General features: G+C 37.2%; 2 long non-coding RNA genes across 3 annotated transcripts; both read right to left on the bottom strand.

The window, feature by feature from the left end:
- Positions 1-15,049: 15,049 nt before the first annotated feature.
- LOC148224073 (uncharacterized) lies at positions 15,050-24,885 on the bottom strand. The gene is made up of 2 exons (XR_015803423.1): positions 17,955-24,885; positions 15,050-17,046 (listed from the first exon to the last, which is right to left on the bottom strand). It is a non-coding gene; the product is annotated as an uncharacterized LOC148224073 (long non-coding RNA).
- A 3,664-nt stretch (positions 24,886-28,549) lies between these two features.
- Positions 28,550-38,642, bottom strand: LOC148224072 (uncharacterized). 2 transcript variants are annotated; one of them, XR_015803421.1, is made up of 4 exons: positions 38,511-38,642; positions 36,277-36,616; positions 34,134-34,239; positions 28,550-32,793 (listed from the first exon to the last, which is right to left on the bottom strand). It is a non-coding gene; the product is annotated as an uncharacterized LOC148224072 (long non-coding RNA). The 2 variants fall into 2 exon arrangements; XR_015803422.1 differs by lacking the exon at positions 36,277-36,616.
- Between the last annotated feature and the right edge of the window lie 33,447 nt (positions 38,643-72,089).

Genomic DNA, 72,089 nt, shown 5'->3' with positions numbered 1-72,089 from the left:
GACAAAAAAAGGAGTGCTGCAGAGGGATTTTTAATCCCTTACAGTAACCGTGGAACAGAGAATACTAAAGAATGACAAAATTGAGCTGAGATTTTTCTTCTTCTGGGAGGGAGGGAGAAATAGAAAAAAAAAAAGAACTTTTATCCTCCATTGTGTAATGGGATTATACAGAAGCTAAACTGTTGGGTGTCCTGCCCACTCATAATTTTGAATGGCAGCAACATGTCTAACAGCTGTTCCCAGAGAATGCACAGGGAAAGAGCTGCTTGGTAGAATATCTGGAGAAGACAGAATCCTCACCCAGGCAGGTAAAACTGCCCAGTGCAGTGACTGTTTGCATCCTTTTGGAAAGGGGGAGGCAAAAAGGCAGTAAGAGTGAGAAAGGGCAGGTGAAGAGTGCTAGGTCTTTTTTGGAAGTAGAGAGATTTTTGGCTGAAGTTCAGGACACCTGGCAATTTGGATTTACTTGCCTGATTTATTGATATCCTGAAATGTATAGTAGATTTGCAGAGCTTTACATGTCTCCTCTCAACTAACCAAGAGTTCTTCCAGTGGTCAGTAATTACTTTCTTTTGATCTTTGTTTAAAGACCTTCCCCCAGTAAATTTAATTTTTTTCTCTGAAAGAGTTTTAGGAATAACAGTCAAAAATTTTTTTTTTTCTTAAAATACACCTAAAGAAATTGATGAATAACCTGCTTTGAAATAGTACCTGAAATAGGGTAGCAATCCTGCCCATTCTCTCACTGGCCTGAATATATTACAGACCCAGTTAGCTACTTGTGAAATAGAGAGTTATCTTGAATCTGTTTGACTTTCCAGATCTTTTATCTGCATTTATCTGCATTTATCTGCAATATATAACTAATTCAGAGATGTTGGATACTGCACAGATTTGGTATTACAGTATCAAAACCTCCTTTTCAGCTTATTTGTAAAGCCTCAGTGATGAAGCACTTTATCAAAGCATATGGAGTGACAAAACTAAAAGGAATTTAGGTTTTATTTTCCTGTAGAAAGAAAGCAAACTGCCAAGAGGAATAGAAAACAAACAAGACTACCTGCAGTATATTCTGTACAAGAATATTATTAAAAGGTCTGATATTTTGATACGCTTTTGGTGTGATCTATGCCTTGATCTCAAATAACAAATCAATCTACTAAAGTAACAGAAACCCTGAATTTGCATATCTGACTGAATATTCATGTGACATGTATTTAAAAGACATTCAGCTGCAAAGGCTTCACTGAGTGTTTCTGTAAAGGCTACCTAATACTTTGCATTTCTGTGGATGTTTCTGAGTTAAGCAGATAACACCTACTTCCAGCTTTCTATTTTGTCATAGTAGGAGCTGTAAGAAAAGCAAAAGAAAAAACTCCCAGCTACCCACGAGGCCTTGAAGCTATTATATAAAGATTCCAAATCTAAACACTGTGTAAAGATCAGTTCTCAAAGAATAAAAAAATAGGTAATTTTTTAATTAGAATTATTATTTTATTGAAAATGAGCTGTTTCACTGTCAGTCTGTCTAGAATCTTATACAAATTTTTCTCTGACACTATTTAAAACAAGGCCAGAGTATCAAAGGCAAGCTGCCAGAGATCAAACTCAGTAGAGCTGACATTGCAGAACTAAAATGAAATCAGGGGACCATGTCTCAGAACACAGGCTATTGATACACACCATTATTAACAGGAATTTGTAAAGTTTTTAACACTTTCATAGTTTCAGATCAGAAGGCATTAATTCACCTAAATTAGTCTGTTTGAGATCACAGACCCTTGTGGTTCCTGTTACCAGAGTCAGGAGGTTTTAGACTGAAGCATTTTGTTCCTCAGAGCACTGAGGCAGCAGAGCCCAGAGGTTTTGGTGTCATTGGTGCATCATCAGTCTGGGCAGCAGCTCATAGCTGCAGAGTTGGTTTGTACAGGTGAGTACAGCCTGCAGAGGAGGTGCTGAAACCTCCCAAGTCGTGGTCTACATCAAACACCCTTTTACAGAGAAATTGCTTTCTGACACCAAGGTTGCTTTTGGAAATCTGTGTTTCATATGACAGCTTCACATGTCCCTGTTTCCTCTTCTGAGGAAATCAGAATACAGGGTCCCTGGACCAATACCCTCCATATGTTTGGCATATGGATAAGAATTATTCCTTCACCTTAGGACGCTGGGATTCCTTTTTGTGCAGTGAAGCATAGTCAGACTGTAAATACGTGAAAAGTGATCAGATAAAAAACAATTTAAAAAACACCCTCTAGCTGCTCATCCCTTTCAATAAACTGCTTCTAGCTTTGGCCAATTTATTACTCTTCAGCCAGAACAAATCCTCCATTCCACCCAGGTCAACTTCAGCATCCCTATGTAAAAGCTTTACCCAAGAAGATGGCAGTGTTAAAGTGTGATGCACAAAACTGACAGTAATTCTTGTCTTTTATATGAAGTGTCATAGGCATATGAGGTAGTCTGTCAACCTTCATCTTATTAAAGCCCCAGACTGGAAAGGATGAACAGTAAGACTCATCAATCCACAAATTCCAAGGCCAAAGGCAGCTCGCCTTTTTGGGGAGGTATAAAGCTGGTTTTTTTTCTTTTTTTTTTTTTTTAATACAACTCCAAGTGATAGCCAGCTCTCAAAAAGGTCCTAGCCATGTTGGCTGTGAGAAATCTGCCTTTTCAGTTTAAATACATATATATATCTACAAATGAATAGAGGCTTTTTCCTTTTTTTCACTCAAGCTACACATTCATTTATCAAGACTTCTGAGTATTTTGCCTTCTGTTCATGCTGTAATTTTTTGAAGTATTAGGTGGTGTCTGTAATTTTCTTAGATTGCAAGTATTTCTCACAAGGTGATTGATTGTTAGAGAATGATGAAAAAGACCATAGAAAAGTTGCCTCTAGTTCATTATTGTGTGACTGGGACAAAATCAAATATCTTATGCTTAAGACAAACAGCAGGGGTTTTTTTTGTTTATTTGTTTTTCCTGGAATATTCTGGACATTTTTACCAATCTGAAGGTTAGAGAGCTAAAAATACAATTTTCATATCTGAGTTTCCTGGCTTTTTCCCCCTGAACTTGCCTAGTGTTTTTTTTTTTTTTTTTTTTTAACCTATGTAAACATAACACCCACAGAAATGTTTTAAGAAGTGATCTCACTTAACTAGGGTGTTGTAAAGAACCACTTCATTTTTTAGGTGACTTTTCTTCTTGCTGGTTTCATTTGATGCCTCTAGGTCTTAACCTGAAAGACACAGTCAGTAGTTGATCTCTCTTCACATTCTCTTTTTACACTCTTTTATACACCTCAGCTACATTCCTTCCAGTCATCTGGATAATTAACTCAAAATTACTTTATCTTCAAGAATTTCATTATATACTGGTAGTTCCACTAATTTATAGGGGATAATTGTCAGGCTGATGTGCCTGTAATTCCCCATGGTTTTGTAAGTTGAATATATTAGGATGGCGTTCACAGGACAAGGCTGTCTTGGGAAGATTTTTAATCTTGCAAGATTTGTTAAAAAGTATCATTAGTGGTTCATCAGTCTCCTAAGCTCTACTTTGTTTAAGGCTCATGGCTAAAGATTTCAAGCTGCTGGTTTGAAACTTCTTTTAGCAACAGGTAAGTGGATCTTCCTGCTCCTCAGCAATCACCATCATGGGTTATTTGCTCTTTTTCTATTCCAGCTGTTGAACAGAAGTATCTGCTCAACACTCTCTTCGTTCAGAAGTTCTACCAACTGCATCAAACAGTTGATCTACACAAAGCTTGGGATTTTCTTTGTTTCTTTTGCTAGAAGACTTCATTTCAGTGAAAAGATTCAGAGCAGTTTCTGACAATCAGATCTTTTCAGGTCAAAGATCTAAAATTCAGGCGTCTGAATTCCCAAGTCACCTTTTACAAATGTAGTTAGGAAACAGACTGAAATTTTTGTGCCTCAGGGGCAGGAGGCACTTGCTTTTAATTAGAATAGAAATTGTGGAATTGTGGTGGTGTTTTTATACTCATATAAAGTCAGAAACTTTTTTTTTTTTTTTTTTTTAGTATTCAGCAAAACTTTTTTCTGTAGTGCAGCTGACTTGCTGTGCAGGAATTATTCACTCAAAACATATCCTTAAGAGCAGGTTAAATTAAAGCTAAAGAAACACAGAGAAACTGGTATTTTGTGCTGAAGTAGTGCCATAAAAACAAACTATTTCTCTTTGGTCTCCTAAAACATACACACAGGAGTTTTTGAGTACCTGCTGTAATTACACAACATTCTAATGAAGGAAAAACAGAGAACCCCTTTATTCATCCACAAGATTCCTTAATTGGCCCACAAGTCTTGGATGAAGGAATTCTCTTGCTGTTACAGCTGTTGGTAGCATTGCATGGCACGTTTAGAGTTGACAGAGATAAATGACACTATGATTGATAGTTTACTTTTCTTCTATACAGTTTTGTAAGCTAGAAGATCAATTGGACATCTCCAAACTCTGGAAGGGAGAAATAGATCTATTTCTACTTCCAATTATTTTTATTCTACATGACATGCTGAAACTTGTCATAGCTAAGACCAAATTGTCCAGTTTTAATATGGCTCACTCTCTTTCATCAGAATAACTTGTATTAGACTTTGTCAAAATAAATGACACTGCTAAGGTAATTGGAGGCATGTATCTGTGTTTATTGTGAGCCTGGAAAACCAAATGTGGAGAAACACCCAAGTAGCTTAGTTACCTCAAATTAATCATGCAAACAGAAGTTGCCTCTCCATGGAAGAGTTTCTGCAATGGTAGTGGTGCTGGGAGCTGCAGAGCAAACCCAGGCAGGCCCCTGCAGTGTTGCTGCTGCAGTGTGACCTGTTGGTGTTGGAGATGGCAGTGCTGACACCAGTGGTGTACAGGCTGTGCCATGGGAGCACACTGGAGTGCAAACACACGTGAACTCAGGAAATGGGGTGTGAAATCTTCTCCTGAAGGAGCAGCTTGCCTTTGTCTCCTTCATGATAGCCTAGTGTTCTCTGAAATGTCTTCACTCTCAATAAGTAGCCAGTTATACATAGTCTGACAATATAGTTCTTTTCCCTGATTATCCTGTTGTAACTAATGTGTATGCCCCTAGTCCAACACTGACCAGCAAATGAAGCTGAAAACTAGAGTTAATGATTTTGCCTTTCAATGAAACATTTGATTTTCCTCTCTACATGTTCCTTTTCATACTTCTAAGGAAGAAAGGATACCCATGATGGAGAGGCTGTGTGGGGAAGGTAAGTTGTTCTGTGGGAATAAACAGTGGCTGCTTCCAAAGAATCCTTGTATGTGTGCATGGATGTGCACAGGGGTGTGCACGTGTGGGTGAGAGGTTGTTGGTAGGGGTGGGGATGTCTTGGGGATTGTCTACAGCCTCCTGACAGGAATTGACAAAAATACAGAAGGGAAGAGGTGATTGATGTGGAAGGCTAACAGGAGCAGAGAGGAGATGGAAAGCAAAGCTGTACAGGGAAAAAGGGAAATTGGGAGATTAATTAGGTGGGAAAATCTGCCAAGATAAATACCGGACTAATTTAAATTTAAAGAGGAAAAAAACACAATGAAACAAAACGAAATAAAGCAAAAAATAAAAAAAAAGTTGAAAAAAACCCTAACATAAGCAAAGAGACCTAAGAGTTGAAAAAATGTTTACTTAATGAAAGCTCGAGGCAAATATGTTTTCTCTGTTTTAAAATGTTAACCAGGAACAAATTAGTAAAAGAGAAATAAGAAATCTCATTTCCTAGTTTGCCTGAGGCAGCAAAGGGCCCAAAGCCTAAATGATGAAGGAACATTATTTAGCAGAAATTGGTGTTCAGAAAGGGCTATGATCCTTTGTATTGTGAGTGAATGAGATTGTCACGAAAGAAAGAAATAATTTTTGTGAGCTGGAAGATTGCACATCAGTAAGCACTTTTGGTCCCACTGTGCTTTGATTTCATCTGCAGGACCTCGTGTTCTATCAAGACACCAGACAAGCTTTTCTGGGATGTGCTGCTGTAAAGCACAGAGCTGGAAGTAGCTGCAGTGGTTATGAATGATTGATGAAGGCCAGAGTAGAAAGATTATTTTTTTTTTTTTTTTTGATTGCTTCTGGTATTCATTATCCTTCACCAAGCTTGTCCTGGCAGCTTTAGATCATAAAGATGAGGAGACACTTGAAGACACAGCAGTAACTTGAAGGGTCATAAGGCCTTAATGCCACTGAAATAGTAATGGAAGGCCACTCTCTTGTGGATGTGGAGTCCTCCTTTGCAGCTATGAACAACTACATGAAGAATGAAGAAGGTGGGGCAGCATTTCATATTGTTACAGAGTTAACTTTCTTTCAAATTAGCATTTTTTGAGGGGTGAATGGGAGTTGCAAACTTGCATTTATACATAGGTGGCAAAACGCAAGGGTCTATAAATCTTCAAAAAGGCTGGAGAAGCCAAGGGACAGGTCTAGGTTCACTTTTCCTTGACCTGCAGAGAGTGGGACATGACTTTACCTTGGGAATACTATTCCAGGCTGTCAGCGTTCTGCATATTCAACACCGGCAGAACAATCCAGTGCAATTTTATTTTTGCTTTCAGACTTACTCCTCTCACCAGCTGTGCTTTTGCTGTAATAGGAAATGATGCATCAATTAACTAGAACAGCTCCTGTCCTTTTGCTTTAGCCTCACTATTATTTTTGTGCTCAGTTATTTACTTAGACTCTTTAGCAAGGCAAGTGCACACTCCTTTTTCCGTGCCCGTTTCCTATTTGTTTGTGTTCAGTGAAAGCAGATGCACATTAGAACTGCATTTTTGGGTAATTTAGCATGTGCCAAATTACAGTGATATCTGTAGTGCTTTGTACAACATTACCTCAATGTAAAAACGCCTGATTACTTCCTGTTGTCTTAGCAAACACCAGAGTAATAATTACAGTAATGCATATTGTTACCTTGATGTTGGTTACAGCCAAGTGTTTTTCATCCAATAGCAAAGTAAGCTAAATAGCTGTAAAGTGCAGCCCTGAGTCTGTACTGTATCCAGCAGCAAAATGAAAGAAAAAAACCAAAAAAAAAAACCCCTGAAAAAATAAGGAAATGTCAGGCTATAGACTGACAAGTGGCAATGAATGCATTGAACATAAAGTAGTAAATTCACACTTGTGTTTCTCTGCCTCAGTGTCCCAGAAAGTTATTATATGGATGATAGCATAACATGCTACTGATTTATTGCAGCTGCTTCTCTGTTTTCTGTCAGAATGCAGCCCACTTGCAATTTTGTGCTCTATTTTCACTTCTCCTTCATACAGATCTAAATCTCAACATTATACCCTTTATTAACGTTTCTGTCAAATGTGTACCCTTTTCAAAAAATTTGCAGTAATTCCAATTTATAATTCGTCTTAAAAAAACAAAAGCAAAACCTGTGTACTCCGGGAATGTAAAATTGCTTTTTCTTACTAAGATACTCAGGTGTCAGTGCAATTGTTACCTCTAGGACTGAATTATTACAGATTCTGGTTGATACGCAAAAGAGTGTTGTGAATGTGAATATAGCTACATGATTTTTTTCATTTTCGGAGTGCAGACACATTGGAGTGTGCATTTAAGTAGTTCCTTGGTCTCAGTTCTGTTTTTAAAGAAGTGATCTTTAGCTGCAAATCTTTGGCTTGGAAATTTAGGTTTGCCTGAGTCAATGGGCACCCAGATATTCTGAGGCTTATCTCTGTGTTTAGAAACCTTCTGTGTTTAAAACATCTGGGTTTGAAAAATTTAGCTGAGAACTTTGGCAAAATCTGGCAAGTTTTCACCTTTCTTCTCTTAGATTCCTAAGCAAAATCAGAAAGATAATAATTTTAATTCTGAAAAGTTGTATTTCAGACACGTGGAAATAGTATTAACTCAGTCTTAACTACCTGCTTTAGCTTTTGTTTGGTATAAAACTGGGATTGGGTTTTGTTGGATGTCACTAGAGTAATTATTGTATTTTTCGAGACTGTGAGATTGGTATGCTTTAATATTTGCTATCCAAAATGAAATGGTCGTAAACAAGAGGTCAGGTTAAAGAAAACACACAGAAACATTGGCTTATAATGCATGACCTAGACATGCATATGGCAAATGCATAGACAACTCAGTTACTAAGATTTAGCCAGATTTGCATGTTAGCTGTATTAGAAGATCCTATTCCATCCCTTTATTTAAGGGCAAAATTAATATTCTATTTCCTAACAGCGGTTACAGACTAGAACCTTAGAAATGTACTTTTTTTTTTTCCAGAGTACCACAATTCAAACGTTATTTGGCAAGATTTAATTTTGATTTAAATTTTCTTCATCTGTTTTTTCTTTTTCTTCCCCCAGTGCTGGTGTGTCTGAACTACGTGGGGAAAGCACATTTAAAGCTACAAGACCAGGGAAATAAAAGTTGAAGATAAAGGAATGATAGAAGTCTTGGTAGCTCTTGCTATAGAAGGGAAAGAGAAAACAGAGGAAAAAAGTAAGGGTTTTATTTAAATTTCAGTGGTACAGTAGCAGAAATGTGATTCTTGTGATCATTAACCAGATTTAATATAAATTCTTCTCCTTGAAGCCATCCTGTTTAGAGAAGGAAATTTAATTTAGTGACTTAAGATACGTAATGCTGACTGGGTTCAGTATTGATTTTTAAGGATTAACAACATTGGTATAAAATCATAGCATACCATTTGGAACTCAAACTTTAAATTTTGGCTTGATTGTATCCCAGTTGATTAAATGGCCAGATAATAGGTGTAGTCCAGGACTGTCACCATCAAATCTATTGTCAGGAGCAGTGTGTATAGGCTGGAGTTCTTCCTTGTGAAATGGACATCCATATGCACATAAATAACCCTTAAAAAGACTTTTTTTGAGTGTATTTTCTGGCTAGTCTTCTGTGTATTCCTTCTTTTTCTGCATTCACTTTCTTGTTCACACTGATGTCTCTGGTTTTATTTCTTGAGCATTTAGATAATTGAGCTTTATTTCTAGTGTTTCTAATTTTTTTGCATTTATAATCAGGCTCAGCTAACCAAACTCTTCCAAAATTTATGAAAACTTGAGAAAATCACTTACCAATTTTACATGGCAGAAGGTTTTTACCAGCATAGACCTTGATAAATGTTACTATATTTTTTTACTATATAGTGCAAGCCATGTTTTAGGAAGCTAATAGTAATACACATCTTCTGCATCATATTGCTGCATTTCTTTTCCAAACCCATGAGAAACAACAGTACAAAAACAAACAAAAATTACAATAAATGTGCTTCCTAAAATACAAACCAATGCCATTAAACTTCACAGTCTCCTACCAAGGCTGACCTCAACAAACTTGTGTGCATTATGTGCTAGTCTTCATTCAGTCTTCTCTCTTCTCGACGCCAAAATGTTGAGGCAATTAATTATTAAAATCTCATTAATACATTTAATGCCATTGTTGGAAGTGGAAACCAGCAAATGGACAGGAAAATAGTAGTCCTGCTCTGTAATGGACAGGCTTAACTTTTTTAGTTGCTTCAGATGTGAAGAATGCAGACTTAGAAAATTAGATATTGTTCTTTTCGTGTGTGTTGCTGAACCCTCAAGAAAAAAAAGGTTACCCAGTGTGAACCTTGGTTATATTTGTTTTGTTCTCCTCTTAATAAGGGAACTTATCATATCTGTGGAATGACCACATTCATTTTTTAAGGGATTCATCTTAGATAGTCATCTACATATTGCTCAATCAAAATACATTTAAAAGAGTTGCCCAGTAGCAAAAAAAAGTTACCAATGTGTGCTTTGCCTTCTCTCTTGTGATAATAGCTCTTGTCTGTTGGTCAAAATGTCAAAAAAAAGTATGAAATATTGCAATGAAACAGGAGAAAGCAATAATGAAACTTTTGGACATTTTAAAGCATTGACAAGGGATTTCACTAAGTGAGTAGCTAGAACCACACTCTGCTTTGAGCAGGGGTATAATGTAATTGCATAATTGTCTCTGGTCCATCCTCTTTACTCAAAATCAAAAGCAACTAATGAAAGCTCAATGTTGCATCTTCAACCATCTAAGGGTCTGTTTGTGGTATTCTCATTCACTGTCCTTGGTGTGTTTTCCAGTATGAAGCAATATAAACATGGAGAAGGAAATCCCAGCTGGATTACGGAGAGAACTGAGGGGGAGCTGAGCTGGTTGCAGAATGAGATCTTTGGAATTTAGGCCCTTGTTCTGGGAAGAGTAAAAAGCCTTGCAAATGCATTTTAGATGGTTATAAAAGTGTCATTTTCCATACTACATTTAGAGCTCTGATGTTAGATGTTGGCATAAATATTAACCAGTCCCTTCCCAGCACTGTGAAGCACTCTTATTCCTTTAAGTGTCTGAGGAACAGAATCTTTCAGACATCACCAAAATAAGAGAAGCTTAAAAAAAAGAATCCCACACTTAAAAAAACTGTGGAGTGTCCACCTCACAGCAGAATCCTGGCAATCCTGCTTTATCTCTGTTCTTGAAACTTTTGAGTCCAACTTGGTTCCTCAAGTCCTTAATCACATGGTTTGTGTCAGTATTATTATTACACCAATGTTTTTATTAGGTATGTTCTGTATGCTGGGGTGAGGATGGGAGGAAATTGTACTAGCAGGGTTTAGGATGGCAATGATGGAACAGATTTTTCTGCTGCTGAAACCTCCACGATTTCCCAGCCAGGGGCTGCAGTTGTGCTCGCAGTTGTTCCCTCATGTGCAGCACACAGCGGGATCATAATCCTGCTTATAGCAATGGGAAATGGGACAGAAAGTGACTGACAAAAAGGAAGACCCCTTCTGCACTGAAGCAGCCTGATGTGCAATATTTTGTCTATTTAGAGTCATCCCTGTGGTCTGTACTAATGACATTATCTCCCAGGAGACCATTATCTGATGATTGCATCCCATCATGGATTGCTCTGAGTGGCCTGAGTGCTTTTGGAAAATATTATTTTTGTAACACCTGCTACATCTCTGTGTCCTGTTGGAAATCTAATTCCTCTTTTGGCCTAATGCTTTTTTAAATTTCTCACAATCTGTTTTCCTGTGTTGCAAAGCCAGTTTGGTTTCCTGTGGTTTATCTGTACAGGGCTACTGCTCCTATCAGCCTTGTCTTACTCATCATCTCTCTATCAGCCTTATCTGATGTGCTGTCATCTTTGCTGCTGGCATATAAATTACATTGCTGATTTTCTCTCTTTTTCTCTGGCTTCAGGCTTTTAAAAGCACAGGATCTAGCTCTGACAACTTGCCATTCCTGGAATCCATGACTGTCTTGTCTTGTATTAATTTATCTTATAAAACCCACTATTTCAGCAAGAGTATGAGCTACTCTCTTAGCATTCTCTACTGGTACTTCTTCATTACATCTGTCAGTATTTTTCTGAAGGGTCTTGCTCTTAGATACTTCTTCCTACACAATTTTCTTCATTTGTTTTTCCCTCTCTGTCATTTCTAGGGAACTCACTATTTACATTTTATTGAGTGGAGCAAGTTGTTGTATTTGTATCAAAACATTATAGCTGAGATGAAAATTGCTGTTTCCAAACCAGAATTTTAAACCCAGTATTTTTATATGTTTCTACATATGCCATATACTTATAACAAAGTCACAGGGCTGGATTTACATATGGCTTGCATTAAGCTTCCTATGTCTCCTGGAGGGTTTGCCAGTACTTTATTAAAATCATATGCTTTAATTTTTTATAATTAGATATTTGAAATGTATTAAAATATTAAAATTGTGTTAAGATGGGATATGCTTTATCTTACAGCCTCATACTAGCTATTCTCAATTTTCTTTATCCGTATTTTTGAGGGATTAGTCTTTCTTACCCACTGAGGTGAGTTACTTTTCTAACACTTCACATTAAAAGTGTGGAAAATGATACAGTTAGATGGTATTCTTTTTGTCCAAAAAAGCTACATAAAGAAAGCCCCATTCTAAAGACTTTAGGGCTTCTGAAATGTAAGAAGAAACAGAATTTTAAAAAGAGAAAACATCTGAAGGCTAATTTTTGTCTGTCTGAATCTTAAAGCAAAAAGCAGTCTTAAGAAAAGCATCTTAGATGAACAGGGCACCTTAAATTGCAAACGGAGAACTCATGTTACAAAGCCCTTTCATTTTCAGAACTGTATGCAGAAATTACTGTGAACTTTTATGCAGGTTTCCCTTTTTCAGGGCTTTTTGAAGTTCTCCTTTACCTGTCTGCTCTGCATCCTGATTGAGGTTCAGCACATTTATATCCAAAGGAAATCACATTGCAGCTGAAAGTAAATGGCATTGCTTCAGAAGACTACTGCTTCTTAAAGAAATAATTTTTTCAACCTGCTTTTGATCTTCTAAAAGAAATATTAATATAATTATTTGAAGCAGAAAAACCTTTAAGCTTTCAGCCATTACTATAACCTATAAAAATAGCCCTTTGTAATAAATTAATTACCTTTTCAGTTCATGTATTCATTTAAAACTGTCTGTGCAGAGTCACGGTGTTACCTGAGAGTGTGTCATAAGTGGCAGCTCGAACAAGGTTAAGTTATTTTTTGCTTCTGAACATTTTAAACCAAGTTACCATTTTTAAGTGACCCCAGAGTGGACAGTTACGGACTGGCTCACCCAGCTATCAAGAGCAATTTTTTCTGAATCCACTTGAAAAGCCTGAGAGTCTTTGAAAAAAATGATTTGCTGGCAAGCTGCAGTTAACAGTTGGAAAGGAGGGCTTTGGGTGGGGTCATTTATCTTATTTCGTGTATTTCTTTTATTTTTCCTCACAGAAAGTATCAGGCTGATTTTCATGCCAAACTGGAGTTGTAGCCTATGGAAGGGGGCAAGGCAGTATATGCAGTGGAGGTCATGTGGTTTTTCCACTGCTGATGATCTATTCAGCAGAATCTGTCCCAGTTAGACCCTCCAAAGGGTCTCTAAAATGTCCACTATGGCTATTGACTACTGTGGGTTCAGTTAAGGGCCAGTTGCTGGAAACTATTGTGTCCATAGAGAAAAGTCAGTGTGAGATGACTTTTGCTTTTTTACTTTGTGAGAAAATGCAAAATCCATCTTTGAGCCCAAGCCTTCCCACAAATGCCTTTAAACAGTAAACTCATTAGACTTTAAGTAAAATTATGCTACATATGAAACTTTCTGCTTGCCAGCCAGCAAAAAGAGAAATATATTTCTTACATTGCTTCTTGGAAGGAGATGCTTTGGTATCCACCTGAACACGGAGATCAATTTTTAAGGTCAGCTGAGGTTGACAGAAGTTATTTTAAACTGATTTCTCATTTGTGAAGCTGCAGCTCAGTTGAGCAAGCAAATTCAGTTGAGTGGGAGGGGAAAAAACCCAAACCAAACATTTTGTTTTGAGGATAGGCCCCTGTGTCCCTGTAATTGTGTCAGGCAGTGGCCTGGGTTTATTTATTACCTTCAGTTGTTGTCTTTTATTCACATACAGGTATTTGCCCTGAAATGAAAGTCTTCCACTTGTAGAGTAAAGAGCTTTGGTTTCAAGATCAGTTATCTTTAATGGGAAGAAATGTCTGCTCTTTTTAAAGTACTACACCTCCCATGAATAGGAAATATCTCAACTTGGAAAGGAACATTTACAGACTTCCTTTCTTAAACAGTTCCTTTATTTTTGTTTTCAATGAAAAAAATGATAGGGACAAGCTTTACAGGATCTTTGAAAAAAGAATATATTCAACAACAGCAATCCAAGTTACCATAATGAGTCAGATCTCCTTGAGCCCATCATTCATGTTTTTACTAAATTGAAGAAAATCATAAAAACAAAATTTGATATTTTTAGTTAGGTATTTAGCTTTGAATGCCACTAGCATAGTGCTTCTATTGGTATTCCCCAAGTGAAATTTATCGTGATTTGACACATGTAGCAAAATTTCTTGCAACTTAATCCCACATGATTAATCCCACTAATACCATTGCCTTCTAATTTGATTAGTTTCTGTGGTCCTTCTGGAGTGTTTAATGGATACATTGGTTTAAAAAAATGGCCACATTATTGTGTCTTTTTTTTAAGATACTATTCTCGATGGGTAGAAAACAAAAAGGTGGTTTTTCTTGTCATTTTAGCAGCAGCATCATCATTGCTAACAGCCATAGAATAGTAGATAGAAGTCATGACATAAATTATCATAATAACGATCTCTTTGGATCTATCGATCATTGAGAATTTCCTTATCTTTATATTGGTTCATTTCTTTTGGGCTTTCTGGGAAAAAGTAAGCTTGGGAAAAGAGGGGTGCATTCAGAAATAGTAATTAAAAGTAACAAATGAGTGATAATGCACAAGAGAACCGTATGAGGAAATAAGATTAAATAAACGTGATTAAAAACTGCAGACTGGAACATCAGTGACACTGCAGGAGGACACAGAGCTCTTGAAACACCTTTTGAGCTAAAGCCACCATCACCTTTGCTCAGTGCTGTTAACACTGGGGGAGGCTGCAGAACAGCTCATGTTTTTCACTCCAGAGCACTGCTATTAAATGGCAAATATTGCCTGGCACAAGGGTTAGACACTCAGAGCTGTGACCTGCCAAATGTATATTCTGTGTACTTCCCACTTTCTACACACTGCTCCTCCCTCTCGTAGTGTTTTCTGCTCTGCCCTTTATGGAACGATGGAGTATTGGATTTGCTAAGGGGGATTTATTTCCTTTCCAAAGAGTAGCTAAAAAAAAGGAAAAAAAGCCAATATACCATATGGGAAGAGAACAAAACAATTAATAGTCTAGGACAGTACTTTGATATCAATTTCTTTTCAAAGTACCAATGCTACTTTACTGGTATTAAGTGCTTGATCTGAAACACCAACATAGGTAAAATTAGGGTGAATTTAGATGTGAAATGTGGCTTTCCCCTGATGTGGTCTAACCCTTAGTTGTAAGAGGCCAGATCTTTAGAATGTGATTTTGATCTGTTCTTCAACACTGATTGTCTTGGATATTTTTATCCAGATCTCTCCTTGAAAAGCAAAAATAAATAACTTCATATAGAAAATTAACAGATTTTCATTAGGAGAACTTTTATGTACTTCAGGGGAAACTGCTGTTCAGAGCAGCCAGTCAGAGTGACAGATGGACCTGGTGTGTCTTTTCTCTGCCTTCTTCAACACCCTTTACATTTTGGTGTTTAGCCAAAATCAGGTTTGCTCGTTGTCTTGCAATTGTGGAACGTGGGTCACGCTTCCAGGGGGTGCAGTCCTTCAAGGAGAGTCTGCTCCAGTGTGGATCTCCCCCCAGGGACCCAGGTCCTACCAGGAAACCTCTCCAGCATGGACTCCTCTCTCCATGGGTCTGCCACGATCCTGTTCCAGCATGGGTCTCTTTCACAGGGGAATTTCAACTCTGGAAAACCTCCTCCCCCTCCTTCTCCACTGATCCTGGTGTTTTCATACTGCAGCTTTTTCCTAAATCTGTTATCACAGAGGCATTAACACAGTTTGTAATTGGCCCTGCCTTGGCAGCCAGGGATTGTCTTCGCTGGACATGGAGGAAGCTGCTGGCAGCATCCCTGCTCCCAAAGCCTGGTGACACAAACATTCTTGCTTTACAAATTACCCTGCTGTGGGAGGTGAGTATCTTCAAAGTACAGAGTTTAAAGCAATTTTATCAGGGGAAAAGAGCAACGAAGTCAACAAAAATGAAGTGCTGTAGAAAGAGAAGGGGACTAGAGAAGGCTGCAGGGACATCACTACCAGTGAGAACAAACCAGACAAGCCAGGTGTTTTTTATGTGTGTCTTGCCTGAGGTAGAAAGGGAATGAGTGTTTCCTTACTCTGGTGTAATATTTCAGTGGGATTTGCCAATATTTCTGAACTGAGTTGGATGGAGATTTTGCAGAGTGGAGCACTGAATTGCTCGCAGTTTCCTATGTGTGACATCTTTCTATGTCATCAGGATATTTAGTGGGTTTAGTGGTCTGTATAACCTGTAGGGCACTGTTGGAAGAAACTTGCCAGAGAAGCTGTTACAGAACATATATTAACTACTGAAAAGGCAATACAGAAAACTCCTCTGGGCCACTCAAAGCTGTGAATTGCTGGTGCAGCTGTGTCTGTGTAGCAATAAAGAGTTTTATGCACTCCAGTCAAATGGCTTTAGTGTGCTCACCTCACTGCAATCAGTCCATCAGAGATAATTTAGTGTGTGAAAGAATGTGTCTGCAGCACAGAGCAGTAAGAAACTTCCTTGATTGATAGTTCAGCAGGGAAAAGGCACTGTCTTTCTGGTCAGCTGCCAAGGGCTCACCATCTGATTCATAAGCAAAGGAAGATGTGAGAATTCCCTGTGGATTAGCAAATACCATCCAGAACAATTTACAAAGGCTGTTAGCGTAAGACAGAAGAGGCTCTGACATTTGGCAGGCTGTAGGAGAAAGATTATGCTACTTAATTCTGAATTCTCTTTCAAATCTGTCTTGTTTCTCCAAAATGTAGACTGAAACAAAAGCTGTCCAAGTCAAGCACCCCATGACTCTGTGCACCTTGATCTTTTTGTAGGTTCTCTGCCTGGGAGGTGAATTTTGCTCTTTGGTGTGGCTGTCACAGCTTCTGCCACGTTCTAAAAGCTGGGGGAGAACTCAGAAGGTGGGGACAACATCCCCCTCCTACCAGGGGGTTCTTTGTCACCCCTTGTAGAGGAATATTGTATATAAGTGAAAACAAACATGTCATTTGTCACAAAGCAGCCTTTCATTTTCACCAGTGATGCTGTGAGAGTTATCTCTATCACTGGTTAGAATGCGTGGTCTTTGCCTGTTTTAGGATTAGAAAAATGGATATGAAGATACATGTCTAATTTCAGTCAATAACAGTGCAAAGAATGGATAGGATCTGAAGAAGAGCTGAGATTCCTGCTTTTTTTTCTGGCAGCCGAAAATTCTTTCAATTTATAGAAAAACGTATTTCTGAAGTTTCTTCCAATTCAACAAATTTCTTTACAATATTGCCACAGTCTTTAGTAATTAATAGTGAGGCTATGTCACCTGGTCTTTCGGATTGCTGCAAAAGATAAGAAATGTCAATCAGGAAATGGTTAGCCATATTTTTTTAATGATTTGAAATGGAAAAGAAAATAACTTCTAAACCAAAGGCATGTTGAAGAAAATACAACATTTATAGTAGTAAATATGCATTTAATAATATAAAATTTCATTTTTCCGTGTTGCCCAATTTAGTATTAAAATTGCTTCTATTTTAGATGTGCATTTATTAATGGAAATATTAAATTAGTGGTAATTTCATGAAGTATATTTATTTTTAATAAATGGTTTGTCCATTGAAATTTAAAAACTTAATTCTGCTTTCTTCCTTAGAGTCATTAGCATATAAATATAGACAATGACTCAATCTGCAATTCTCTGTGAAAGATTAACATATAATGCTTAATTATTAGAAAAAATCCTCTATCTTGGAAGTAAAGTTCTGGTGCATAATAGAGATTTTAATTATGTACTTTCAGTGTAACAATTCTTAAGTGATGGTTCTGGCACTGGCTGTAAGAGAGAAGAAAAGAGTCCCTGAGAAAACGACTGAAATAAAATAATCCCATTCAGTTATAATTCTGGAAAGCTCATTTCTTAAAGTCTTGTTTGTGCATTTACATCATTGATTAGAATGGTTTGTCATTAAATATTTCACCTGAGAGTGAAATATGAATGCTGCCCAGTGCCTGCCATTGTGCAAGGTCTGTGTTCAAAAAAGAGTCAGTGAGTTTTGGGTACTGGCTTCCAGGGTTATATTTAAGGTCTTTTCCTAGATTTTTGTACCTATTATTGTTCTTTGCATTGTGTTAGTGGTTCAGATCAGCACTGGGTGCTTCAAGCTGCTCCTGTGATTTCTTTGCCAGTGTTTCCAAGAAACTTCACTTTGAGATTATAAGAACAAAGTCCCTTTGATCCTACACTTACCAGTTCTTTACTGTGGTCTGTGTGGCTGGTCCAAAATAAAACCATGCCTTCCCCAATTCAGATGGAAATTAATCTTTGGAGAAACTGAAGGAGTCTGCTGTTCTTTGCAGAAATTTTAAGTAAGTGATTTCTCAGCATTTTACTTCCAGATTTAAAAGACCTAATATAAGAACAAAATTGGTCATATAATGGACAAAAAGTCCTTCATAACAATGTTTAATCCATTAACCATAACACTTCAGTCCTTCACACCACCTCTGTAGGAAAAATCAATATATCATACAAAGAAATAAATGCAAAATGGTCTGCACTCATATATCTCTTTCAGTCTTTGAATAGGTACTACTGACTGCCGACTTTTTCTGAGTTAAAATATTACACAAACACGTTGATATCAGGATTAAATAAGAAAAACTGAAGAAAATTGAACTGCCAGGCTCTGCAGATGCAGGACTGTTACCTGATACTAGAAAACAATTCAAAAGAAAAAAATCAGCAGCTGACTTAATCTGTGTGTGTGTATCCAGCTTTTGCTTCATTAATAGTATAATTGGGTTAAAAGTAATTTTACATAGAGATATGTTCTGGTGAGCTGCAGCTTTCTGCTGGCTGGCAGCAGTCAGTGCTGTATTTTTTCGAGTTTCTTTACATCCAGTCCCCTACCAGGGTGTTTGTTTCCAGGTGTTAGGATGCTCTTCAGTGTGTCTGTCCATAGCAGCTGGCAGTCCTAATCCCTGCTTTTAGCAGAAGCTGTGCATAAATTTGCTTTACTTGCTTGAGAGTAATCTACCCTCAAAGGACACTTCCTTCTAAAGCCTGTTTTGTAAATGCAAGCAGGATGACAACCAGGGGATACAAAATGTACCACTCACACTTACATGTCCTACCTAAACTTCAAGCTGCTGCTTTCTTCTAAAGTGCCCAATAAAATAGCAGGAGAACCCAACTTTGGGAAATTGGTGAATGGTGGGGGTTTGGGTACAAAGGAAATATGTGATTAGTAGCAGAGCAGCTAGAACACAGAAAATGCTGTTTTTGTCCCTGCTTTCCCCAGACTCCCTGCCCACTCTTTCCCCACAGTTGTTTCTCACATACTGTGCTGATGAAAGATTTTATTCTGAGGTTACCTACCCCCCTTGTGCTCTTGGTTTTGTGCCTGTGTTCACTTTTCCCCCCTATTTATTGTATTCACTGATGAGAACTGCTAGTTTTGTGTTAAGTGGCCTTTCAGCTACATAAGCCTTTGATGAAGCATTAGAAAAATTTCAGTGTTTGTTGTATTCGTTTTAAGATTTCCCAATGCTGCTTTTTTTTTCCTTTATTTTTTACAGCATTGAATTCAAAATTCTCAAGGCCTTCATTTGCCAACAGGCCAATTAAAATATCTAAACATTGTCTGAACTGTGTAAATATTAGAATGTGCACTTGAAAATTTAGTCCACAATTTGTTTGAGTATAACATCAAAAGAAAGCATTTCCAAGAAAACCATTTCCTGCACTTCACTATTTTGGTAAATGTGCTCTAAAGAATCATAAGATTAAAGTGTGAGTAAATTCAGGGTTTATAAGAAGCAGCTGGCCAGAGATTGAAGTTGCTTAATTTTGAACAGGAAGGTGGGCTCTGAAAACAACTCCTGAAGGATCAGGGTAGTTACTTACATAGAGAGAAAACAAGAATTAACCAAAGTTTTAGGGAACATTTTTAGACCCTTGATTCATATGTAGGCTATACTCTGGGAAATGTTTAAAGTAATCCATGTTTGAACAGAAATGTCAATTAACATTTTCTTTTTGGTAGAAGTCCCATGCAGCTACATTCCATTGAGATTCCTCAAGCAGAGAGGATGTTCCCTGGCATTCAGAGGAATGAGTCCAGCTTGGCAGTGAAGTGCTGATGAAGCTCCAAAAGGTAATACTGCTGCAGCCATGGCACTTTAAAGGCTGATTTTTTTCCATAAGAATAATAGCATTTACAGTTCTACCAACTGTGATGAAAATGCTGAGGTTGATGAATCCTTGGGGTTCAGGACACGTAGTGAGTACTAAGTGGGAACACTGAGAAGTGAGCAGATTTCTGGATAAGGGCTTTATGCCTTTTGCTCTAGGAACCAACAGTGGTTTGCTGTTTTTTAATAATCTCTATTAGTAGAGATTAGGTGGAATGTTATGTGATTGTTTGCTTAGATGATATATTTGCCTGAAAAAAAATACAGGTAGTATTTTTGTATTAAACTCTAAACAACCAGGATGTCTAAGAAAGTTACACAAGGAAAACTGGCAACTTTCTTTTGTTTATTAAGTAATTCAGAACTAGAACTAATGGTATGAGTCCTGAAAGGACCTAAAGGCTCAACTCTGATATCTCAGTTACACAGTTTGTAATTATAGCCTGTTAAAACATTAAATGGGCAAATAATAAACCCTTCACTCCACATACATGCTGTTATCCTCTTTTCTCAATGAGACATAGCTGTAGCAATAAAATGTAGCACGAAGTGACAGGAAAAAAGGGCAGTGTTCTGGAGCTTCATGTCCTTGAGTAGATCAGATGACATCACCATAAAAGTGCCTTTTTAATTGTTATTATTGACCAGAAGATGAGGCAACACTTGATTAACCCCACGAGAGCATTTACTGCATATGACCATAGTGGGATTTTGCAGATGAATCAGAGCTTTCTTGGCCTGTGCTGAACAATTTAGACACAGAGTTTTGTTATTGACCATTCCAGAAAGGGAACAACACAAATGTGGAACTATGTGCAGGAGACTGCAAGGGCTGGCTCATCATCTTTTAGCTCAATATCAAGCCTGCACACCATGTCTCTTAAGAAATAAAAGGGAATACTCGGATTTGTTTTGAGCATTTAAAATATGAGGGATTCCAGAACACCCCTAGTTAAATTTCCTCACTGGTTAATAATTCTTACTGTTTAAAACAGCCCTTTTTTTCTAATTTCCATTTTGTAAGCTTTAACTCTCAGTCAAGGAATATAGTTGCATCTTAGCCTGCTCTGTGGAAAAACCCTCTGGTGAAAGATACACTCTCCCCCTGTCTGCTCTTACAGATCCCTTAAGCTTGACTTTGATGAGCTAAAAAGATTGAACCTATTAAATCTCTTTCTGTAAGGCAGATTTTCCAGTCTTCAAATCATCCTTGCAGTTTGCTACTTTATCAAATTTTGCAGCATGGTTTTAATCATGTGGAGATTAGACTTGGATATACTTTTTCAGTAAACATCTTCAATAATATCTTTATTTTTGTCCACATATCCACCTGTTAAACACTGCTGAAGACATAAAGACGTTATTAACTCTTTCAGCTGGACATCCTTAATGAGAAGTCAATCTGAATTATAAAGATTCCCCCCAAGAATCACTGCTAGCATAGGACCATAAGTATGAACTAGAACCTTTTTGTTTTACAGGCATGGCATTAAGATCAGAAAAACTTGAATTACATGGTGCTTAATTATTTCTGTGATATAATAGCAGTTCATTGCCTAACTGAAACAGTAATGTAAATAACTTCTAAAACTTAAAAAATATTTACCATAGAGCCTTTAATTGGAAAAGCTTAGCAATTGTCCATGCTTTTCCAAAATGAGTGGCACAGGTAATGAATATGTCTGGCAGGAGAAATGGTATTGCTGAGGTTGTTTGGAGGGTACCATTATGTGGTTTCTGGTGGTTGTCTGCTGTGTTAATCTGCACAGGGTATTTCAAGCACAATCAGGACATCTTATAGACCAAATAAAAGTCCTTCTTGTCCCTATAGCCTTTACAGAATTTGTAAATGACCCTTTCAGCACACTTTTTTTTTTTTTTTCAGTTTAACATTTTGCACATTCAAGCTGAGTTTGGAGAGCTGCAAGTTCAACCTATGTTAATTACTACAGTGAAAGATGACTTAGTGGTTTACTGACTAACTAGTGGTAGCTAGTTCTAAAACAGGGGGAGGAGAAAATATTCTTGATTCCTTAGCAAATCACTGGCATTGTCTCTTTATGAGGAGCTGAAGCAGATTTTTGTGAGTTCTATGAACATGACAGAGTGTATCTTCTCATTATGAATTCTGTTCAGAGTTTTGCCATTAAATAACTGAGAAATACCTACTTGAAAATGTCAAATATGATTGTATTGAGCCTTCACAATGAAGCCAAGTATGAAAAAGAAAGGTCTTAGTGTTTTTAAACCGTAGGTATAAATTTGTATTAGAACACACAAGGATTTTAATATTTGATATGTTCTTTCTGTATTAAGAAAGACTTGTTGAAAGGTCTCATGTTAAATGGATAACTCAATTAGACTGAGTGGATTCCAGCCAACTAGATTAGGTAAAGGAGGTTTTAACTTTGAGTCAAATTACTACTAAAGTTGACAGCTGAATTAATGATGTCTGAGTCAATAGCAATTTTTTTAAGGTCAGATACGTCCAGAAGGACTTGGTCCAGGAGGCACAAAAACAAACAGTTACAGACCAAACAAGTTGTAAGCTCCACTGGGTAGGACCCAGAAATGATAACTCAGATTCAAGGAGGATAGGTACTAATGGAGAGCAAAAAGGAACATCTCAAATACCTTTGAATTTGTTTTGTTTAATAGATGTTAAAAGAAAAGTTAGCATTTGAAAGTACAAAATATTTTCTGTCCAACGTTTTAATCCATTTGGATCAAATGCTCAAAAGTCTGGCTCTTTGAAAATTGGCATTATTTCTCTTAATTCTAAATGATCTTAATCAGCTGTAAAATCACATTAATTATTTTGGTATGCCATAAGTACTGTACACCTACAAGTATTCTAAACTGTACAAGGTCTTGCAGAGCACAGGCAAGGCATGGACATGCCACTGCCTTTTTCAGTGCTTGAGTTGTTCGTGGGTGTAGGAGAAGATAGACTTGCCAATTTCTGTAAAAAACTAATTTATCTCTTAATTTCCAAGTGCTGTGGCATGGCAATGCAGTGCACATGAAACCAGAAGTGGTGTCTGAATCCTTGGGAGTGATCACAGTTTTCACGAGGAGCTCTGCCTGCAGTTGTGCACTGGAGAGCAGCCCCCTGTGCAGCCTGCCCTTGTTCTCTGGAAATCCTCTCCCACCCACTTCTCATGCAGAGGAATTGTCAACAGCAGGACTTGATGCAAATAGGTAAGAATTCTTCCTAAAATTGGTGAAGCATCCCTTAACACTTTCTAAAATGGTTTGAAAGGCCAGCAGGTTTTGCAATGAATACTCCCTTGCCTTGATAAGCAGCATATATATCACGGATTTTTTTCTGAAAGGATGACAGCAATGATATTGGGAAATTCAACAATATATATCATTTTTGAGAGATTTTGACTCACTTTCCCTGCTGCTTAGAGTAGAAGTCCAGACAAGTCTCTTTTTTGCAGCTAACTTTTCTCTTTCAGTTTCTTCCAGCAAAAACACTTTTTCAGGGTTACCTGTCTGTGTGACAGATGTCCTAGTTTTTCATTCAAATCTGATTTTTGGGCAGCTTTTCTGTTCAGCTCTGTGAATATTCATCAAGAGATTCTGATGTACCTAGAGTTGACTTAACTGGGCAATGAATCAATTGCCATTAAAACTTAGGTTAAAAGAGAGCTAAAAGAGAAGAATAGAGGGGAAAAAACCCGTCAACTATCTTTAAATCTTTTTTAGAAATATTACATTGATTGGCAATAATTTGGGGCTGAGAGCAAAACTATTGTCTTTCCATTACATTGAAATCTAGCAGGATCTGAATGAGAAACAGAATCCTGGTTTTTATTTTGTTTATGCAAATGGTTTTGCTGTTGAACATACCTGATTATGTGCTACCTCATTCTCCTGACTTGGTGTTCTGCCCCTGCTGATTCTCCAGTCATTGCCAAGCTAAATCTATGCCAGGGTTAGTAGCCACAACCCATAATTTAGCAATTGCATTTTGAACTCTAGCATTTTGACAAAGAATTTATAAGAGTAATTTTTTTTCTTTCCTAGATAAAAAAATTTTGTCTCAGCTCAGCGTTCACAGAGACTGCTCTGTCTGCCTGCTTGATTTGTTTTCCATTTATAAATAGAGTTACATCTCCAAAGAGGTTCACTTAGGAGGGAGATGAGCTCTAACCAGTAGCATGAACTGAACAGATTGGAGAAACAAAGCTTTGGAGGGAGGCTAAAATAAAACAAATTAACTGTGTAGCTTTCATTTGGTTTCCATTATTCAAAGTAAGATAGCACTGTGGATTTTTTTTAAAGAAAAAGACACTGGAATCCCAATTATCCAAGCATCCACACTCAGAGTCACTCTCTCTGAATTTTCAGCATCTTTAGTCCCCAATTATTGACTTGCTATTAGTCATACTTCCATTAGTTGTGTAATCCCAAAATATCCCTGTGAGAATAACACACAGTCGGTATGTAAGAATAAAAAAGTCCTCAATAAGAATAGTCATGCTTTGGGACTGATGTTGAGTATTCTCCTTTAATCCACAGAATCTTGAAAAACTTGAGTTTGGGAGGATTTTTTTATCCCATGGGTGAGATTTCACCTGATAACTGTTTCTAGCAGAAGTGCCTGCATCTAATTTCTGAGTCTCATGTACCATCTCCCTTTAATAATTATTTTTTTCCTTCAGAGATGGAGATAATGTATCTGTGTGCCTAGAGATACTGGTACATATCTGACCTTTATGTCTTCTGGTAAATGGTTAGAATTTAAATTGCTTGGCTGGTGGAATGTTTCAGCTTTCTCTCATGAGAGCTGATCTCCTGTATTTGTGAGGCCCATTAAAAGTAGTGCATGGTCACATCTTGGGAGATGAGCTAATCTGTTTTTTTTCTTTCAACTGTCACTTAAGTCAATGTGATTTCTGAAGTTCTATTTATTATATAACAGTGCTAAATTGCATCTTCCTCAATAGAATGTAGAATACATCTACCCAAACTATATATATATATGTGTGTGTGTCTCTTTTGTTGTGCATTCTAGAAAAAGACAAATCAGCCTCCTTTGTTCAAATATTGCAGCTATTTTATGGGAAAACTACAGGAGCTAAGTATAAATCAGGTACAACTTAAAATACAAATTCAGTTTCTTTACAGTAAGCTTCTCAAAATCTCTATAAAATAATGTTCTCATTTTCATCTTAGCCTGATGCCTGTCTATCCTATAATGCCTCCAGTCACAGTATACACCAAATATTTAAGTAAAGCTAGCTTCCTATTCTTAATTCAATCTGTGTGTGTATGTATAAATGGAAAAAGAAAATCTCAGAACTGATGATTATATCTCCTGTTATGAAGTTTAGTGGTTTGAGTAGAATGTCAGCTTTCAATAAAAGAAAGAACTATGTAAGTGAATATGTGCATAGTAATTTTCCTGAAGAGAATGAGAAAATGAAACTTACTATTCTGGAATGCTAAAATCTGAGACTTGTTCTGACAGAGCCAATAGCTGACAGGGCTCCACCAGCTATTACAAATAACAGCAGAAACAATTTAGAAAATTTAAATAGGAGACTAAGAAAAAAAAATTCTGTAGAATGAAACACTTTGATGCTTTGCATTTGTTACAGACTGTCTTTCCCTGTGACAAATCTTCACGAGTAAAACAACAGATATTTAAACACTGCAAGTTTCATCCCTTAAATGTTACAGAAAACCTGCAAATCACTTCATTTGCTAAGAAACCTAGAAGGATTAGATAGATAACAAAGCTGTGATGAACAGCTGACTCCAGTTTTTTTAAAGACATGGACCAGCAGAGCACTGCAAATATTCTTACAGAAAATAACAGGTTGTCCCTTCACCTAACACATTCCCAGTCTGAAATGCTGTCAGACTTTACCTGGATATTTTTTTTTCCTTTTCTCTAATTGTATTTCTGTAAGTCTTTCAGGAATAATTACTGGTGAATCTCAACAAGATAAAAATGAAGTAAGTTGGTAGCATACTTGGGGGAAAGCCATTCCACTATTTTTTAATTTTTTTTTTCAAATTAAAGCTCTCAGTCCTATATGAATTATTCAATTCAATTGCTTTAATTCCATGGGATTACTTGGAATTTTTTAGCTCTAAGGGTTGCTGGATCTTTTTTGACCTGAGATCAGAGATGCCATAAACATGTATTTCTCAGCAGTATAATTTTCATCACTTACTCTTACCTGCCAGAGTTGAAGAAGCATTTAGACAATGCTCTCAGGCACATGGTGTGATTCTTGGGGCTGTTCTGTGCAGGGCCAGGGACTGCACTTTGGTGATCCCTGTGGGCCCCTTTGAACTCAGGCTATTCTGAGATTGCATAAATGCCAGCTGTACAGTGTAAATTCAGCTTTTTTGAACCCTTGAGTCCTCAGATTTTTGTAAAATCAAGATTTATATGAATAAAAGTTACAGGGCCAGTCTCTGAAACCTAGGACATTATTTTTAGACAGCATCACTTGCTGAAGAATAACTTGAGAACAAGAGGCACTTCACTGTTTTGTCTGGTAGATATCACTAACCTTACTCATGGATCATGGGACATTATTAAATAATTTTTGCTGTCTTCCAAACGTGCCAGAAGCTCCAAATTTACCTTGCAAAAGCTAAAATTGGATGCAAAATAGATTTAGTAGTTTCTCTCTAAAAAGTAAAGAGAGGAAAAAAGGTTCACAAACCCTGAGAAGATGATTACATTTCTGTGGCAGACATTTTTAGCTGGACAGAGGAAATCTGGAAATCTTGGGCAAACCAAAGGAGGCCTTGAGACAAAGGTGCTGCTCTTGCTCCTTGTGTGGTTCAGGGACACTCAGGGTGAAACACTCAAATTAAGAACATGAACTTGATTTCCCCACTCACATGAGTGAGTCTATATCCAGCTACTAATGTTGTTTGCAAATAAACACCTATATGCTTATCTATATTTAAATTTATTACATTTCTCTGTAATGTGAAGTGTATCATAAATGCCAGGATAAGCATGTTTCCTTTTTTTCTTCTTTTTTTTTTTTTTTGTGTTTCCCATTGCCAGAAACAATTTTATTTTAATTTTGTGGAGTTTGGCCCAGGACACAAATAATTTCAGTGAATCATCCTTGAGTGTTTTCTTTCTCTGAAGAGATGCCCAGTTATATGCAAAATGCTTTAAGACTATAGCAGCTTTGTGAATTTCAAATTCAGGAAGCCCCAAATCACCAGTTACTTCAGGAGAAATTTAAATTTCAGAGACATAGGTAGAAAGCAGAAGGACATGCAACTAAATGAGCATGCTCCTTGTTCAGCAATATTTTATTCAGGCTCCTTCTGAGTGACAACTTTAGTAGTACTTCAAATTTAAAATTTAGAAGAGAGGAGAATGGATTGGTAATATAAGAATAACAGAGCATTATTGAAAAATTAAACATATTTGGGAATTTTTATTTTTTGTTGTTCTATTTTGACAAGAATGATATGTTCTAGGTTTCTGAACAGCAAGTTTTCCTAGTCTTGCTCTGGACTCATGAAAACGCCTTTGAAAAATTTGCTTTTGTACTTAGTAATGAAGATGTTGATTTATAATGAGCTCTTGGTGATCAAGGTGATACTACATCAATTTGTATTATTTTAAGTTCCACTCCTTGCTGCTTTCTTAATCTCTGTCTGTGTATATGGCTGTATATGGTACTCATAGCAATACTACAGAGTAATAGTGTTCATTAAGTACAACTTGATGAATTTGGGAGGTCAAGGACTATCTGAGCCTTTTTTGAGATAAAAGGTACAATGTTTCATGGAAACCAATTTGATTTTATGAATAAGGAATACCTTCATTGCAATGTTTGCTGTTTAAGTTACAGTTCCAGAAGAGTTCATGTGATTGAATCATGTGATGAATCTCCATCTGGGAATTGGAATTTCTGCAGTCTGTGACTATAACTAGGACTTGTACTGTGACAGCAGCCTCATGTTGGGTCACCCAGCATAGTTCAGCCACTGTGACCATGCACAGCCACCATGTAGCATGAGACCTAGAGCTCTCTAACCAGCCTCTTTCTGCTGAAATACCAGTTTTCTTGTGCATTTTTGTATGATCAGGGAGTCTGGAAAAGGTTGTCAGACAAGATGAACCCCACATCTGATTTAGTGTAGTAATCCCTGTGTTGCTACAATTGCTTGTTATGGGAAATAATAATTACAACATAGCCTAATACTAGCAGGAGACAATCTGAGAATTGGAGTTTTAGTTTCCTTCAAAATGAAAAACATGTGTTAAAAGTTCTATTGATTATTTTAATCCCATCTCCCACAGCAATATTGTTCAGCACTATGACTCCTCCTTGTCTGTAGTACGGCTGGCAGGAGAGAAACAAAGACATTGATCTGCTGTTGACTGGAAAATACTTTATGCTAACCATTTGAATAGGAAGTGGAAGAATGCTCTAAAATAATACTTGCTACTGTGCTTCATGATATTACCATAGAAACTAAGAGTTTGCTCTGAATGCTTGGCTTTTATGTTTGTATTTTCACACAGAAAAGGGGCGTTAGCTACTGGTCTTAAATAAGAAAAGTGATCATTAATTTTGCATTTTGTAAAGTGCAAAAAGGCATCAAACAAAGAATACAGCAATTTAAAATTACAGAAAACTATGATTTAATACTCCACTAAAATGGTTTATTTAAATCTGTGTTTTAAAATGTAATGATGCTACAGAGCCTGTAAAAGTCTAACTGAAGAAAAAGGTGTCGAGATAGCTCAGCAGTTTTCAATAAGATGTTGAAGCACATGTCTATTTATGTCCTATCACAAATAGCTTGAGTTGGCAGGAAAAGAAAGCTGTTTCAAGAGTGTGATTTGATAGCACTAGTGAAATGCACTTGTGATGTTCAGAGAGCTCTTTAAGTGTTATGAAACTTACTTTTAATGGCAATGAATTGGCTGCTTTAGTAATGGTGATGGGAAGATGATGCCATGAAGACAAAATAAACAACTGAGAGACCTTGAACTAAGAGATTTCTCTCTGGTGGACAAATCTGAAGATGTATGTGTGCTATGGTTTCTGTGTTGTATCTCCAGCATCCCAGTAAAGCCAGCTAATTCCAAAAGGTTTCAGATTCCAAACCCTGTTAATCACGTACCTACAATCATGATTGGGATAGTCACAGTGGCTTTAGTAATTAATATTGTCAGTAAAACTGACAGTCAACTGAAATGGTAACAATTCCTGTAATTTTAATTAGGATACTACTTTCCCCCATCCTGTGCAGATCCAGAGACCTACAGTGGGAGAGAACTAAGGGTTTTAGTCTCATTTCACTCCTTGTGAGAACAGTGTGACACAAAATGCTCCTGGAGGCTTGCTCGTCCCTTTAGCTGTCCCTTTGGCACAGCTGTGAATTTTAGGAAGCAAAATATTGGTGAACCCGTTGTAGAATGGAGAAGGAAGCAAACAATATGGAATGTGGCTGTGGAATATGAAATATGGCTGTGCTGATTGAGTCTTAAGTAAGTAAAAAATCAGTACCTGTCCCTGCATTAGAAGCCATTCTCTTTCTCAGGCAAAGAGAAATTCCGTCACAGTGTTGATTTATTTTTGATTCATAAAGTTTAGAGGGATTAGACACACAGCATGAAACTGGAATGGCCTCTGTGATGATCCCTGAGCTGCTAAACTGACACAGAGCAGCAGCAATTTATACATTGTCAGGGAAAGGGTTGGTCTGTTCCAGCTCAAGTACTCAAGTTCTTGATTTGTACACATAAAATTAATTTTACAGATGTACTCAACATTCTCATGTTGTATTTTTTTTTAAGCATGTGTTTCATTAAATCCACAAGGTATGATTACCATGCATTTAAAACAAGCTTTTCATAATGAAGTACATGAAATTGTATCCTTAAAGCCATATTGCTTGATTTAAAACTGACATTAAGAACATTTAAAAATACCTCTTTAGAAAGCAACTAGTATATATAGCACAAATGTTGCCATTAGTGTAACACATTGTAATAAGTTCAATACATTAGCAGAAAAAATATTATAACAAGTGAGTAATAACAGTTAACAATTTGGAAAAACTAACTTCTTTAGGGTAAAATCTTCGGAAATATCATTTGTAGCACTGCTGAGTATTAGTGTAGCCTCATATATATATATATATATATATATATATGTGTGTGTGTGTGTGTATATATATCCCTTTAGGGCTCTTTAATGGTACAACAATGCACCATGGAATAGTAATGAAAAATTTATGTAATTTCAAAAAAAGATATGGATAATATTCATTCATTTCTGGTCAAACTTTTCTGGATGTTAGAGAAGTGAGTTAGCTGTAAGTGCTTGTTTCAAACTAGATTTCACACTGGAAGTAAGAAAAGACATTTGCCTTCCAGGTACTTAATGATTCCATTAGACAATGATGGATTTTTTGTATTACAGAGATTCTTAGAAGATGAAGAATACTGATTGCTTCCCTTCTCTAATATAGCAATAGTTCATGTCTCAGAACTAGTTTTATTGTCAAAGTGAATAATATTTTAATATGTTTAGAGATGGCCTCATTCTTCTTGGCCGAAAAATGAAATTACTTTTGACATTAGGGTGTTTTGTTATCTGTTCCTCGAGTAGCATCAATATCACATAATTTTGATGGCGTGCTTCAGGTGTGATTTCTGGAGACGAAATGCAAGAGAAAAAAATGTCCTTAATGCATCACAGTTTGAGTTCTTTCTCTGTAAATGACAATTGTGTGTTAGAGCAAAAATATTTGGGTTTTCTATGGAATGAGTACTAAACTAAACCAAAGGTCTCTATCAGAATGTTCTCTTAATTAAAATAAAATCTAAAAAATAGTAAATCCCTAAAATGAAATAAAATTTAAAGTTTTAAAACTCATTCTTTAGCATTAAAACGTGTACTACCTTATCACATAATGCTGTTTGATTTCCAAGCCCGACCTCAGTGAACAATGATAGTATCAGAGAAATTCTGAATGAGAGTAAGACTCTACCCACTTTAAAGGTAAGTAATCTATAGTCTGTTTTATATTTATTAAAAGTGCCTGGTAACTTGTTGAATATTGTAATTTAAGTAAAAAGGCTTAATAGTTTTATGATTTTTTTTAAATTTATGTACATGAATACAATTTTTTCTCTCATTTTCTTAATAGTCTTAGACTAGTGTCAATCAGTTTCAGAACTCTCTGTAATATTACTACAGTCTTTGCATTCTCTGTTTTTCATTACATTTAAGTTTAAAAAAAAAAAGTTAGGAAGGCATTTCCTGTCTGGGAGCATTTCATTGATTACAGTATCAAATGCCAGTGATCCAATTTTATATGCCATTCCCAAAGGGAAAATTACCTTGGACTCCATCTGCTTCTGTTCTTTTTGAATTAGGGAGGAAAAAATTAATCTGAGTTCTACAAAAGTAAAACCACTTGTGGACAAAGCTCTACATTTTACATGCAAACAGAAATTACCATTTGGAGTGTAAAAGAGGATAATTAGGGAGCTCAGTTTGATGAACATAGAGATTTTAAGAGGGCTGTGGTTGGTGGTATTCCCTAGGCCAGGGGTTTTTGTTTATGGTAAAGTGTCTGGGCATTTCCAGGCTCTCAGGTTGAATACAACAATTAGTGTAGAAGAGTGACTGTTAGAAGAAAGGAAATAAGATATGCTGTAAGAAAACATGCTTGAATATCTGCTGTAAAGGACCTAGCTGGTGTCATGCCTGTCCCATACCTCAGCTGTTCACCTCTCTGGGTTTGCTGGTTGAGTAAGCAATGGATTGGGAATGGCAGGCTTAGCTCCTCTCTGTACATCCCTTACCCCCTCACAAGTGCAAAAAAAAAATCACCAGAAATCTGAGGAATGTTTTGTCTTCCTGGCTTTCTTCTGCTGTAGCAGTTCATGGTAATATCTGCATCATTTACAGTGCTGGCTGCTGAAAGGATGCAAAAGCAGAGAACTGACTTCCAATCAGATATTAGTAAATTACCTTGCTGTCAAAAGTAAATCCTGTAAATCAGTAAGGAAGAAGTAAATCAGTGGCATAGAGTAATACTGAAGGAACACTGAGCACCTAGAATCCCAAAGGATTTTTAGTAGAAAAGTCTCATCTCCCTTGTTCAGCATTGGCTCTGTGAGCAGACTCTGGCACGTTGCCTCCTTGTGCACTGAGAGGAAGATGAGTGTCTGATAGAGCCATGCAGGACAAAATCGCCTGAAAAACAGTGGAAATGGTGAGGACAGGGACATGTCTGTCTCTCTCTGGGGTTTGAGCAGCTTACCCAATGCTTCCTGGCAATTCCTTCCTTTATTGGGATTTCAAGTGCTTAGCCTCCTGTTTTCTTTAAGGAGTCAGAAAGAGAAAGCAGGCAGGCAGAGTTCTTGGTGCCTTCACCCCTCTCTTTGTTTACTTTCAGAAGTCATGTTAGGTTATGTGAAAAAAAAACAAACAAAACCCTAAATAATTCTGTGAAATACCTGGTTTATATATATATAATTTTTTTTTTAAATAGATGTCTTATTGTTCTTATGGGAAGGAAGTTTGTCTTAAGTCCAGTGTCCTTTTCTGGTGGCTGCTCCTCGACCCCTGCTTTTGGGTAAGTGCAGTATCATTGCTTTGCCTGACTTCTGCTTTGTCAGCCTTGCAGAGCTGAGCTGGCATCCTGCTTGCATTTTTCATGACTTCAGTTGGCCTAAGCTACACCCTTTATCTACTTCTCCAAGGCTGTGCTGTTGTGTTCTGCTGTCCTTATCTTCATAACTCACAGGCTTCTCCAGTTCAGTGCAGGCAGGTAATAAATGGTGTAAGCTGCAGATCCAGCAGACACATCAATGAAACCCATTTTTTAATGTATTCAGTGGCAGAGCAAACAAAGCAGTTGACCTAGCCAAATAATTAAATAAAAAAATAAATCAGAGAGAGAGAAGGAAAAAAAACTTCTCAGGAAATCTGTGTTTTCATAAAAATCAAGGAATAAGGAGTAGGTAAAAGGGACTGTCCAAGAAAATCAGAATGGGGAAGATTGTTGTCTACACTACTGTATTCAGTGAATCTGAAAATTCAGCATTCCTGGTGTAAATCTGAGATTATTATACTGAAGTAGTGCTTTAGAGGAGAAACTAATCTGGACAGAAAGAACCTAAGACTGAATTCCTACTAAGCATTTTTTTATTATGAATGTGGTTTATCAGTGTAACTAGGGAATTATACAATCAGGATAAAAACCCAGAAAGTGTAAAACTATACAAGACAAAAAAGCAGCTAAGTACTCATAGTAGAAAAGTATTTGAAATCATTAACATAATATTGGGCCATATCCCTGCACTTGTAATTAATTGGGATGACATCATGCTTCACTGAAATGGTGGTGGGAATCAGGGTAGGAAAGATTTGTGTTTATTTCTATTTACACAGATGGGATTATCCATTAATCCAATGGATTCTTAAGATAATTACAAGATGGTTTGAGACACTGCAGCTTCTAGTGCTTTGCCTGTTGCAACAGGCAAGACTTTTGTCATTCTGACTTTTGTAATGCTTAGAGTAACTCCCCTCCATTTTCTGTAAAAAGTAACTAAATTCCTAAATTTGTGTGCAATTGTTGTTTATATCTTCAGATACTTAAGATAACTGATGTTGTATTCTGTGACATAGCAGCTTTTCTTACTTACCTATCTTGAAGAGAGTTAAGACCCCTTACAATAGTGTCCTAGGGTTTGATTTTTAAATCTTTCAGTCCACTGGAATACTGTAATTAATTGTTTAAAATACTAACATTTTAATGTAATATTTCACTCAGTTCTTGTGCACATTTCTGTTGTGATCATAGGTTTTGTATTGGTACTCCCTGTTATTCAAGTAACATCTATTTACTTAACTAGAAGACTGCAATGACATTTATAGTTGTCTTTGGAATGCTGAATTCTCTTGAAATTAAACCTAAATACTTGATTATTATTTTTCCTACTTTAAATACTTTTTTTATGCTAAGAGAGATGGTGAATGACAGTTTAAAAGATTTACTCTCTGTGGTGGTGCACCATTCATGACACCCTCTTATCATTAAGCTATCATTGTTATGCACTGATACTATTTTTCTCCAGTCACTTACTGCCTCTTTCTATTTCCTTGACTTCTCAGAAATTGTTCATATTACTGCCTTGATTCATTAGAGTATGTAACTGGAATAACTAATATGTATAGATTCATAAAATATTATCTACCATTCTCCAATGACACTTTTCAAATATGAAAAATACATTTAAAATAGACTGAGTTTTCTTGTACTTCTCAAGTTTTCAGTGTTGCTTCTCCACAGCCAGACACACTCTGAAACAAGAGAAAACAAAGACATGCATTAAGAAATCTGTTGAGTTGCTAATATCTGTCTTAGTCTGCTTTCTCTCACTGTATTTTTTGTTGAGGGCACAGTTGCTCTCAGAGACTGTAGCCTGTAGTGCAGTTGTCATCATAACATGCAGCAAGCAGAGAAAATGAGAAATCATTAGTTTAGTCTGGGGGAAAAAAAAAAAAAAAAGGTGAAAAAAGTGTGTAAAACACACACTTAAAAAATGATTTTAAATCTGACAGTGAGGCAGTGCAGTCTGCTGGGATGTTGATGGAGTTCAGTTGCACTGAGGAGCTGACTTGTTTTAAGCTGTGCATGTTGAAGCTTGTGAATGACAAAGCACTGTATCAAAGAGGCATACAAACAGGGTATTACAATAATCCAGACTTGATGTTAGAAAAAACATGAATCAAGAGCTCAGCACCCTGTGGAGACAGTAAGCTTTAATCTTTACCCACTACTCAATTCCTGAAATGGTATTAGGTACTTATGACTCTCAAAGTCTTAGCATGTGTACTGAGCTGAAAACAGTAACTTTTCCGTTGACATTATTGAAGTTTCCACTTACTCTACTTCAATTAAATGATCTCCAAAGTTCCCTTTTTAAATTGATTGGGATTTCTCAGGCTGTCATTCATAACTGATGCAAATTTCCAGCACTCAGATCAATGCAGTTTCTTTTTTCCTTTGCCTTTCCAGCAGTAAGATATTTTAAAAATAGAATTGATGATACTGTTCCAAGAATAATTTTCCTTTAAAGGCTTTTTACCTTGTTGTGACAAAATCCATCTTCCTTTTTGTATCAAGATGATAGCAGAAGAACAGTTCTTCACTTTTTAAACTCCTTCCATGATACCACGTGAAGATCACTGACCCAGAGTGTTAAGTATCACTTAACATACTTGGGTCAATGAGGAGGAAATGGTTATAGACTTTAAAAATATCTGTACTCTTCCCTGAAATTGTATTATCTGCTGCTGTGGAAATCCTAAGTTGCAGGTTTTTTCCTGTTGGATTACAAATTTTGTCCAACATAAAGAAAAAAATTAAATATATCCTGGAACATTTTCTGTTCTCTTAGATATGCCATTTTTATGAAAGTGATGCACAGGTTTTTATTGCCTAGTTCCAGACAGGAAAATTTACTATTTCCTGAGCTTGAGCTAAAACATAATTCCAGTTTTATATAAAAGGAGAATTTAACTCAAAATACAGCATAAAAAAGATGGTCTTAAACTTGAAAAAATTTAAGTCAATAGATGCCAGAGGAAAGCAGTCAAGAGTCAGAGAATGAAAAAAGGTGGCAATAACAAGGAAAGGAAATTAAAATTCTTATGTTCCTCACATTTGTATAGGAGCACCACCCACACGTTTTGGCCTAGAATTAAGGATTTCCCTATATTTCTAAGCATTTATAGTGTAGATACAGTTTCAGTGAGGTTAAACTTAAATTTCCAATTGGCAAACAATTGATGAACAATGGACTTCTAAGACAGAAAAGGGAACACAAATCAGTTTTATGTTGTCTTTATTATGGAAACCCTTTTCAAGTTGGAAAAGAGTGGAAGGTTCTTTGGTTGGTTTTATTAATCTTGGGAGAAGGAGGCCATTTCCACAATATTTCAGGATATTTTTTCAGTTTCACTTCTGATTTCCCAACTTTTTGCAATGCACCCAAACTATATAACTTGGGAAATATTTTTTAGGTGCTGACCAGATATTGGAGAGATACAAGGCAATCAGATCACTCGGAAGTTATCGCTGAATTATATTTTCCTTTTTTGTGATTTGTTCCTCAAAAATGCACTTTCAGAAGTGCTGGAATGAGGATGTAATGCTGAAACAGTAATTCTGAAACACAGAAGTGTTTCAATGATGGCAGTAAAAGCTAGAGAAATGAAGTATAACATTCAAAAATCTGCCATGGAATGAAAACGGTATTTTTTCCTTATTTCCCTCAATATCCCATAGGTTTGGATCTTCTCCCTTGAGTTCTCTTTTCAGGAGCTTTTACTCACCGTGTTCCACCTCCCAGGCCAGTGTCCTAGGCTCCATAATTCAGTTATTTTTGGTTTTGGTGTCTGACACAGTTGGTGTGTGAGTAGCTGATGCAGAGTTCCCCCTGCCAGTGCATTGTGCTCGGTGTCAGGCACAGTGGCACTGATGTCCCAGGTGTGAGTTACAGTCCCTGGGGAACAGCTGGAATCAGGAATATCTGCTTACAGCACGAAACTGTGAGGTGAATGCTGGAACAGCTTCCATTTGTTGTCCTTTGTCCCAGGCAGGCTGGGTGCATCAGGAACCCCCAGCACACAGATGGGCTGAAGCCTGGGGAGGTTTAGTGAGTGCAGAGCACACCTGAGGAAATAGAGGTAAATTTTCTTTTTAGGGAGAGGAGAAATTTAAATTAGTTTTTTTCTCCTTGATTCAGATTGTGGAAGAAAAATTAACTTGTGATGGAGGTATTTCTAATGAGTATCCACACTTTTGTGTGTCCTGAGTATATCCAAACAGTGTATTTAATATTCAGCAGTAACATGCTTTCAGTTTTTGTCATCTTACAGTTGGGAACACTGACTGACATCACAATTCAAACAGTATATATTTAAATGCTGCTTAACCCTGTGAGAGGTATTTTTGCAGTAATACTTGAGTTACATGGATTTAATTATTCTCCTGGAGAATTGTCTTTAAAATTAAATAGTGTCTGTGCCTTGCAAAAAAAAAAAAAAAATTGCTTAATAAGTACACATTTATTCCATGTGGTTACTGCCTTTGCTGCATATCTGTCAAATAAATACACCAACAATTTACTGAGTTAAGAAGGGTTATCTCTAAATAAGGAAAATGATTGTTAGAGTGTTATTTCCAACCAGATTATTATTGTGCATTTATTCTTAACTGCCCTCTGTTGTAGGTTTCATTATGCTGCCAGCTAGAAATGACAGCCTGACAGCTCTGTTGTTTCTCTGGGTCAGTTTTATCTCAGTTGCTGAATACTCAAACCTCATTAACTTGTTGCCAGGCCTCCAGAACTGCATGGATTGATGTCTGCAAATATTACCCATTTAGTAACAAGTGGTTTTGCATTAATTTTGTTTTTTCTGATGGGTTTAAGGGGGGAAGAAACCACAGCTGAACATTGGAAAAGGGGACTGTTGGTCTGGGCACTTCAGTGGGTACTTCAATGAGTAATATTTGAGTCATTTTTCACATATAACAGATTTCTTGTTCTGCTTAAGGAACTGATTACATTTCCAAGTCACTCAAAATTTTGGCCTATCTAGTCTATTAAATTTTTGTTGTTTTACTGTAGAGCAGCTGGATTATTAGAATCTCTCCTGTTAATAAACCAGCCTCACATATGGATCAGTAAAAATAATCCAACCTGGCAACAAGTGTTCTGCAGTGGAGTGAGTACACGTGCCCAAATAAGTCTGTGTTTATGCTCAAGGGGATCCTGATTATAATTCTATACTCTTTTGCAACTGCTCCTAAAAGTCAAGTCAGAGTTTTATATAGCAATCAGAAGTAATTGAAATTGAAAATATATCTATGGCTGGCAAAGGAGGAGCGTGGCTGTGCTTTGTTTGCCTTACTACATCAACAGAAGGAAGAAGTGAAAAACGTCCAGTAAAAGCTCTAAGCTCTTATCTCTAAAGAGATTTAGCAAAAATAACCACACAGCACAAAACAATCCTTGAGATGACTCCTTCTCTTTCTCTGTGGATGTATTTATCTCTCCAGTGTCTATTGAACAGCATATAAATTAGCAAACACTGAAGACGTCTCCCATTTAAGTGCTATCTGCAATTAAAGCCATTACTTGAGAAAGAAAGTTTTAACTTTGAGGCCTGAGTATAGGCTAAGCATTTCCTAAATTTTAGTTGTCAGTTTGAATATAATATAATTTGATGATGTGCAAAATTAGTAGGTGTTTTTCTCCATTAGCATCACATTATCTGGTGAAAGCAGGACCATGAATGAAATAATAAATGGCATTATAACTAGCCAGCATCAGAAGATTTCTTTTGCTTCATTTAATATAAAGAAAATATATTAATTTTTAAAATTAATTTTAAAAAGTGGGAGAAAAAAATCTTTATACTGAAACAAACTTGTGTTTCAAACCATCTTAACAAGTATGGACTAGGAGTCTTCTCCCTAAGTCACAGAAACTACAAGAAGAATGGCAGATAACTCTATTTAGGAAGAAACTGTGGGGAGGTGGGATCTAAGTGTGTGTCCTTACCTGCAGTTTCTTTCCCAGTGAGGATTGAGGCATCTTGGCAGGACAGGAAAAGAAAGCTCCAACCTTTTGCTGCTGCTGCCCTGTGCATGTCAGTGGCTGTGAGCAGCACATCAGCTGTCAAGGCTGCAAATCCAGCACTTGTCACGTTGTAAAGGGAACATCCACATATTCACGTTTTGTTTCCAAGGTGATGCATGTAAAAAAGTATCAAAGCTTTCCACTAAACAAATGAAGGTATTTTTATGCTATGCTCCTTAAGTGGTTTAGGTAAGCAAACCTAAACCTTTTCATAATATCAAAAAAAAAAATTCTCTAAGGGGTAAGTCTGTCAGAAATTCAGGTTTCTGCTCTGTTTGAGCTAAAATCACTGAGGGCAGCATAGATAGTGCAGTAAAGCAGGAGTTCAGTGCTCAGCAGCACTGGCTGCCCTGGGCTGCAGCAGCACAGACTTGATTTCTGGTTCCCATTATCTTTTGACCTTCTGAACGAAATGGAGTTTTGATAGTGAGAAATCATTGTCTTTGACCTAATCCTGCTTCATGCCATTAGAATGGAGTGAGCACCAAATAGTGTAAACACACAGAAGGGTCAGAGCTTCCCAGCTTAGCCTGTGTTGGATTACAGTTGAATCATTCTTGGTTGCAATAGCTACTTTTTACTTGTGGAGGTGTTTGGCTCAATAAATAGCACTGCTGTCTTGTAGGAAGAGTCTTCAGTGTTCTGTAACAATTGTAACCATAACTTTACAGGTGGTTCATAAGCATCCATCAAGGACACATGGGTGCTGTAGCACAGACTTGTTGAAATGATGATTTTTGGATATGACTGCCTAATATTAAGCAATTAAGGGTCTGATTTTTCAGGTGAGGTGAATATCTGCAGCTTCTGCTGAATAGCAAAATGTCTGGATTTGACTGGCACTACCCAGGAAAGCCACACTCATTGAAATACCTAATTTCTTCAGAACTGCATGCATTTTTAGAGTACTTCTTATGCCATGCAGGCAGAGCTGTCAGCTTTCTCATAAAAACAGGTCTGTCAGTTGGATTTTAATTAGGTACACAAACGTGTCTTTTTCTTAATACCCATTTTGTAAACATGTCCCAAGAATCAAGATGGAAATGCCTTGATAAATATATATAGTAAAAGGCATAGACACAACAGGACATAAAGACATATGGCAAGATGGACAAAGAAGCTTTCTTGACAGAAGAAATAAATGGCATATGTAGCTTGAACACCTGAGTAGGGACAGTTTAGATGAAGAAGAAAGATAGGCAAATTAAAACCTAAAAAAATCACTGAAAATTGGTATAGACCTCCCAGGCAAGATTTTAAAAGAGAGATAAGGAAAGGCTATAAAAAGGATAGATCATTAATCATTGGAAATTCAATTAGTTTATATTGACTGCTGGAAATTATGGACTTGATAAGGGGTACCTCTTCCTGTAGGACAGGACTCCATTCTGAAAGATTTTGCAGGCTATACAGGCTATTTTGTACTTGCTCCTCATATTGCTGGAAAACAAGACAAGGATGATAAATAAGATAAAAGTTTAGAGTCATCTAGAGTCTGGTGATCTCAATGTCATCAGAATTTAAAATGCCCTTGAGGTTATAAGTGTGAAAGACAATATCTCAAAATCACTGGACTTTAAAATATAAATAAATAAAAACAGAGAGTTGAGTGCATGTGGAATCAGTTGGGGGGAAAAAAAAGTTGATTAAAATCAATTTGGGGTTTGGCAATTTTGTGTGAAAATGTATCTAGATAGTACAGAAGCAGCCCTGGGAGTTGGCCCTCAAGAGACCTTGTTTAATGAGAAATGTCTGGATTTTTATTCTCCTGGATGGTGTAGTTTGGAAATAATTTTTGTAGTCTCTTGGGAAATACACCAGTCAAACAATTATTTCTCATGAAAGCCTTGTCTGCTGCTTCAGAAGACACTGTTCACTTACACTGATTCCTTAAATGAGACATTTCAATGTGAAGGGGAGAGATTACAATAAAGAATGATATTTCTAGAAAAACAGGAAAAAAAGTTGCATTCACTGAAAATGTTAATGACTTTGCACATCTTCCTGTTAGAATAGGATTAATTTTATCCTCCCAGAAATAACACTCATCTTGAGTTATGTAAAATTAGCAGGTCAAGAAGAGTAAAGGAGTTAAAGTATGCATATCAGAGAGGAGTCAAGAGGGGGGTTCTCTTAAAATAAAATGGTATCATGATTTCATAGGACAGGGAAGGCTGATATTTGTCAGGGCTTGTCTAGTTTAGAAGCATTTTTGCTGTGATTTTTGGGTTTTTTTAGCTTTGTTGCTGTGGTCTTCAGTGATCTTAGTAAGAGATTCTGCTCAGGGAATGAGCAATCTGCCAGACTGCAGGTAGTGAAGTAACAATTTTCTTTTCTCCCCCAGAACTACAGAACAGCTTTATTATGCAGAGATAATCCCGTGTTCCACCTTTTAAGGCAATACTTCCTAGTGTTCTGATCTGTGTGTAACCAACAGCTCAGTGGTTAAAGCACTTTGATGAACCATTGGAAAATTTTGCTCTGTTTCAGTAGTGATGAAGCAAATAAAGGCCTTGTGTTCTGAGTGAATGAATTCTTGTATTGCTGGGATATTGATTAGAAATACCAAAGATTCATTTCCAGAAATTCAAGAAATTCTATGGACGAGGCTTTTTCATCCTTGCAAAGCATTTGAAGTGAAAATGAATTTTAAAGTAATGAGTATTTTATATAACACGTATTTTTCCTGTTACTGGCTTATGTTTAGGGAACAGTACATAGCATTTTATTAAAATCAGTTGTCCTGACATCCATGCACACACATCCCCTTTCTTTATACAAAGAGTAGGCTCAGGGGCGAGTGTAGTTGGGTTTGGGGTTTTCATTCAAGTGTTGAATGGAAGAATCAATTAATCCTCTAAATGTAATGGGCAGTCAAGGCACTGAGCTGGAGAGAACGTGGAATGGAGAGGTTTCATCTGTGACTTTATAGTCCAAATATTTGAAGCATGTTCTTTGCATTTAAGATAAATTCAATTTTCATTTAGCTAGATGGTTCCCCAGTAACAGCAGAGTGTAATTGTTTCTTTCATAAACCAAAAGCTTCCTGCTGTGAGCCATTTTCTTATTTCAAAATGCTGCCTGGAACTTTGGCCTCAGCCTACAGTGACATCTGAGGAGTTTCACATTGTAAATTATATCAGCTTCCTACTCAGTGTTTGGCAGAACATTAATGGCCACATATCTCAAGATGTTTGCTTTTGCAACTTACTTTAAAAGAAGTTTGACAAGGCAATTCTAAATCAAAAGAGGAGCAGTTCAGGTACAGGGCTGAGGGAACAAACAGCTAATCATATTTCCTTAGGGTAAACTGAGGATTAAAGATACATAAATTACAGTTCAATACTGTCAAAATAACAGAGATTTTCCCAATAACAACATTTTAGTTTTCATGGATAGTGAACAATACTCTTAAAATCTTTTTCTGGAGCTTGTAGCATAAAATCTGAAAAGCATCTTGGATTTTGCAATCTTGATTCTGACATCTTTGATAGAAAAGAAGTTGATGTAGTTTTCATTAAGTCTGCAAAAACAAGAAGAAAGGAAAGAAAGAAAATAAATTGAACGGTTACATCAGACAAACTTCACTGATCTTGGTTTTAATAACATGACAATTTTATGATCATTTATCCGATCAAATTAATTTTGCAGATTAACTGTGATATTACAGAATGTGCATTATCTTAATTATGGAAATGTGGTTTCCATTACTATTCCATTATTATGCCATCTTATTTATGACTTTATGTTAATGATTGCAGGGCATAACTTTCACTGATATTATCACACCTCAAATTGCTCATTCTGCTGCACATTATTTCATAGAAGCTGTTAGGTGCACTTGCTTAGAACACATACTGCAAAGTTAAATAATATTTCAAAGAGAGATGAAAAATTAAGAATGTCTAGAAATGATTAATTGTGTCTAGATGCAATGGTGATAATACCTCTCAAGAAAGCTTCTGTTGTTGTATTCTTTTGGTTTAGCCCAAGTGACTGTGATCAGGAAACAAAGATGTCACAGAGCTTCAGCTGTTGCACTGTCAGCCAGTGCTTTGCAGATTTGTTCAAGCTCTGGCTTTTGTGATTTGAACAGATTCCATGTTTTACTCAATTCACCTCAATGCTGCTCATTCTTTCACACTCTTTAGTAGCTGCTGAAGCTTCCTCAGCCTGAGTTATTTTGCTGTGAAATGTCCCAAGTTCACGAAATGTTGACTCTTAACAGCTTCAAAAGCCAAAACTGTTGTCACATTATGAGTGCTTGCTGTAAAGGGACATTGTGGCTTCTCAAAAACCTCACACAGAAGCAGCAAGGACTACATTTTTAACTGTGGGCAAGGCACGATAATAATTTTGAGAACCTAAATCTGAGCGAGTAGTCCCTGGCACCAGAGGAATGCCAGTCATTTTTTTTTTTTTTTTTGCAGCGGGCAATTAATATGCATGAGCCTGGAATCCTCTCTGGGTCTGTGTGATAAAACCACCATGAAGTTGATTGGACTGCTTTTCCCTTGCAATGTGTAGCTTCCCTTTGATTGTGAGCAAAGTCCTAACTCTGTTTGATTATAAGGTCCTGCACAAATCCTCCAGGGAGGTAAGCAGAGGTCCCTGTACGTCGTGTCTGTCATAATTTCCTTATAACGGCTCTATTATGGATAATTCCCTGGAAGTCAGCTGTAAAGCTCAGCAGGTCCCCTTCTGATATCCTTCACATTTGGATAATTAACTGAGCTGTTGGAACAACAGAAACTTTATAATGTTCAGCAGTGGGAGTCTTGCAGCTGATCAGCTTTACCTTCATCAGCACTTGTCATTTTAACACTTGAAGGGTAATGTTTCAGGATGAATATAATCTTCAGCAGGAAAAGAAAAGATTTCAAATGTACAGGAAAATAAGGGCTTCAATAAATTTGTTATGCAGACTGTAATGCTCCTTGTGTTGCATTGCTCATGTACTCTGTGCTGCTGCCTTAAGAAGGATTTAGTCAACCTTGTATCTCCACAAAACAGGCTTTGCTTCCTTGCAATGGAAAAACAAGTAAAGTATTCTCACAAACCCATCCCTGACATACTGAGAATTGGCATGCAGGAAACCTTCATGCTGATCACAGCAGTCTCACCCAGACAAAACTTAATTTGTTTAGAAACAATAAAATTAAATGCTTCTTACTTTTTTCTTCAATTCTTTTAATAGTTAAAAATTATCCAAGTACCCAACCTATCTGCATAGCTCAAACAAGCAAAGTTGTTGTTTTCTACTGAAATTTAGGTCTATAGGACACTGAAATGTGATCCTAATTGACATTTATTTATTATCCAACTGCACAAAGACTCTTTGTAATTAAGAGTGGTTTGTAAATCACAGTGCATTACTTACCGACCAACTGAAAGGTTGTTGCAGTAGAAAATTACTAATTACAGTGAGGTGTTCTTTTGAGACAGCTAAGCCTAACTGGATTAAGAAATATGTTTTAAAATATAGCAAAAGCAACATATGCACAGTGGTTAGAAATAAACACGTTTATTGAAGCAATTTAATCTGACCTTAATGACCTACAGTTCAACTACCAAAATAATCTTCAAAGGTTGATTCATTATTCTTAAGTTTCTGGATGCATAGAGGCCTAAAGAACATAAATATTATCTGACAAAGTAAGTTTAAAAAAAGAAAATGCTCTATATTGAGATAATTCTTAGACAATTCATTATCTCTTGATAAAAACCATTTCCATGGACGATTTTGTAAGAACAGGCATTGATTCCCATGAGGTTCATACTGATGGAGTTAGAGTGCACTGCATTAGGTCAGGTTGGTGTTTGCCTTGTGGAGAGAATTGTTCAGCATTTGCTTCCTTCCCCCTGTGACCCCAGAGCTCGGGTAGGAGCAAGCAAACAAATGTTGTGTTCTCTCAGAGTGACTGATGGCAGAGAGGCTGTTCTAAGCCATTCTTCTTAGCACAAAACAGGCTGCTTTCTGTGAGATAACTGCAATGCCTTTTCACTTAAACAGGTGCCAGTTCCTCTTCGTGCTCCTCTGAGATGTCAACTTATTCTTTAACAATACAAGTGATGTCTAGGCTTGTTGGCATAGCCTCCCATGATAATATTGTTTTATCCTAATAGAGTGAAAGAGTATGTAGTATAATAAGTCATTCTACAGCTAGATTAACTTAAATATTTCATTAAGAGAGAGGCCATTAAACTATACCTGCAGTTGGATAAAACAAAACTCAGTGTTCAGCATATCAGGATTTTCTCTGACATCCTTCTCATATTGCTTTTACATATATTTTATAATACTTAAGGAATATCTCTCAAGTGTTACTGATCTTTCTTACAAATGCCTTGTGCTAGAATTGTCCCTGCAATACACAACTCAAAAACAAACAAAAAAAATGGATATACTGAAAGGCTTTAATCACTTACTAGAGCTCAGAGAAGCCAATATTAAAACACATTTATGCACAAACAACTAATAACTAATAACTGAAAGAAATTACATGCAACCTGAGAAACCATTTCTTAATTGTTACTCATTAAAATAAATTATGGTATAATATCCCACTTACATGCTGAAAATAGAATATAGCAGCAGTTGTTCTGTCAATTTATCTTTCATTCTAGCTTTTTATGGCAGTTAGGTTTTGAAAATAATTTGTCCTAATCAGATGGTGTTATATTTTACCAGCTAATAGCTACACCTCCTTGCAAGCATATCCTTAGAGAGGCATTGGGTTAAACATTAAAACTTAGACTTATTAGAGCTAATTGAATGTTATTGTAGTGAACATAAGGAGTTGTTGCTCCTTATGTGGTTCAAACAATCTGCAAACCTATAGATCCTTACAGTTGCATTGCTATCTACAGCTTTAATTATTGTAGGCCACATAGGGGTATTGTAGAGAGCTGATGTGGAAAAAATCAACTGGACACAGGCATCAGATAAGTAGCAAATACTTTTTTATTACTGTAGTGAAGGTTCAGCTCATTCAGTGGATGTGGCTTTTGAAGCAGCTCTAGGGAATCTCAGTACTGCTCCTGTGCATCTTCAGCTGGCTGCCTCCTAAACCTGGAATTAGGGACACATGGACCCCAAGGAGGAGCAAAAAACACCCAATGGGGAGCTCATCATCTGCACTTCTCAAATACTGTCAGTCCTTCAGGATTTGGCCTGATTGATGTGAAGCTTTTGCTTGAATTCACTAACTCATAAGGACTCAAAATATAAAACAAGTTTTGGTTTTCTTGCAATCCAGTCACAGTTTACCACTTCCTTTGTTGTTAAACCAATGTCTCAGGTGCCAACATCATAAGCCCGCAGAAAAAAATGATTTTTTCATTTTAATCTGAAATTAAGTAATTTCAATGATATTATCTATATTTCAAGAATATTATTCTAACCTTATTTTCTCTTTCTCATGGTTTAATTCTCAGTTTAGTCAATTCCATTGTCTCGAGCTGGTTCTGTAAAGGATAACTGCAGCTTAAATTATGGAGATGTCTGCTCTATGCAGTGGGATTAGAATTTTCTGAACTGACATCATACTGAGCTGACAGAAAATACGACTAAAAATCTTCCAACATTTATATCTAAACTTCTCCTTTATTATACTTATTTATGTTTTTTGGGTAGCATTTGGCACCTACAGTAATGGCTCTAAAGTTGTTCTAAAACAGCTGCTCGATGAGTGGAGCTGGGCATGTTGGAAGAAGCTTGCTGTCCTCTGCTCCTCCTTTTGCCATGATCTCTGCTTATTATAGGCATGATTGCACTACTAACTCTGCCCTGCAAAGCATTGACTTTGGGGGTTAATAAATGTTTTCCTGTTTTCACCCCATCTTTAAATATTTGTCTCTGTTCGCCTGTGAATAAGTGTGTGCCCTTCAGGAAAGTGTGGCATACAAATAATTAGTGCTTGTCAAGGGAGGGAAAAGGAGAAAGGTGACAAATGCAGTGCACATCTAAAATGAAATGGGGAGTCAGAGACATTCGGATAAAAACCCAGAAATGTAAAAGTTACTAAAAAAAAATTCTGTTTTCAGTGACATTGTAAGCTAGAATCTGCCTCTTGTTTCTGCTTTTTTTTGGAGGAGGCCGTACTATGGTACAAGTAAATTTTTTAGGTTGCACTTTAGAGACTTAATACAGTAGAATATCTCTTTGCTTCACTTACTGTTTCTCTGAGGGGTTGCTACAAAAGGAAGCAAAAACCCTTTATTCCAGAAACCCTGTCATATAAGTTATCTCCTTCCATCCATAGTACTATTTTACAGGCTGAAATAAAAAGTAGATAAAAAGAGTTGGTACCATTAGATGAACCCTCTCAATCTCTTTTTTCCTGGGGAAAGGAGGTCATTGTTGTTTATTTTCGAAGTTATTAAACCCTTGCTTTATTTGTGTTCAGTACAGATTACTGGAACTTAAAAGTGTGGAAGCCTGGAAAGAAAAGGAGGAGCCTGGAAAAATGCAGGCAAGAAAGAGAAGAAATGAAGTAAAACAGAGAGGAATGCACTAAGAATATGAAGTAAAAAAAAAAAAGTCGTGAGTGCATCTATGTCAGTGTGAATGATTAAAACACTTCTTTCTCTTCTCAGAATTAGTCTTAAACTTTCTGATGCATGAATACATTCAACCAGTGAAATTTATGAATTTTCATAATGAAGAGTTAAGGCTGATCTGTAGTTGCACCATTCCTGGTGTCAGAGCTATGTGGTATGCTCTTTAGTTACACTGAATCTTTACCAATTTTTTCTTAAAATTTTTTCATTTGTCACACTGTGTAGTGCATTGTCTAAGACAAAGATCACAGGATTGTTGATTATGGCTTCCGTTATTATACATGCATAATTCTTTTTTTATGCATTATCATATTGCTATTTCTACTCTTAAAGGAGGCTCAAAGTGATTGAGGCTGGAGCTATGATGTTTCCAATAATTTTAAATATCTGACCTTAGACACACAGGATCTGGAATTTTAGGCATGCCATGTCTTTCTAATGAGCTTACAGCTACGTCTGGTTTTCTGGACAGGTAGGACTCTTGTCTTTGCTGTTTGAGATACAGAGTGCATTTGTTTGTGTACAAAATGCAGTTTAGGCAGCCTCCTTCTACATCTGATTGTGGTGCATCTGCTGAGTACATGCAGAGTTCTCAATTACAAATGTTACCCTTCACCCTGTGACCCATGCAGAAACACAACTTCAGCTCCCTATTGCCTCCCTGTTGTTTGTCCAAGCAGTCAGGAAAGAAAAACTGCTCTACATAAGGCTGTGGAGGAGTCCTGTCTTTTTAATCTGTGTTCATGAGAAGTTCCTTGCTTTTCCAAGGAGGGAGGTGGTTGGTGTTAGGTCCTCAGATGTAAAGAATTGCCTACTGAGCTCAGCACACACTGATTGAGCAGAGTCAGTGTTCTCACTTCATGTATTCAGCATCCAAGTGTTCTTGACTTTGTTCCAGCTATTGGCCTTTAGATCTTTAGAAAACCAGACTTCACATCTCTGAAGCAGAATAATATAGAAGGAGGCAACTGAAGTAGCCACTAGAGGAAAAGTGTGATTTAAATTAATTCCCTGAACCAAAGAATAACTGTACAACAGAGAGAAGGCATCTTAGACACACATACAAATAGTTCTCATTATTGCTATCTAACCAGAAGTTAGTTCTTTCTCTTTCTTGATAACTAAGCCAAAAACACTGTCCCAACACCATATTCCTCTAGCTCATCACAGTCCTGTGTCCTGTTTTTTTTTTTTTTCCATGTGCTCCATTCAGGTCAGAGATGGAAAAATACCTGGTTTTCACTGCATTGATAGGTTGTCATTCAGTTCCTGGGGTGAATGGTAGCATGATGCCAGTTCAACAGGTAAGAAATTGCTTACATTTCTACTAATAATTTTAATTGTATGTGTTAATTTATAGACACATTCCAAGACAAAACCAAGATTCCAGTCCAGAAGAAAATATGTTTCAAAATTATTTGGTATCCATACCCAGTTTTAACTGCTGCAGAAATGAGATTGAACAGGTGTGTGCAACATTATCTTCAACCCTGTGTCTATATAGCCTCTACAGCACGAAACAAAGCATTCTAAATACCATTTTTAAAGCTAGAAATTTGTTTTTTGAGACATTAGGTTGCAAGCAGCATTTTGTAGAGCAGCTAAAAGGCAGCCTCAGCATACATCATTCCTTACTTTTACAGCCCTTGGGTTTAAAGGGAAGAAAATGTTTTGACCTCTTAACAATTTTTATTGCTGCTAGTGAGGCATTCCATATCTGTTAGATATTTGGCATTGGTTTAGATAGAAAACCAGCTTGGACCAAGTAAAATTGCTGGCTTTTCCTTTCTTTTTAACACATCTTTATGGAATATTTACTATATAACCAGTAGATACTTTGCCAAGTTAGGATTAGGATGGGAAAAATAAGGTTCTGTGAAACAAAGACCAAGAGCTTATTAAAGTAAGAACTTGGCTAGTACCCCTCCAGGGAGCTGCAAAGTATTACTAAGCTATAGATACTGCAGAAAGGATAAGAATCCTTATGGAAAACGTCTCCCTACTTAAATAAGAAGGTTAGTTGGTTGGGGCAGTAGAAATATTGAAACCATAGTACAGTATAGCTCAAATTGTACTGCTGCTATAAATTAGTATTAAATCTGAATTGTATTTTATGTAAATCCACTTTCTGTCCATCCAAAAAACAAAAAAAAAAAAACCCAAAACCACCAAAACAAAAACAACTGAAAACCAAACCAGAACGAAAAAACCCCAAACAATTAAAACCTACCAAAAAAAAAAAAAAAAAAAAAAAAAAATATATATATATATATATATATATATATATCCAAGCTCACAACGTGATTTTGATATTATGCCACTTTTTCACATCCCCTTTGCAATTGGAGCTGGCAGAGCAGGGGTTATAATATTACACTGTTGCAATCTGCAGTCATTTCCCCTTGAATAATGGAGAAATTCTGGTTCTTAGAATCCACTGAGCTCACATTATCAGCCCTTCTGTTGGTAGGTTCTGCAATCTTCCACAGAACAGGAGTGGAGCTTTTTTCCCTTTCCATTGCATGTTCTTTTTCTGTGGGTGCTCTTCCACACATGGATCTGAGTGCTGCTGCTTAACAGAGACTGTTTCCAAAAGAACACCCTTATTTTTCTTTAAATGATGTGTTAGTGGAAAGGTAAGCATGCAAAAAAGAGTCAAGACTCCTCTCTAATCTCACTGCAATAGGCCTTTAAGTGCTTTTATCATTTCAATACTGAAAAACAAATGTTAATATTACAGTAACCTGAGTTTAACCTCACAACGCTGCTCTAAGGGGCAAATACATCATTATCTCCATTTACCAGTGGTAGCCTGAAGCATAGAGAGATTTTTGTGTGTCTGGCCCAAGGTCATGTAGGAATGCTTTAGCAGAAGTATAATTAGATGCAAGATCTCCTGAGTTCTAGTCTAATATTTAATAGCTGTCCTTTCTGTGCTCTTAATGGTAATGGGAGGCATTTATACTTCCCTAGGAGAACACTAGCCTGAAGAAATGGTTCTTTTCCAAGTATGGCAGAGAAGAATTTTTTACTGTCTCTGGTAGCTTTTCTCGACCTCAGCACACAGTTAGGTAAATTTGTCTAGGCTTAAACTCAGTAATAAAAAAATCAAAGGGGTTGCAAAGTGCAATTCAGCAGTGCTGGTACAGTTAGCATTGTGAGGTTCCAGCTTGCTGTTGCTTCAGTGTTCTGAGTCGTAGATATTCTGTTTAAAAATAGAGAGGAATTTTCTTCCTGCTGTTTTTGGCTGCTGGCCTTTTATCAGTCCATTTTAGCAATAAAAAGTCAAGCTGCTTACTGGTGGTGTGCACATCAACAATGTGTGTGATACTTCTGCAGTCAGCTCATTTTCTTCTGGGCCACAAAAGCTAAAATGCCTTCTTGCTCTTCTGAAAGATAAGAGAGTAGAGAAACACAATTAGTCAGTGTCAGAAAGATGTGACAATAGAGAAATCAGAACAAATGTTCATTCTTTTGCCATTGTTTCCTGTTGTCAATATTATTTGTTTCTCTGTTTTCTCTAGCAGAGCAGTGCTTCCAAGGCTTATGTTGTGCCAGAACTGGCAGAGCACAGGGGGGCACTTGAACCACTTATTTCCTTTATTTTACCATATGTGCTTACCTCCATGTGGTCCCACTACGGGCTGAGCTACAACTTTCAAAGCTCAAATATGTGTTTTTAGTATTCATCCTCCTGATGCCTGTATTCTTCATTAAAATGCACATTTCATGTGCTGAAGATATGCAGGAATGTCACAAAAAGATTCAGAACTTCAATTAAAATTTTATGGGAAAAATAAAATCAATCTTAGAGGGGCAAAATACTTCTTTGAAGCCTCACTAAGTTGCTTAAAAAAACCCAGCTGTGAAGTCTTTGTGTATCACAGAAATATCTTTGTATTGCAAAAGATTGCCAGTTACATGGAAATTAGGGCTTTTCTTCAAGCACAGCAAGTGATTGCAGTTCCACTAGTGACACTGAGCATGAAAACATCTATGTAAGATCTTTCTGGGATATGAGGCAGTATTAAAAGGTGGGTTTGTTGTTGATTTTTTAAAAATTTTTCCGTTGTTCCAGTGCCACATTATTAAAGTTCACTGCTATTCCAGAATGTCTCTCTCATGAAATTTAGCAATGGTGACAAAGACAGGACCAAGCTCTTTACATAAGACAAGTTATAAACCAAATACAGGTTGCTATAACCTAGTTGCTAATACAACTCCACTGGAAAATAAAGGAGAATGACACAATTTATTTGTCCTTGCAGAATCCAGAAAAGATACAATTCTTTAGTAGAGTTATGTCACCCAATAGATGGCAGCAGCATCTTTATAATGAAATACTTTTTTAGCAAGTACAGAGGCATTTGGGATGAGTTTCAGCTTCTGCCTGCCAATTGACAAAAGAAATATGGTACTTCTTCTTTTAAGAAGTAGCATTATAGAAAAATATAGCCAAGTGCATTTTTTCTAATGGAATTTTGTCAGTTCTGCTTAATGCAATCAAAATTTCATTTACTGGGAGTGTTGCTATTCACACTATTCAAGAGGAAAAAGTACAGGTTGAATGGTTCCAAATGGTCATTGATTCCTGACTGCAAAAGACCTTGTTTCTCTTTATTGAACAGAAGCTGAAAAAGGAAATCTCAATCCCATTAGGAGTTAGAAACATAGCTGCTCACAGTGCACATGCATGTGAATATACCTGGATGTGCACACACACAAATAGGCAATTTTCAAGTTGTCAAATGACAAAAAAAATTGTAGGAAAACCCATTTTTAAACTTAATGTTGTTGCATAGCTATTCTTTAAGAAAGAAAGATGAATGGATCTGTATAGGAATGCATGCTCTCATGCTACGAAAGATGAATCTACATAGTCCAAGATGAACACTAAAAACATGAACATGTCAAGCTCAAATACAACTTCATTTACAAATAATTTATATATTTGACAACAATTGTTTCCTAATTCAGAAGAAAACTGAATGCTAGGTGACTGATGTTCAAATTTTGTTTTAAGAAAAGACTTCAAATTGACCATTCTGAATGCCAGCATTGTTATGTTTAGAGCAAAAGAAGATACCCTGTTTGGGAAGTTAAAAAACAAGGTTGCTAATCACTTTCAGAATAATCTCCTCTTTCTCAGTTTAAAAATGTCATTAATTCATTAGATGCCTGTTTACCAAATGTAAATATTATTGGTGCTTGTAATTCCTGATACTAAAAATATCAGAATATGGTCACCAGAATCAGCTCACCACACACATAGACAAGACTGTGTAAGGTAGACTGTCATTAAAATAATCCTGCTTACACTTCTAGAAAATACACTTTATATCTTTACATGTTTCTTTATGGTTTCTAGAATAGATTGGCAGTTCTTTTAAAGATGGTAAAATAAAATAAAGTTTACTTTGAAAATTATATAACTCTCTCTCAGAAGAGCAAAGCTTTCTTTTCAGCATATCCTGTGACATTTTATGTCCTTACCCCACTAAAATACCTTGACTTTCAACGGGGCACTTTGCATTAGGCAGAGAAACCCCTATGCACCCATAATTACAGACAGTTGTTAATTATTGTAAGCAGTGCATGATTCTGGAATAATTAAAACTGTGAAATCCATTCTGCAATACTGTTCTTATTTGAAAGAGGAATTTTAAAATTAGGATAATTAAGGTGAAAATATCATAACCTCCTCTCTTATTGACAAGCTAAATCACATAAAGTAAGAGTTGGCTGAATTTTCTGTTCTTTTGAAATGTTCTCTAAAAAAAAATTGGTGAGCTATAGTTCAGATTGATGCTTGATGCCTAATTACTTGTGTATGGAATTGCTGTGCATGTAACTAATAGCTGGTATATGCTATATTATTAAATTTTGAATATAAGCATAGGAAATGGAAAGGGCAATCAGAAGGAAAATGAAATTAGGATTTGTGAAATTTTACAAATATATGGCAGGGCACCTAATAACTTCATTTCCTATGCCCATCTTCTAGGAAAGCTATGGTAAAATTAATAATAAGCAGTTGAAATGGTAGAGCAAAAGAGCTTTCATACAGGAGGAGACTCCAGTTCTTTAAAGAAGGAAAGGGCAGGACATGAGCAGGTGCATTTGGGGACTATTGGCAAATGGCCTTGCCTGTATTGATTTTGGTACAGCAAATACCATTTTAGCTCCCCCAGAGGTCCTTGCATGAAGACAGCACAGAAGGTGGCAAAACCCCATTTTTTTCTCAGTTCAAGATCTGTACCCTCACTGATGAATCTTCCAGACATGATGTAACATTCTATTTGTACAAAAAATTGAGAGTAATTACTTTGGTTTGTACTGATCCCACCAAATTTTGAGTACTTAATTGAAAATCCTAATTAGCAGTGTAGTTGTCCTCGGTTCTTTTATCAATCAATAGAGAGAAGCTTCTGGAGGGCAATTCAGGCCTTGCATTAACTCAGTCACTGCAGGATGAGAAGTCCTTCTCCACTAAATCTTCATCATCTTTTTACTAACAAAGGGTTGTTATGTTGTTTCACATTAGAGGGGTGAGGGCAGACACTTGGTTTTGAAAACCAGACTCTTACTGAAGTGGTTCGTTTTTTGTGTCATAGCAGAATTTTTTATTTCCTCTGTCTTCCTTTTCAACCATTCTTTGTATTGACCTGCTCTTAATGTTTGGGTGATTATACAGGAATCAAAACTCTGATTCAGAACATGATTTCCAAGGATTTAAAAAAAAAAAAAAAAAAGTAAAAAATGTTCCAACATTAGTCCTTTAGAACTTTAAAATCTGAAGAAGTCCAGTCTTTCCTTGAAGATATTTCAGCAGTGGCATGAAAGGTAATGGATACCTACTCTCTGTCTTGAGCTGGACATAATATTAATTAAAGTAATTTGTGTTTCTCCTTGTTTTTGTGGGAGCCTTGTCATTCTGGGTTTTATATGCACACTGAATTCTCCCCCCATTCCCTGACATAACCTCACTGCAGATAATGACCTGTGATGGATTCATTTACTATTTTTGAGCAATTACTTTCCTCATTTCTTGTGTTCCCTACTTGAAATTCCCTGCTGGTATGAAAGCCTAGAGAGTCTTAGAGCTGAAGACTGGAGCTGCAGGCAGACTTGACAAGATACTGACATCCATCTCAGCTCAATGTTCAGCTGGTGAGATCACAAATTTCCTAAAGTAGTACTTTAGTTTTGATGTGAGGGTTTTGAATTGGTTGGACCAGGCTGGGCTTTCACTCTCAGGTCTAGCTCAGGTTGCTTGAAGTGGTACAGGTATTTTTTTTTTTTTTTCCCCTTAACAAAAGAAACAGAACATTATTTTTAGGTGCCTGAAGGGATGGCTGGCTGAGTCACAAACCAACCCATGTAATCAGCTTCAGAACTTAATAGCAGTCAAGTGAACAGGGATGAGACTGCAGGATAACAGAAAGTCAAATGCACGTAACAGCTCACTTCAGCTCTGCAATCAGACTTGCATTTTCTCAGGATGTCATAGTCCAGCATTTATAAAATTTAAATATTAATTTTAGAAGTCTTAATTATAGTAACCAGAATAGTTCTGCTCAAAATAGTCCCAAAAATAACATAGCAAGAAGCTATTAGCAATTTACCTGATTGAGGAACAGGTAGAGGTTTAATTAGAAATGGAAAATACAGTTTGTTCCTATTTGCATAGTAAGTAGGAAAGGAATTTGCTCATTTGGGGCAAGTTTTTGCTTGTTTTTCATTATTGAAATAATAGCTTATCAACAAATTCACAAAAAATAGCGTTCAATGGATGAAGACAAACACATGATTTGCACCAGTATATTCCAGATTTTCTTGTCTGTTTTGTTTGTCTGTAAATATCAGGTAAACAGATTGCAGTGTGTAAACAAAGTCTTTTTACAGTCATCCATTTCTTTGATACATGGAAATAGCATAACGTAATCGTTTTTTTCTCAATGGAAATACAATTTTAATCACTTCCTTTACTGACAAGTAAACATATTGTAGTTTTGTATTTTTGTCTCCAGCACTGGTTGTGCAATGAATTTCCAGTGGGATTTCCTCTCTTCCCATGGCTGCTCTGGAGCTCTCCATGCTGGCTCCCAACAGCAATATTACAAATACAAATGTATTGCTCTTAATATCAATGTCATTAGTAGCACCAGCAGCAGTCCAGAAGACTGTGCTATCACAAATACAGAAAAAATGAGGTTCAGTGATAATTACTATAGAAATGGTGATCTGGTCAGACTGGGCCAGGTGCCATGGATCCTGCTGTGGAGACATCACATTAGAAGTAGATCAAACAAAAACACAATGTCTGCTCCACATTTTATGAGAGGACTATAAACTTGAAATAATTTGTTTTACATCTCAGAGAAGAGCACTTCTTGATTTTTTTAGCTATTCTGCTCCAGTTAATTCAGGTATTTTTCCTCCTTCATGGCCTACATTGAACTTAGTAATTTTCCTCTTGTCTTCAAGGAACACAGAACATGAGTTCTTGATCTCTTTCTCTTCTTTTCCCCTTTTCCCACCCCCCAGTTTTCAGGATTTACCTTTCAGGATGTCATTCACAACCCAATGACCCTTTCTTTGAGTTACTAAAGTTATTATATGTCTGAGCTGGTTTGAGAACTGTTAAAATATTTTCCATTAGTCTTATTTTACCTTTGATGGATACAGGGGAACTGTTTTATGATAAAAACCTTGTATCCATCTATCCAGTGTAGATGTTTGCAGTAGAGTGGAGAGAACTCTTGAGAAATGCTGTAAAAATTGGTGTTCAGTGCTCTCTCAAAAAGATGAATATTTATTTACTTGTATTGTCCAAAGAGAAACTCTGCTTGAAGGAAAATGATTTTATTATTCTGAGAGAATTTTATGTTTAAAAGATTCAATACAGTGAGCTTGAGGGTAGGAAAAAGAAGACCTGGCAGATTAAATACTTTTCTAGCATGGCAATTTTATTATTTTCCTGAGATTGGGATTCAAGTAGCAGTTTGTTTTGGGAAGTAGTCACTACATGCAAGGTAGAATAAGATTTTCAGAATGTGAGAGAAAACAGTGAGTGGGAGACACAGGAAAATGGAAAACTGAGGTTCATTCTTCAAAATTAAATCAGCTTCTTTGTGTACCAAAAAATAGACAGCTGGGCTTTTGCATTGCTTTTGTTCATCGTGGCCATAAATTTTCTTGTAGGAATGAGATATTTGGTGGATTTTAGTGGTTGAGTCTCTACATGAATGAGCAATTTCTTATGAAAACATTTAACTTGTGAGTTTCTTGCTGGCTGAAGACACTAGAGGGGGTTACTTCAGAGCTGTATAACATCATTGTACAACCCAGTAACCTACCTTGGTCGTGCTCCTCCCTTAAAAAAAAACTGTGGTTACTTTTTTTTTTTTTTCTGCAGCTGAATTAATCAGCAAAGATTCAGTGGGAATGGTGACAGTAAATTGCATAAGCTATGTGTTGCCCCAAGCCTGGTCTAAATTAATCTTCTCTGAGCTGTGTGTCCTGAATTTAGATCACCATACTGGCCTTTCCTGTAAATATGTTAGAAAATGTAGAATACAAATACCGTGTGAAATACGGCATCAAAATAAATGATCTGTTGCCTCATCTTGAACGCAAAATTTGCCTCATAAAAATGGAAGGAGGCTTTCATGCTTTTGGAAATGGCTTCTAATAATCCCTCATAAATGAATCCCTCTTTCTGGAAGTAGGAACCAAGGGAACATTGTTGCTGGCCATCAAAACACGGTGTGCTGTACAATTTACATCACTAGTCAGAAAATGGCATCAGGACTTAAAAGCTGCATCTGTTACCAAGATTAGTTTACACAGCTCTCACTTAGGGTAGATTTCTATTTTATACAGGTGTTGAAACAACTCAGCAATGAAAATAGACAGAGTAAATGCACCATCAAAAATAAAGAAGAAATAGCCACCAAAACCCAAATGGCTTTCTCTGACAGTGCTGAAACAGTACCATCTGTTTCCATTGCATTATAAATTTATATAGAAAATTGCTATGCGGTTCTATTTCTGGGTAGCTTCTCATTTGCATTTGCTTTTGTTAAAAAACGGGCCCAACTGCAAACCATCATGCTGGAACCCACTGGACTTTGGAAGGAAGCACTCCAAGCAGCCTGGGGTGTTCCAGCCTGAACCTGGATCCACAGCTAAATGGTGCAGCTGCCCACATGTGTGTCCTGTGCTCAAACACAGCTTTGCCTCCAGGCACCACATGGCTCCTCAGATGTTGGGGCTCCTGGTCCAAACTGTCCACTTTTATTTTATTTTGCACTTTAACAATTGACTCACGATGGTGACACAAGGCTGAGCACACCCAGCTTTGATTTGGGCAGCCAATGTGTGATAGCAGCAATAAGGACACTTGCAGAGAGTACCAGGAATACAAACTCAGTTGTCTTCAATTTGTTCTGAGCAGTAAAATCACTGGAACACAGCAGGAGAACCATTTGCCATGGCCATGATTGTGATTAATCTCCATGTAAATCACCATCCAAAGCAACTTCTCATCCTATGGCTGGAGGGGAAACTGAGTTACAGCTTTCTAACCCTGTATGATAGTCCAAATCACTTGCAGGCAGGAATGGAAAAGCCAGAGAGCTTGTCAGACCCAAACTGGTGACATACTGTCCCTGCTGGAGTCAGTGCTGGGCAAGAGCAGATGTGATTGAAACTCCTCCCTGACACCCACTTCTTTCCCTGCATTATCAGTTTTGGATAGGCTTAAAAGACAAAAGATGCAGAACCAGCTCCAAAAGGTGGGTGTCTTTGGGGGATATATCTGTGCCCATGAGGAGATGTATTTGTGGAGCAAGCATTTTCGTGATTTTGCTTCACAGCACAAGGAACTTTGGATGTCTACTTTATTCCAGGAAGCAACAGCTGTATTTCCTGTCCTCGAATAAAACTGAAGTAAGATTTTTTTATTTGATGTGGTTGACTCCATTAATTGTTAAATTAATGGGCTTCTGAAAGGAAGAGGAAGGAGAATTCAGCAAAGATTGAATTTGCTCAAAGAAAGCTCTTGCTGTACTGTTTGAGCATGCTGCTGTGGAGGGGTGCTAGAATCAGTGTGAATGCAAAGCTTCCTGTGCTGTCTATTTGTATTTCTGGTACTTAGGAATTTTTTTTTCAGAGATAAAATCAAGGCAAGGTTGAACCCCTCTCACATCTGTGGGGTGCAAAGAATTGTTTGCACAATTGCTGAGAGATGTGGCAATAATAGCCACACCTCTGCAGACCAGCAGGAAATGTAATTTTGCCAGCAGGCTGGTGATATGCATGGGATATGGGCTTACCACAGGAAAACTTGGATCCATCATTCCATATTCTGGGCTTAAACAGCAGCCTGGGAATCACTGGTGTCAGACCCTGATTTTATCTCCAAGGCTGGCAGGACCAGTAAGGAAAATATTAATTTGTTTTTCCTATGTTCTCCATCTTCTGGCTGTGTAGACCTTAAATATCTGGGTTCTAGGTTGTTATGGTAATATAACCGTATATATAATGTGGTAATGTGAAAATCCAAATAAATACACAAATAACAGATACTTGAAATTCACTCCTGTGCATTCAGTAAAAGATGTTGGTTACTTCTCTATATTTTTTTATTGAACTGGAATTTTCCGTGTCAAATTCTCAACCAGCATTTTCTTGTTGCTCAAACCACTACTTTTTAACGTTTTGTGGTTGTATTCCCCCAAAATTTGGTGTTAACAGATTAACATTTTTTTCTTTACATTGCCAGGCCTTACTTAAAGATTTCCAGAGAAGGAAGGGATGAAAATTAATACATTAATTGACAAACTGCTGAATTGAACCTGCTATGCATTTACTCTGAAGAACCTGCAAGTATAGAAGGCAGTGAATCTGGAAGCAGGAATGTGGTGAATGCAAGGTAAATTCAGCATTTGTTGTAGATATGTGATGTTACAAATCACTGTGGATAAATGGGTAATTTAATTTAGCCACAGGTTTGTGACAATATGAGGGACCTCAGCTGTTTGACTGAAGGCTGTAATCCCAAATGGTGTTGAAACTGCTGTTGGATTTCATGATGCTTCTGTGTAGCTGGGTCACTGTCAGCTTCCACACCACCCTGCCCGTGTGCTTTCTGCAACTTGTGCTTCATAATCTGCCTTCTGGACAGGATAATGTGTGGCAGCACAGTTTCAGACTGTTTTGGGAATTGTGCTATCCTATTTTAGTCATATCTGCAGGGACAGGGATGCTGTGTGCTGCAGAAAAGAGCTTGGTGGTGTTTCTGCATATTTGGAAAGCTGTGCCTGTAACCACAGGTTGGCCCTGCCTTGTGTCTTTACCATGGCTGTTCTTGCTCACTTTTATCCCTTCACGTGTCTGCACTGGCACATCTGGAAGAGCTGAATATCAGAGAAAGAGCTGGGGTTTGCAATGCACTTAACAGAACTTTCTTTGTAGGTAAACTGGGCAAAGAAATTTAAAAAAATCTCTTAACAGGCCTTTTCCTATTTAGATGGTGAACTTTTCCCTTGTTTGAATATTTTGCCTCGCTGGTGTTTTCTTACTGCTTGAAAACAGATTGTGGCTTCCAAGGATTTAGTCACAGGGCTAGAAACCCTTCAAGGGGACAAGAGGACACAGCTCTTGTGAACATTTGATGAAGTTACATTTATATTCCAGATTCTTTTGGATCGGAGAGCAGGAAAATTGTTGTGTTTGCCACTACACATATCTGTGAGCTTTTGAGCCACCTAACTCCAGGCAATAAATACAGGTCTAGTCTGTGTCCATGCCTGGACAAGTTTTAGACTTTTTCCTGTTTTACACTGTCCATTCCTTTAGACATAAATGAGGAGTGTTTGATTATGGAGCAGGACTTCAGGTCTCCCCCACACTGCAGACTTGGGTTCAGATCAGTATAACCAAAGATTGCAGGTTTTAAGTTTCAAAGTGTAAGTAAATGCACTTTTGTTTCCTATTCTTATTTTCTTTCTCCCAAATTGTAGTTAGCAAGGCCAGTGAAATTTTGCTTTGTGAGCCATGAAATTAAAGCAAACAAACCTGGTGTCTCATCACATCTTGTATGGTCAGTGAAAAAGTTGCTAAGTGGACTGAATAGACAGAGGAGTTATGATTACAGAGGGTGAACGAATTCAGAGGTCTACCTGAAAAATGGCAAAACACACAATGAAATATTCCTACTGGAATTACGTGCTTTTTATAAATATTCCCAATTGGTGATTTATTCAATTAAATATATTATGGATCCTACTGACTGTGCTTTTGAAAGGACTGAACATTAGAAGAATTTTTTTCCCCTTGGTTCTTAGTAAAGAGCACTGAGAACTGTTATGCATTTAAATGTTTAAAAATACCAGCCTATCTTATTTTTTTTTATGAGAGCAAACCAGTTTCTGGCCCCCTTTTCACAGAGTCCTACAATAACCAACACCTGAATGTTATTAAGGACTCATTTTGCAATATAGACACTGAGTAAAACAGAGAGTAAATTAATTCATCAGAAAAAGAATCAATGACTGATATGTCAATGAAATCAATGCACAGCAGCTTCTTTTTAATGTAAATGCTAGTCCATCTTTTAACCTGGTGCTGTCCTGAGATCCTGCAATACTTGGTGAAAAAAATGTTCAGCCATATTTCCTGTCCTAGATTTGCTGTTAATAAAAATGGTAGCCATGATATGCTAAAGACTCAGAATCTATAGATGGAGATTTTTTTCCTCACGAGAAACTAAAAATACAACAACTTTCTGTCAGTGGTAAAGCAACTTAAAAGTCGTATTGATCCTGTTGAGCAATGGAAATATCTATGTTTATGACTGTCTTACCCATCAACAAAATATTTACAGGAAAGAAATTTGCACTTCTCATAGCTGTTGGCAGCAGCAGCAAGAAAGCACCACTAAAACAAACTTATATTGATATTTAACAGTTAATGTTTTCTGGGGGACTGTGTCAATCTCTCTCTTACTTCCAAGATAGAGATGTGAAAGTGCAGAAGATTGGCTGCCCCCTGATAAGGGGCCAGTGTATTCTTCTCTCTTACTTGCAAGCTGCACCAACTTCTGGAGTTCTCAGCTGCTGGGAATAGCTGCTCAGTGTTGAAAATTCAACATAATCAATTTTCCTTTTCAGTAGGTGCCTTTTTTTCCCCATTGAGCCTGCAACGAGTTGGAGAAATAAGATCTAAGGCAGATGTATTTCAAGGTGAAATAGTACCTACAGTGTCCCTTAACCATTTCTCCAGCTCCTGGAGATGTTGAGGTGTGCATTGTGTCTCTGCAGCTAGCCAAGAGAATGCCACTTAGCACTGCAGCTTGCCAGGGTCATCCTAGGAGATAATGCCTCAATTTACTACTGCTTCACTCCCACAGAAGTGATCCTTTGAAAAAAGAGAAGGTGTTTGTCTGTAAAGTTGGAAGGTCTTGTACTGCAGCTCCATTTGTTCTACAGATGTAATGAGAAAAGATTTGAGCTTTGCAGGCTCTCAAAGCTGCACCTTTTACAAGCATTAGGAGAAAACCATGAACTTGAAATCTAATTCTCAGAAATTTTAGAAGCATCTGGCCTCCTAGAGGGTCTTGTCAGCCAGTTTTGGTGGAATTAGTTACACCTTCCTAATTTTTTTCTTTCCACTGTTGCAGGGAAGAACACACAAGTTACAAGGCTAGACTGTTAAACTGGGAAGAGGAAGGGGAATAACCACACACAGTTTTTCAACAGGAAAATAATAAATAGACTTTTTAACAAACGAAGAATGGAGAAATTACTGCATCTCTAAATGTTGTACCTCAAAACACAGGTAATACAGTAGGTTGGCTGCATCACTTATAATTTTTCCAAGATAATCTACTAAAAAAAGTATTGTCTTCCAAAAAACAGTATGTAAATAGTAGGAGATTTTGAAAAATATGTAGATAAATCTGAATTTGTCAATAGCCATAGAAATGAAAGGATTACCAAGTCACTGTGTTAGTGATGTCATTTCTAATATTCAGACTTTGGGGAATAACTGACTGAATACTAAAATGCATCACCTTGTAAGGACACTTTAACAAATTCTGTTTATCTTTTCAAGCATGTTAATGTGTATTATATAAGGAAAAATTCCTTATCTGACCCATGGAAAGTCTAGACAGTTAGACACCTGTGTCTGCACTCTTTAAAAATAATAACTGGAGTTGATATTGGGGAAAAAAAATCTCAATAAAATCTTTCTGGGTGCTGAATTGTAGACACAGCATGTAGTGGGAAAAACAGTAGATAACTTAAACAGCCCAAATAACAAAACTTTTATCAAAGTAATGTTAATGTCCTTTAATTTAAATTCTTCTGGGTTTGAGTCCTGAATGCTTGCCTTGATTGGTACTTTTAACACTCAGTCGCTTGTACTGTGCTGAATAACTCAATATTTCGATGTGTGATTAGGTGACTTTTAACACTGAATTCCAAATCTGTCACATTGTCTCTTTTAGGGATAATTCTGCAAATACCCAAAAAAATAAAAAAAGTATCATTTATTCTGTGTAGCTCAGTTAACTGTGCTGTAAGGTACCTGGTAACAAGCTCTGTGAAATGTTTGTAAAATTAGGACTTTACCTGGCACTCTGCTACTTTTTTCTGAAATGCTTAAAATTTAAATTTAGAATTCTATTATTTAATGTTAAATAAGTGCACTTTCCCCCATAAAATAAATTATAGCTTTTTGTGGGGGAGAATAGACAGTTGACAAGGGACATTCCTAGAATCTGGGAATGGGATCAGTAGTTGAGATTTGTAGCTTTTGCACAGCTTGTATTTCCATGGTCTCTGCAGTCTTTAGAGATGACCATTTGCCAATATTTAAAGTCCTAAATCTCTTCTATGTTTATTGATGGCCTTAATGCACTCTTCTCTTAGTAAATAATTTGATGTGTCTGCTTCATTTACAAATTATTTTTGTGTTCTTAACTCTGATCCAGTCACCAAATCAAGTGATCCAGCCTTTTCTCCTTCTTATCTTTATGTATAGGTATCATTCTGCCCCTTTTTCTGCTTAGTGATAATCTGAGAAAATTGTAGCCTTGTTTTTGTATACCTTTATGGTATTAATATTAAAAGTAAAGTAATGGAGACCCTGCCTAATTCCTGAGTTTCAGATCTATTAACTGATCAATAACTTTGGCCAAATCTCTGTAGTTGTAGTTGTCAGGGACCAGTTTTGTGTGTGAAATCTGTTGATTTATCCCAGCCAAACAACATGCCTGTAGCATCTGCATCTGCCCTGACTGTTTTTTGTACTTTGATGCAGCAGTAAAAATAGTTTCCAAGTTAATGTCCATAGCTGGTTCAAAAACAAGCAAAGGTTTTAAAGTACAAGGACATTTCTGAGGAGAAGGGTCAAATTTGGAGCTGTGCTCCATTGTGGGTTACAAATCATAGATCATGAATCTCCTAACACCTCCTGGTTAAGTGTACAAATGTTCACGAGTCTCAGGTGTTTCAATTGTTTGAAATGGAGCAATTATGCATGTAAGATTTACTCCTGGACATGCCAGTGAGGGGATGTGATGAGAGGAGGATTTGTTATTATTTGCAAAAAGATTGTCAGCCAATATAATAATTGAAACAGTCCAGCAAGCTGAGAACACATAAACCAAACGTTTCACCAAAAATAGCCTGAAAATGAGTTTTCTAGACTGTTCCAGGAGAGCTTACACATAGCAAATGCATTAAAGAAAACGAGACTTTGCTAATGAACAATTCATAAATCTAATAGAACTAAGATGGTACCAAATAATATTCATGCAAAAGAAAGTGAGCTCTGTTACCTTCCAGTCAGCAAGGTACATAGAAAATGTTTCATATTTCCCACCTCTTCAACTCTGTCTTTATTTGGTTTCTGCACAATTAAATAACAACTGAAATGAAAGAATTTGTTTTACAGTTTGTCTGAGTAGCCCTAGGCTCTTCTTCACGTTATGAGTATTTTTTTTGGCTTCATGAAGTATAGAACTAGAAAGAGAATCACAAATGGTTTAGGTTGGAAGGGACCTTCAAAGGCCATCTAGTCCAACCCTTCAGCAATGAGCAGGGTTATCTTCAACTGGACCAGGTTTTTCAGAACCCCATCCAACCTGGCCCCAAGTGTTTCCAGGGATGGAGCATCCACCAACCCTCTGGGAATCAGGAATTGCATCTGTTTTGCCACCCTCATAACGAAAATTTCTTCTGACATCTGGTCTGAATCCATCTGCTTTTATTTTACAACCATTTCTCCTTGTCCTCTCGGAGCAGACCCTGCTAAAAAGTCTCCTCCCAACTTTCTTAAAAGCCCCCTTTGAGTACTGAAAGGCTGCAATAATGTCTCTGTCCTTTTAGATGAGCTTTCTCTTCTCCAGGCTGGACCCCAGCTTTCCAAGCACACAGAGCAGTTCCCCAGGTAAAACAAAGGATGTCTGTGCTTTTCCCATGTATTTGTATAAACAGCCTCTGTGGTTTTGCACATGAGATGATAAAACCACACAGAAGATGGCTCTGTTGGGATGTAGGAAAAATTTAAAGTTTGGGAGTTATCTGTTGATTATCTGCCTTAGTTAAGTGCTCCTGATCTTCAAAAGCAGATCAGAACATTTCTTTTTTCATGTGTCTTTAATGATGCCAACTCTGATTCTTTCCTTCTGCTGTGATTTTGATGATAAACTTACTTACCAGTTTTTCTTCCTGCAGTCGTTTCCATGTAGGGGGGTGGGTTTCAGTAAAAGGAAAATCATCCTCAGCTATTTAAATGTTGTGAACATTTACTGAGCACCATTTTACGCTGCTGAAATTTTCTGTGCTATTTGGTGCTTATTTTTAGTTTCATCCATTATTTTTCACTTGTTTTAGCAATCACAGTGATTTATGTTTTCCCTCTGCTTTCAAAATGTGTGTTTTTGAGACAGATTTTGTTTTGAATATACTTAAATGTTTAAGCCTATGGGAACACATCAAGGCTATTTTGTATAATCTATTTCTCTAGGAAAGATGTGGAATATTTAGGCTATTTCTGCTCTTTAGTTACTACAGCATTAATGCAGTTCCTGCATTTTGGTGATAGCTGTCATGGGCCAGAGCCTAAGCTCTTTTAACCTTCATTTTTATGAGGCAAGGGTTTTGGCCATTCAGTCTGGTAAGGCAGTTCTTTTGCATTTGTGAGCTACTCTGGAAATGGCACAGCTCCTGAAATCAGACCTGGGGCAGAGCTGAGCAGCTCCAGAGGGAAGACAAGGAGGTGCACTGCCTGAGAGAAAAGACTCCTGGAAGCAGGGTTGTTTTTGGCTAAAAGAAAAGAGAGAGACAGTGACAGTTTTCAAATTATATAGATTAAGATTTAAAGGAATTAATTATTTTTGATGTCCATGGAAATAAGAAAACAGAATGGCCTGAAATTGCAGCAAGGGGGTTTGGATTAGGTACACATGTACATATACACAGTAGCCAGTGTGTTTAAGTTTGCTTGTAGGGCTCAAAACGTGTGTGCTTGAGTGTTTGCACATTCTGAGGGACTTGCTGAGATTCATAGATGAGCAGGTCTCTCTTCTCAAATTGGTTTTTGCGCAGCGCAAATCAAATTTAAATTTCGCAAAATTATTAATGGCTAATTGAGGGCTCCTGAGAGATGACAATGTCCTAGATAGTTGCAAATTTTTTTTCCAGTGTCACTGTCTATGTCTTTGCTCCAGTGCTCTGAAATGAGTCAGTAGTCAGCTTTCATTTGTTCAGTTTAATTAAATTCCACCTGAATAAATGTGTTGTGCAAATGCTGAAATTTTCTGGATGATGTATGCAGCTGAGATCTAATTGGATCTACACAGCCCTGGATTGTAAGCTACTCTCTTGCAGAAAGGTGTGCTCCATGTAATTACTTAAATAATAACTTAGATGAACTTGTAAGGGTAATTATATAAAGAAGGCAAAGCAAAACTGCACACAGAGAACTATTTTGGAATGTATCATCATTCTTAGAATAAGAAAAATCATTGGCACACTGGAAGCATATTTCACTTTCAAAACACAGTCTTGTTGAGTGTAGCAGCTTGTTTACTGATCCTGATACTGTCCTGTCTACATATTACATTAATTAAACTAGTGCTGTAATCAGATGGAACAGCATTTTCTGCCTAAAACGTCTTGCCTTTTGTAGAAAGACATTGATGAATTGTATTTTTGTATATTATCTGTGATGTGAGGAATTGAAACAAATGCCAGATCATTGTCCTCCTCTTCCACACATAGTGCAAAAATGGACGAAAAATACTCCCTCTCTCCCAAATCTCCTGGCCCTGACTGACTGATGGAGGTGTGGAACACTCACTTAGGCAGTGAGGAAGCATGGATCCCCATCAGTCAGGGAGCAGAACTTGTCCTTTTCAGATGGTTCAGAAATTCCTTTCCTCTTGCACTGTATTTTACAATATTGACTCTCCTTCAGGACCTGCATAAAGTTCACTCCTGTGTATGATTTTACAGTGCCTGACTGTAATTTCTGCATCAGTGTAATTCTCTGAGTCTTTCCTTGCTTGGAAATCCACGTGGACTCCATTTCCTTTCTACTTGTTCCTAAGGTCATTTTCCTGTTACTTTTTAAATGAATTTTATTTTTTTTTCCTTTTGAATCCTTGTTTCCCAAGTTCTGTTTGATCTAGGACAGTCTTTCAAAGAAGTTTATTGCCTGAAAGTTGCAAAGCAGAGTTGAGCAAAACTAGTGGCAGATAACTGACCAATGATTTAAGAGGTTAGTCTGCTCCCACTATTTATGTTCATCTAAATTCCTGTAGGTCAGAAATTTCTGTACTGCTGTAGGCATATGTTTTTCATACATACTCTCATTATGGTGGTATTTCCATTGCAAATTGAATTAGAACTTGGCTTTGCTTTTACTGATATTTAGAGGTAGTCACAAATGTTTTAATAATTACAAAATTTAGAATAGTTAACACCTATTGCTAAGAGAGAAGTCCTAGGTAATCTTTTGATCTTCTGACACAGAAGAATGAGTCTAAGTTATGGAAAATGCTTGGGTTTCTATAAAATTCCATATTTATTTACATAAAAATAACAGCTGTGAATTAGAGGAAAATTGGTTTTCCTCTAATTTCCTAGATTCTTTTCATATGTGAGAGGCCCTTGAAATCATGATTGGTATAGACACATAAAATTTCATAAAGGTTTTTTATTTGCTTGCTGAAAATAAAGTCCAAATTACTGAGTGCAAGATTTGGAACAGTTTGCTCTAATCCACACATCATGTCTCCCAGGAAATTTTCCAGATTACAGGTTTCCACTGTTTGTTTCCCCCTTGAGGTCTCTTTAGCTTTCTGAACCTTGTCCCACCCTTCATGTAACGAAGGGAAATGTAATGTAACCTTCCTGTAATGGTCTAAATGCCATTCTGCACATGATGGCACCCCTAGGTGCAAGGGGAAGATGAAAAGAGAGGAGTGGCTCCTCCTGGAGTTCTCCACACTGATGGCAGCTCAGAGAGGACTGCACTGGCAGTGTGCATGCAGAGAAAGAGAAATAAATAAAGAGGGACATTGGACAGGATACTAGATAGCCTTGGTGCCTTGGTTGCACAAGCAATAAAGCCCCGTGGCTTTATAACCAAAATTTGATATTGGTTGATATTCCAAGAGGAGTTTGGAAGTCAGTGAGTGCTCTCAACAGTTGCTTCATAAACTATTATTATGCTTTAATATGTGTTAAGAAAAATGGATTGATTTGGTTACTAGTAACAGGACCAAATTCAATTCTTAGAGTAAAGCAATAAATACTGGGTTTAGTCACCGCTCAGAGATCAGTGAAAATGAAATTGTACGGGTGCTCAGAGAGCTCCATTTTTCACTGTTTGCTCCCCAAAGGGCCCTGTGCTCTTGCATTGGATTAGGGCAGCCATTCAACCTGAGGCCCATTCAGTTGATTGACTCAGGTGACTGTTCCTTCTCCCTGGGCTGCATCCTGTTCCCCACTCCATGGCATGACTATTAGTTTGTTCTTTATGGACCTATTAACAAAACCAAGAAAGAATCTATTACTGTATTTAACTTCCTATTTCCACTTTGTTCTCCCACTTCAACACAATTTTCTCAAGTAATTTAATTCATTCTGCAAAGAATGGGGGGAAGCAGAATTTGCTCAGTGTGTTCATCTGCTTTACTAAGAGGTGTGGGGTTAGATTTCATTTTAGTTGCTGTCCCTTAAACCTGCATCCACGCTGCACTTTCTCAGCATGAATTTCACACTGATGTCCTTTCTGAGATTTACTGTGCATCCTTGGAGACAGATCTGGGTGCTCCATGTTTTTTGTTTCCACCAGGAGGGAAGGGGCTTGCAATGATAGTTCTCTGGCTTAGGAATATCAGGGGACACCCAGTATGGACACGAGACAGCCTCTCTCTCAAAAGAAACCCTACAACAAACTAAATTAGTGATGTAGCTGCACCCACTGAGCCCACAAGCAGTTTAATTTAATTTTCTTGGATTTTTGCTTGTGACTTACTGTTGTGTTTATTAGGGACTTCTAAAAAAAAGATTACCCTTGTTACTGCCAGTCAAAGCCTGACAAATGCTACATGTCCTTGGAATTAGGTGGTCAAACTCAGCTGGATTATCTGGCAGAGATGCAGAACAGTTTAGGACAGAAGAAATGAAAAGGATCAAGTGCCAGTGCCTTGCTGGATGTCACTGGATAGGAGTGCACCTATAGCTTAAGGAAGGGGGCTGTGACATGCCCCCACTTGTCATAGGTGTGACATGGGGAAGGAGACAAGGGGGGATCATGCACAACAGCTGAAAAAAGTCTTGAGAGGTCTTGGATATGGTAGGAGAATCCTCACCTGCAGATTTTAATAAAGGTCAGTGTCTTGTCATTTAACCCCACTATAAATATAGATGTCACCACCACTTGGTACTGAAAAGAGAAATATAACAACGTTCTAATGCTCTATTTAAGAGACTACTTTTCTAGCAATGCTAAACCAGCTTCCTTACTTTTCTTTCTTTGTAATCAGCTAATAATTATGACATTTTTCTTGGCTTTAACTGTGTGTCCCTGAAGGCATGTTAAAGACCCCCTGTGATTACAGCAATGGGAATCACGTTGCTGAAGTGATGCTAACACAGACACTTATTAAAACCTGGCTCCTGCTGTTTGTGTTTTATCAAGACTACACTTCACAAATTTTAAAGTAGAGTTACACGATTCCTGACAACTAGAAATTATGCTATAGCCCAAGTGTTGGGTGAGAATATGAAGTGTATGAGCTGTCATAACATCTGAAACCAGAAGTGATGGTGGATTGCTTGATGGTGCATTTAACAGATTGTTGGTTTTGTGGCTGGTGTAAAGCAGATCTCATGGCATATTGTGCACACTAAGAGATCACATGGTGCAGTGTGCTGTTGGAATGTTTGCAAGGCATTTGTGGTGTTTATCTGCTATTCTCAAGTCTCAGGTGAAAATACAATGCCACTTCTTTAAGCCTGTCCACCTAAACAGCACTTTAAATAAATACTTGACATGTATCAGAAAAGAAAATTATTGTAACTGGTTTACACTGTCTCTTGAATCAGTAGCTTATGTTTGTCTTGTAACTTACACAGCAATTCTGTTTTCACCTCTAGTGTTTATACCCCTTTCCCTTTCAGGCAACTGCAAAAGCCAGAAAATAGCTTTTGTGAAAATGGTGCTGAGATTTAGAGCACCAGAGCAATCTCATTATCAGTTTACATCGCTGATAGGAAATCAGAGCTTGTTCAGCACATCAGACAGTGGAGCTGGGGCATGTACTGACTGTGCAGCCCAAGGGCCAGGTGGGACCTGCTGGGTCATATGATGGGGTGTCCAGCTGCCCTCTCCCTGTATCCAAGGGATGGGCACAGAGCAGCAGAGCTGCTGGCTGCTGCTGCTGAAATGGAACCACCATACTTTATTTTCCATCTGCATGCCAAGTATGGTTATTTGCAGTTGTAATAAATGTCTGATGTGTTTATATGGATTCTGGTGAAGGCCATTGGGTTCCTCACAAGGAACCTGTATCAACTTCAGGACTGCAAAGGGAATCCTCCTGGTAGTGCTGGGAGGGGCTGCCTTGCACTGTGAGCCTGGGCTGCTCTTGGAGGAATGGAACACAAACCCCTTTAGGTCATCTTTCACACTCAGCCCTTGGCTTCAGGAACAAGAAGGGAGGCAGAGAATATTCTCACTGTTTATATTTTCAATGCCTCAACCCTTTGAGTTCAGCAGACATGTGCATGAAAAACCCCCACTACATCACCGAGGTCTTCATGATGGATCTGCAAATGACATTACACTTGTCGAATTTTTATGCTGTGGAAAGAATTTTAATTATTTTAATTACTGTTTCTGAGTTTCTGGGAAATAGAATCTTTCATTAGTGCATCCAGCTGTGCAAATGAAATATATAATCAATATAAAATGGTTTTGTCATACCCTGTTTGAACAACGATCTATGCTGGTTTAAAATTCAGAGGGTTCTTCTGTGATAAAGTTCTATTAATGCTTTCATTAACAAGAAATTACATTACAATGTCTGTGGGGCTTACTTCAGTGAAAGGACAATTTCTTTGTTGGTAATTTCATCTTGACGTTACTCCCCGCCATTCAGCTTCTCAAAATGACATTTTTCTAAAAATCAGTGCTAATGCAGTAGTTAACCTTTCTCAATATTATTTAAGAAGATAATGCCGAGATACAGTCACACAAATAATTAAAACTTGCAAGCCTCCATTTTACCCACTGCTGCAAAAGTACAGCACCATTTTCTTTATTTCACAGATAGTACTTTTAAAATGGGAATATTGACCTTGAAATTATAAACGAGGGTTCATTGGCTGACATACAGAACGTGAAGATTATTTTTTTGTATGGAAAGGAAGCATGTAAAGATATTGTCAAAGCATTTGTACCAATTTCATTTACTTTTAGAAATGGGCAGGATTCTAAGGTTCTTTGTATTATTTCTTTTATGATAAAACGAATGTTGAACAAGATACGAGGGAGGGTTACATAACTGAAAAGTGCACAAATAGTTTACTCAAGGTAGCCCTACACTTTCATTCATTTTATTTATGTATTGTCACAAAAAAAAAATGTTTTCTCTCTTTTTGGGGGATAAAATCTTAGTGTGAGCCCTCTCATGCAAATTATATTTTTGCCTGGGGAAAGCAAAGTGTGTGTTTTATGCTTTGATCCATTGGGGAATTATGAGTGACAGGTACTGCAAACTGAACTTCTGCAGTGTAAAACATGGGGAATATGCATCCATCTTGACTTGCAGTGTCACTTCAAAAAGGAGGTGAAAGTGCAAGGGTTTTGGTGTCCATATTGCCATAAATCACTTCTTCAGTGTCTCCCAAAAGTGCAGTCTTCTTGAAAATGGACATCTATAAAATGATTAATTCATATTATGTCTTATTTGAGTCTCCATTTATGAGGTTTGGGTGTTTTATTTGCTGGCTGCTGTTGACAGTCATGGTGGATAAAAAGCTTCAGTTTCTTTCACATGAAAGCTAAAATTCGTATCCAGTCACTGGATTCTAGGAGCTCTTATCCATTATAGGGAGACATTTAATAATCAAAGCCTTAAACCAGATATGGCTGCTTCTGTGACAGGATTTTCAATGAGAATGAAAATAGTTCTGGTGTGTCATGACCAGTGAGTGAGAGCAGATTTCTGTTTTGTCAATCTGTTTTGAGCTGCTCATGACAATAGATGGTAATGCTGCATGGGTGAACGAGCTGGGGATTTCTTTCCTCTGGATAAATCCTAGTGTCATCATGGATGTTGATACCGAAATTGGTCAGATAGAAACTTTCTAAACACAGTTTTGAGTAGTAGAAAGCAGATATTCTTCA

Source organism: Sturnus vulgaris, chromosome 4 (assembly GCF_052056855.1).
Source record: "Sturnus vulgaris isolate bStuVul1 chromosome 4, bStuVul1.hap1, whole genome shotgun sequence".
Taxonomy (NCBI): domain Eukaryota; kingdom Metazoa; phylum Chordata; class Aves; order Passeriformes; family Sturnidae; genus Sturnus; species Sturnus vulgaris.
Note: the sequence above shows the minus strand (reverse complement) of the source record. Positions and strands in the feature narration are given on the sequence as shown.